This window comes from Arachis stenosperma, chromosome 10 (assembly GCF_014773155.1).
Source record: "Arachis stenosperma cultivar V10309 chromosome 10, arast.V10309.gnm1.PFL2, whole genome shotgun sequence".
Lineage (NCBI taxonomy): Eukaryota > Viridiplantae > Streptophyta > Magnoliopsida > Fabales > Fabaceae > Arachis > Arachis stenosperma.
Genome location: NC_080386.1, coordinates 119,661,274 through 119,733,362, shown reverse-complemented (window position 1 = coordinate 119,733,362; position 72,089 = coordinate 119,661,274). Strand labels below are relative to the sequence as shown.

The 72,089-nt window shown below is 35.4% G+C and overlaps 4 protein-coding genes across 8 annotated transcripts; 1 reads left to right on the top strand and 3 right to left on the bottom strand.

The window, feature by feature from the left end:
* The first annotated feature begins 9,439 nt into the window (after positions 1–9,439).
* Positions 9,440–23,407, top strand: LOC130954852 (molybdenum cofactor sulfurase). 5 transcript variants are annotated; one of them, XM_057881631.1, is made up of 22 exons: positions 9,440–9,676; positions 9,869–9,967; positions 10,333–10,391; positions 10,788–10,948; positions 11,474–11,625; positions 11,702–11,828; positions 12,798–12,903; positions 12,976–13,021; positions 13,587–13,625; positions 13,713–13,869; positions 14,966–15,068; positions 16,275–16,391; positions 16,576–16,653; positions 16,757–16,858; positions 17,618–17,690; positions 17,767–17,877; positions 19,183–19,247; positions 20,460–20,611; positions 21,113–21,345; positions 21,667–21,803; positions 21,955–22,065; positions 22,416–23,407. In XM_057881631.1, the coding sequence occupies exons 1-22, from the start codon at positions 9,565–9,567 to the stop codon at positions 22,524–22,526; spliced, it is 2,451 nt and encodes an 816-aa protein (XP_057737614.1). In that variant the 5' UTR covers positions 9,440–9,564; the 3' UTR covers positions 22,527–23,407. The 5 variants fall into 5 exon arrangements, with proteins under 5 accessions (XP_057737614.1, XP_057737617.1, XP_057737615.1 ...); XM_057881632.1 differs by having other exon boundaries at positions 9,596–9,676; positions 10,780–10,948; XM_057881634.1 differs by lacking the exon at positions 10,788–10,948 and having other exon boundaries at positions 9,537–9,676; positions 11,468–11,625.
* A 1,026-nt stretch (positions 23,408–24,433) lies between these two features.
* Positions 24,434–28,299, bottom strand: LOC130956386 (U-box domain-containing protein 35-like). Its single transcript, XM_057883423.1, has 10 exons — positions 27,692–28,299; positions 27,438–27,544; positions 27,195–27,316; positions 26,871–27,058; positions 26,717–26,780; positions 26,330–26,627; positions 26,102–26,203; positions 25,595–26,023; positions 24,751–25,506; positions 24,434–24,638 (listed from the first exon to the last, which is right to left on the bottom strand). The coding sequence occupies exons 1-10, from the start codon at positions 27,876–27,878 to the stop codon at positions 24,618–24,620; spliced, it is 2,274 nt and encodes a 757-aa protein (XP_057739406.1). The 5' UTR covers positions 27,879–28,299; the 3' UTR covers positions 24,434–24,617.
* Positions 28,300–46,629: 18,330 nt separating this feature from the next.
* Positions 46,630–49,433, bottom strand: LOC130954366 (probable nucleoredoxin 3). Its single transcript, XM_057881108.1, has 4 exons — positions 49,196–49,433; positions 48,425–48,545; positions 47,844–48,323; positions 46,630–47,613 (listed from the first exon to the last, which is right to left on the bottom strand). Exons 2-4 carry the CDS (start codon positions 48,518–48,520, stop codon positions 47,026–47,028), a joined length of 1,164 nt encoding a protein of 387 aa, XP_057737091.1. The 5' UTR covers positions 48,521–48,545; positions 49,196–49,433; the 3' UTR covers positions 46,630–47,025.
* A 2,993-nt stretch (positions 49,434–52,426) lies between these two features.
* LOC130956021 (uncharacterized) lies at positions 52,427–56,807 on the bottom strand. The gene is made up of 10 exons (XM_057883046.1): positions 56,557–56,807; positions 55,707–55,766; positions 55,380–55,481; positions 55,039–55,115; positions 54,704–54,827; positions 54,272–54,336; positions 53,856–53,925; positions 53,134–53,209; positions 52,971–53,052; positions 52,427–52,852 (listed from the first exon to the last, which is right to left on the bottom strand). The coding sequence occupies exons 1-10, from the start codon at positions 56,603–56,605 to the stop codon at positions 52,718–52,720; spliced, it is 840 nt and encodes a 279-aa protein (XP_057739029.1). The 5' UTR covers positions 56,606–56,807; the 3' UTR covers positions 52,427–52,717.
* Between the last annotated feature and the right edge of the window lie 15,282 nt (positions 56,808–72,089).

The following is a 72,089-nucleotide window of genomic DNA, read 5'->3' as shown; positions in this document are numbered from 1 at the left end:
TAAGTTAAGAATTTTACGATTTACTCTTCATAGGAGAGATGAGGAAAGAGTGTGAAGATGGTTTCTGGTATTAAAACAAGTAAATAAAAGAAGGAGAAAAGAAACAAATAAAAGAAACTAAAAGAATCCCTACCACAGGAGAGTAGAGGGCAAAGATAAAGAAAAAACTTTAAAAGACTGTCTGCCACATGATATGAGAACGATTGAAAGGTCACGAGAGGGTGACGGAAAGTAAATAGTTATGGTGCCGATATGACAATGTTAAGTCATGGGCTATGTATGTGAATGACTATGCCAGGATGCCCGTAAATGTGGAATGGCTTCCAGGAACATGGGTCACATGCTTCAGCTGGAGAATCAGCGCCTGTAAGTACTTGCAAAGGTCATGTTCGACATACTACAGCTGGAGAATTAGCATCTGCAAGAAGTAGCAACTTGCAGAGATTATGTCGCTGGAATGCCTTATCCGACCTGCGAGTTGGATTGCATCGGGTGCGGGTCGAAATCGACAAACGAGCTCATTTCCTGCACTAGGGATAGACATGTATCATACTTGTTTGCGCATATTTGTTTGTAAGTGTATTTTCTATGATTGTGTTTGCTTGTGATTCTATTCTATGTTCTGTAATTACTGAGTTGGATTATACTTTATTGACTGTTGTTATTGACTGAGAACATAATGAAACGAACTTCACTTCTAACCCCAATCCTACTAAGAACTCTCCAATTATTACTCCCTATTTTCACCCATTTCAGCTACAGGTGCAAAGGCTTAGTGTGGAGCTATAGGAGCATAGAAGATTATGTTCACGAGTTGAGTTGTTAGAATTTACTTTCCCCTTGTCATTTATTGTTTTTGATTTTTAGAGGGGTAGGATTTGTCTAAAATAAAGGATATTCGTTTTCTTAATTAAAGGTTTCAGTTCATATTCGCAAAGGCTCAATATTAAACAAATATAGTATCAAATTAAAGGATTAGGTAGGTGACGCCTGGACTTTTAGTGCGATCATGAGGTGCTAAAAGTTAAGGCGTTACAAAGAAGATCATATTGTATTCTTCATGTTGTGCCGATATATTCCCTTGATTTACTAGAAAATAAACCTCAGCATAATCAATTTCGCATTGAATAGAAAAAGCATCATGCTCTAAACTCATCCATAGTCCAATCCACATAGCCCATAGTTCACAACGAAGAATACTAGTACTCGAAATCATACCAGTATTGCCAACTATCCAATTTCCCTCATGATCATGCAAAACATAGTCATATCCAACTTTATCATAATTCGAAAAGACACTCCCATCACAGTTAAGCTTCACCGTTCCCTGCCTTGAAGGAGACCAAGCTATCACAACCGTGTTTCATGCACGTTGAGGCGTAGTTATGCTGCTTTTTGGAACTCAACAGCAAAGGATCTAGCTTTAAAGGTTATGGAAATAGGGAAAAGGGTCTCATTATTGAAAATAAAAGCATTACAATCAAACTAAATATACCAAATAACTCCAGAAAACAAAAACGAATCATGGTATTGGAACCCACTTTTCAACCAATGAGATAAGGGAGTTCCAGAATTCCTATAACCAAGATAGTCCTAAATTTGTTTTGCCTAACACAATCTCTTAAACAATGTAGAATTGTCTTTGGATGAGAATTGCATTGTAGGCAAGTGTTAGAAGCTTCAAGATGGCAAAAGAAACCTGAAATTTTTAGTTGGAAGAGCATTTTGCAAACAAAGTCATAATAAAACTTTAACCTTCTCCAGAACCTTTAATTTCCACAACCAAGACCAAAGCATGATCTTATCATAAGTAGCATAGTAATATAATAACCAAGCATATCCATCTTTGGTTCTATACTCCACATTAGGCAAACCATTTCAATAACAATTCGGGTCTTTGTCATTACAAACAGTAGTATCATAATTCTCAATAAGATGTTTAGAATTATCATTAATGAGTGATAAGATACCATGGAGATGCCAAGAGACATTAATGATGAAATCACCAACAGTTAAAGTTGTATCCAAGATGTGCACATAGTCAACAGTCCCCGATATCATCCAACTATCTAAGAAAAGAATAAAAAAGAATTGGTAGAAGGACCTATGTTCCATTTGAAGCCATCCTGAAGCTTGGAGGTCGCTACCACAAGAGACTTCTAAATATAAAAAGCACTTTTTGTGGTAGGAAAATTGAACAAGTTACCATACCTCAAGTATTTATGGCGTAATGTCTTCACCCACAAAATTTATTTATCAACTAGAAATTTAGACACCAATTTTTTATGTAAAGCAAAATTAATCAACTTGAAATCTCTAAAACCAATACTTCCATACTTTTTAGGAGTGATTAAAGTTCTCCAAGAAGTAAGGTGAAGGCTTTGATGTTCAGTTTGACCACTCCAAATAAATTATCTAACACATTTATCATATATGAGCAAACTGGATTGGGGAGTAGGGACGTTTGCATTCGATATATAGAAATAGAAACAATGGCTGACTTTACAAGATAAATACGATCTATTCTATTGAGAAAGCAACCTTTCTAGGAAGCCAATCTTCTACAAATTTTGTCCATGACATCTGCCAGAGCTTGTCTAGAAGATCTAGCATGGTTGAAGGGGACTCCCATATACTTACCCAAACAATTAACAAATTGAATATCAAAGATATTAGTAAAAATATCCTTGCGCTGTCTAAAAACATTAGCAGAACAAATGGCTCTACATTTATCAATATTGACTTTCATGCTCGAGCAGAGTCAAACTGTTTATTGCAGAAGTGGCTTCCTCCATCACTAATCAGTATCCTAGGGACCCCAATGCGGCTGAAAATGTATTTTTGCAAAAAGCTCAGCACAACCCTGGCGCTATTTGTGGGCAGTGCCATTGCTTCCACCCACTTGGACACATAATCCATTGCCACCAAGATGTAAGTGTTTGAGTATGAGGGAGGGGAGGGGGGAAAAAGGGTCCCATGAAATCAATTTCACATACATCAAACAACTCAATCTCTAGAATTTCCTGCTGTGGCATCTCATGATTGTAAGGGAGATTTCTGGGTCTCTGCCACCTGTCATAGTTTCTTACAAATTTTCCTGAGTCTCGGAAGAGACTCGGCTAGTAAAAACCACTTTGAAGGACCTTGGTAGCTATCCTTTTGTCCCCAAAGTGGCCTCCATACTCAAAACTATGACAATGCTAGAGGATCTGCTATGCTTCCTCATCTGAGACACAACGCCGAATCATTCCATCTGAGCATCTCTTAAAGAGATATGGTTCATCCCACAAGTAATGTTTGGCATCATGAAGAAGCTTTCTAACTTGTGGCTTAGTATACTTCTTGGGGATGAACCTCTTGGCCTTATAGTTTGCCATTTGCAAACCATAGGGCCCTCTGAGTCATGAATAGCTGCTCATCTGGGAATGTCTCAGTCACATCATTAAGGGGTGGCGTTCCTTCTTCGGGTTTAATCTTGGATAGGTGATCAGCTACTTGATTTTCTGACCCCTTCCTGTCTCTGATTTCAATGTCAAACTCTTGAAGAAACAACACCCACCTGATCAATCTTGGTTTAGAATCTTACTTGGTTAGAAGGTACTTCAGAGTAGCATGGTCAGTGTAAACAATAACCTTGGAACCAATTAAATAGGATCTAAATTTATCAATTGCATAAATAACAGCAGTAATTCCTTCTATGTAGTGGTGTAATTCTTTTGCACGTCATTCAAAACACGACTAGCATAGTAAATGACGTGCATAAGCTTGTCTTGCCTCTGCCCCCAAGACAACCCCTATAGCATAATTACTCGCATCACACATTAGTTCAAATAATAATTCACAGTTGGGAGGGACTATGATGGGTGTAGAGACAAGCTTTGCTTTTAGAGTTTCAACGACATGTAGGTAGTCATTGTAAAAAACAAAAGGAGTGTCAGCAACCAAAAGATTGCTCAGAGGTTTAGCAATCATAGAAAAATCCTTTATAAACCTCCTGTAAAATCCTGCATGTCTTAAGAAACTCCTTATTGCCTTAATATTATTGGGTGGTGGTAATTTTTCAATTACCTCCACTTTAGCTTTATCAACCTCTATTCCTTTGTTTGAAATCCGGTGACCAAGAACAACACCCTCAGTTACCATAAAGTGGCATTTCTCCAGTTTAAATAAGGTTTGTTTCTTGACACCATTTCAAAACTAAGGTTAGATGCTTAAGGCAAGAATTAAAAGAATCACCAAAACATAGAGAAGTCATCCATAAATACCTCAATGAACTTTTTTACCATATCTGAGAAAATAGAGAGCATACACCTCTGAAAAGTTGCTGGAACGTTACAGAGTCCAAATGGCATCCTTCAGTAAGTAAATATTCTAAAAGAACATGTCAATGTTGTCTTATCTTGGTCTTGAAGGTCTACTGCAATCTGATTGTAACCAGAGTACCCGTCTAAGAAATAGTAGAAAGCATGGCTGGCTAGCCTCTCAAACATCTGATTAATGAATGGAAGGGGGAAGTGATCCTTCCGGGTAGCAGTGTTGAGCCTCCTATAGTCAATACACATGCGCCATCCTGTGACAGTTCTCGTAGAAATAAGCTAATTTCTTTTGTTTTGGATCACTGTCATCCCTCCTTTCTTAGGGACCACCTGTACCAGACTTACCCATGGGCTATCAGAGATAAGGTAAATGATCTCAACTTCCCAGAGTTTCATCACTTCTTTCTGGACCACCTCTTTCATGGTTGGATTTAGCCACCTCTGTGGTTACACAACTGGTTTGGCATCGTCCTCTAGTAAGATCTTGTGCATACACTTGGTTAGACGAATTCCCTTTAAGTCACTAATGGTCCATCCAATAGCGGTCTTATGACTCCTGAGCACTTGAATCAGTTCCTCTTCCTCCTCATGTCTCAGAGAAGAGCTAATGATTACTGGATAAGTATCTTGTTCCCCTAGGAATGCGTACTTCAAGGATGGAGGTAAAGGCTTCAACTCAAGTTTTGGAGGCCCTTCCTCTTTGTTAGGCATATGAGGCTTCTCACCCTGAGGTGGTGGCTTTTCGATCTCAAACAAACTGTCTTCAGGGGAGGATTTTAGAACATCTTCAAGCTTTTCAGCTTCAAAAACCTCTTCAATTAGTGGTTCAATCACATCAATTCTCATACACCCTTCAGAATCATCAAGGTATTGCAAGGCTTCTAAGTCATTGAGAACAATTTCCTCTTCATTGACCCTCAGAGTTAATTCACCTTTCTAAACATCTATAAGGGCTTCTCTTATGGCTAAGAAAGGTCTTTCAAGAATGATAGATGCATTCTTGTCCTCTTCCATGTCCAAGATCACAAAGTCAGCAAGGAAGATTAAAGGCCCTACTTTTATACGTAGATTCTTAACCACTCTAATAGGGTACTTGATAGAGCGGTTAGCAAGTTAAAGACAAATCCGGGTGGGTTTACCTCATCAATCTGGAGCTTTCTCATCACTGATAGAGGCATAAGTTTGATGCTAGCTCCAAGGTCACAGAGAGACTTCTGAATCGTAGTGTCTCCAATGGTACAAGAAATTAGAAAGCTCTCGGGATCCTATAGTTTCTTTAGGAGATTTTTCTGGATGATTGTACTACACTCCTTAGTAAGTACCACTGTCTCGATTTTTTTCCAATCCCTCTTGTTACTCAACAAGTCCTTCATGAATTTGGCATAAAGAGGTATTTGCTCAAGGGCCTTTACAAAGGGGATGTTGATCTCAAGTTTCTGAAAGACTTCCAGAAACTTGGAGAATTGCTTGTCTTTTTCTACTTTCTGAAGTTTCTGAGGGTATGGCAATTTGACCTTGTACTTTGGGGCCTTGGGTAGTGCAGGATGTGTATTAAGAGTGATCGGAAAGGGGTTGTCAAGGTTCCTTGAGGGGTCGTTCTTTAAGTCTTCATGGGTGTTCATTGCCCTCCTTAGCTCCCTTACTGGGCGTTCAGCATCTTCCCTGGCGCTCTCTGTCTCTGTAATTTCCTGCTTCGGTGTCTCTTTTTCACCCAGTTACTCACTGCTCTTAGGTTGAGTGACTACTATCTTACCACTCCTCAATCGAACTGCCTGGCACTCCTATCTACAATTGGGTACTGTACTACCGGGTGAGGTTTGCTCAGGTATTCGCTGGTCTAACTGGTCTATTCGCATCTCCAGGTTCCTAAGGGAGGCTCGTGCTTCCTGTATAAAGCTTTGTCAGCTTTTTGAGAGTTCTGCAACAATGGATGCCAAGTTAGGGGTACTCTGAGGTTGCTCCATCCATCTAAAGTTTAGGTGATTTCTCTATCCTTGGTTAAAATTCTGAGAATAGGGAGCATCATTGGGATTTTTGGGTGAACTTCCCATGTAGTTGACCTGCTCAGGTATATACTGGTCATAGTTGTAAGTTTCACTTTAAGAGGAGCTACCACTCATATCATAGGGAACATCTGGAGGAGCACTATGAAATTTAGCAACTGGGCTCTGCAGGCTGCTAAGTTGTTGAGTGATAAGACTTATCTGTTGAGATAGGAGTTTGTTCTGAGCAAGAATTGCATTTACAACATCCACTTCCATAACTCCTTTCTTTACTGAAGTCCTCTCTGATTAGTATAAGTATTGGTTGTTGACGACCATCTCAATGAGCTCGTTAGCCTCTTCAGGTGTCTTCTTTATATGCAAGGAACCACCTGTAGAATTATCCAGAGACATCTTGGCTATATCAGAAAGTCCTTCATAGAAGATATGAGAATATGTCAGGAGGACACTTTCTGAACATCAGCTTGTACCTCTCCCAAGCATCATAAATGGATTCATTTTTTTCCTGCCTAAAGGTCTGAATATCTGTACTCAGCTTATTCAGTCTCTGGGAGGGAAGAACTTATTCAGAAACTTGTTGACCACTTTATCCCAGGTGTTCAAACTCTTCTTTGGATGCCTAAAGGTTTGAACATTAGCAGCTTAGTTGGCAGAGTTTTGAGTAACTTGAGATTTTTTGCTTTACAAAAGAGAATGAATCATTCGCAAATATTAGGTGAGATATGGAGGGTCCACCTCTAGACATCGCAATTGGTTGGCAGAGTTTGGATTCTACAAGATAAGAAATATAGTAACTTAAATGCTCTATGTACAAGACAAATAAGTATGGAGATATAGGATCTCCTTGCCTCAAATTCCTATTAGGTTAAAAACTCTCAAGTCTGTTACCATTCCACAGGATAGAGAGTGATGAAGTTCGGACACACCACATAATCAATTTGATTGTTTGTCTAGGAAAATTAAATTGATTAAGAGTGTATTTCAGAAAATTCCAGCTAACTCTATCATATGTTTTCTCCAGATCAATCTTAAATGCAATTCTTTTTTTTTTCATTTTGATCTTTTTCATAAAGTGTAAAACTTCTTCATAAAGTGTAAAACTTCTTGAGCAACTATGATATTTTCTGGTGTTCCTCGTCTCGGAATAAATCCTCCTTGCAAATCAATAAACTAATGAAGAAACGGTTGAAGCCTATTCACAAAAACCTTGATCATCAGCTTATAGAAAATATTGTACAAATTAATCGGTCTGAGATCCTTCAATCTATTAGGCTGCATTTATTTTTGTGGACATGACAGAACATGACACTGAAACAGAAACAATAGAATAGAGACATTAAAATTATCCTTTGTGTATTGTTTTGGATATAATATATAAGACACTAATGTAATATCCAATATTATGTTTTTTTTGTGACTTGTTCAATATTATATTTGAATATATATGGACAAAACTAAAATATTATACAAAATAATTAAAATAGATATATCTCTCATACCTTCCTCTCCCTCCTTCTGTCTCTTACTCCTTTCTTGATGTCTAACTCTATCATAGTATATTCTGCTTTTGCAAATTCAGTCTTTTTTGCCAATTCAACATTCAAAATTTTTTGGGTATAATTTATTTTTGTATTTCTTTAAATTTTTTATTATATAAATTGAAAGATTCAATAGAAATTGGATTTAGTCTTTTTATTCCAATTGAAAGAATAAAACACAATAAAAAAATACAAAGATTAAAAAACAAAAAAGAATATTTCTATAAGAACTTATAACAATACAGAAAAAAAACTCAAATTAAAATAAAAAAGGGTAATTATCTATGAATAAATTTTTATTATTAAAATCTCTCTCAAATCTTTTGTTATTATTGTTTTTCGTTTAAAAAAAATAAAAAATAAAAGAATTTGTCATAAAAATACTGTGTTTAATATCCATATTTTTTAATTCGAATTTTTTTTAAATATTTATTATCTATATCTCTGTCCACAAAAACAAACAAACTCTTAGATAGCGTTTGTTTTGAGGTACTGAGATAGAGACTGAGAGACTGAGACTCAGTATCGTGTTTGTTAGTTCAGAGACTGTTACTAAAATTTTTGTCTCTGTTTCTAAAATTTCAATATTTAAGTACCTCCAAAAAGTAGGGATACAGGGGACTGAAATTTTTAGAGATGGAGACTGAAATTTTAATAACATTTTATACCTAAAATACTTTCATTTCAATTAATTAATTTCAATTTTACTTTTTGTGCAAATTAAATTAGAGTTTCATTCTTGTTTCAATTCATGTCTCTTATTTTACACCAAACAGAATACTGAGATTTATTTCAATCCCTATTTCTTAGTCTTTATATCTCAATTTCAGTCTTTCCGTTTCTGTCTCTCCACCAAACGCTACCTTAAGGTTGTATTTTCTTTCAGCCTGTTTTGTATTTTCTCTAACCGTCCAAACAAAGGCAATTAGACCACGTAAGTCAGGTTCAACACATTGCACTTTACACAACTCTATCACAAGTACATGCATTAAATTTCAATTAAATCATTCTTAAAATATCTCATCACGGATACTTTAATACAGATTTGAGATTTTTCATTAAGATTTTTTTTAATAGAAGTAAAAGAAGTAATATATTTTAATATTATAATTTTTGATATTTTTTAAAAATATAAAAATATAAAAATTAAAGAGTTTAATTTTTGTATTTTATATTTTTTAATTTTTTAATAGAAATATTTCAACCCAATTTTTATAATTTTTACAAATTGGTCAATTTTTGTATTATTTATAAATTAAACGGTCTGATTTTTATTTTTTTAATTAAATGATTTTAATATTTAAAAATAATAATTTATTAATCTAAATTTTAAAAAAATACTATTACTAGTTTAATATTAAAAACAAAAAATATTCTAATTGATTTCCCATTAATAAGATCATAAATATTTAGAAGATAATAAAAATTAATTTAAATTAATATATTTTATATTTTTTAATTATTTTTAAAATGAATATATAATATTAAATATAATAAACATACAATTTTAATTATTATATACATAAAATTATAAATATTAAATTAAATTAGATAATTTTAGATTATTGTTTGCCAACATTTCGGGAACAGAATATAGAAATTGGCTCTTCAGAATCCCCAATACGATCCCGAACGCTCTGTGGAGACTGGAGAAAGATCAAGAGTTGAAGCACAACCACCAATATCGGGTCTTGTGAACCAGCAATTATGGATGCTGCTAAGCAAGAATTTCTGAAGGAGTTTGGTGAACATTACGGCTATCCAAACACTCCCAAAACCATTGATCAAATTCGAGCTACTGAATTCAACAGATTACAAGGTACTCACTTTCTTTTTTCTTTTTCCTTTTAGTCAAGCTATGCAAATTGGAAAGATAAGGTTCAATCTTTTTTTAATTAAAAAAAAATTGGCTTTAGTTTTAGCTATCATATTATCATTTTCAAATAAAAGTAAAATAGAATTACTGTTTCAACTATATCTTATTTCGTGTGTTGCAATTTTGGAATTGTAGATCTTGTGTACTTGGATCATGCTGGTGCTACTTTATACTCTGAGCTGCAAATGGAATCAATTTTTGGTGATCTCACGAGTAAAGTATATGGAAATCCTCGTATCCCTCATAATATTTATTGAGAAGTCTACTTATCAATGCATTACACTTTTTCGTTTGTTTGTTTTATCATTGTTCCTGTATAGGAATGGAAGAACGACGAATTCTTTAGTAATATATGATGCGGAGTTGAACTTAATATAGTTGGTAGTTGACAGACAATAGATAGAGATATAGAAAGACATAGAAAAACTATTGAAAGAGACTTAGATTTTCAAGGTTTGAAGCTAAATATGATTTATCATAGCACGTTATGGTGTGGTCAGACTCGTGGATCCAATTTTTGCTTAGAGGGCGGTAGAAGTCTCTGGTAGTTAATAGATGTAGTAATGTTGTGTAGTGGAGGTCCTTAATGTTAATACTAGATAGCCAAAGTGATTCCAGCTCTGCGACTCTTGAGATTGTGAAGGATGCTCGCCAACAGGTACATTCACTTTCGCACTTATGACTTTTGTTTTCTATGCATTTGAATTGCTGTGATTCAATCATGATAATTCGGATTAGATTGTTTGCTGAGAGATCTCTAGGATCTAGAAAGAAGTTACTATGAATGTCTTATGCAAAGATTCATGTTCCTATCCTCATGCTAGATACATTTCTATTGGTGATTGCATGCCATCCACTATTACTGGAGTCTGGATGCAATGCAGGGCTTATCTTGTTATGTTTGATTGACTTGTATGGGCCTTGTTGAATCACCGATATAGATGTGTCCATCTAGTAGTTTCATACGAAGAGATTGCTGTTTGATTAGCTCTTTTTGTACTTTTGATATTTGTAATCTACATCTTCACGTATATTTTGACTATCAGTCATACAGGTCCTCGATTATTGCAATGCATCTCCAAAAGACTATAAATGTATATTTACCTTTGGGGCAACAGCAGCACTGAAGTTAGTTGGAGAGGCTTTTCCATGGAGTTGTGACAGTACTTTTATGTATACGATGGAGAATCATAATAGTGTTCTTGGTATAAGAGAGTATCCTATACCTACCTTATTAAAAATGAAAATTCAATTTTATAAGGATATCCTTTGGCTTTGATCAGGAGAGTGCTAAGTAATCACTCCCTGCAACGTGCGGGTGTAAGACATAATGGTATTCTAGTGTGTACTATCACTGTTCAGGTGACATTATTCCATTAGATTTAGTAAAATAGGATAAGATTTGAAATCAGTTAAATGGACATCGTTAGATATTTCTACTGCTCTGATGTGACTCCAATTCAAAATTTCTGTTCAGTGGGACTTCAACATTGAACTATTTCATGTAATTTTTCTGTAGTAATTTGACTTTCTTGTGTTTGTATTCAGAGAATGCCTGTTTCTTTTTTCACCTTCTTCTCTGAATATGTTATTGTATCTAATCACTTCCACATTGTACTTCCTTGGAAAAATGTTGATGTTGCTTCTAATAAATCTATTGTGCTGTTAAATATTCCATTACCATTGCTCTGCTTTGGTGATTAATAAGTTCAGCCTATCCATCTCCTTAACTAGTTTTAGATACGCTCTTGGTCAAGGGGCTGCATCCATAGCTGTAGACATTGAAGAAAATGAAGCTCCTGGAGTATCTGGAGAAAACATTGCTATGAAGATATCACCACACCAAGTACAAAGGAGAAAAGTAGCTGGGTTGCTGGAGGGAAAGCCAGATGGTAAATCTTAAGATTATGATTTTTTTTTCTTCCTAGGTTCTAGACTACCTTACTTATATCTGTTTTTCTAATGCAGGTCATGTGTATAATTTGTTTGCTTTTCCCTCTGAGTGCAACTTCTCAGGGTTGAGATTTGACCTTGACTTGGTCAAGATTATCAAGGAGCACTCGAGCAGGGATTTAGGGATTTCTTCAGTTTGCAAGTAATATACAAAGTTGTTTGTCTTATTATCTTGTTATGCATGCCTTTAAATCTTTGTCTAAGTAGTATGAAAAAGTGACTTCACTCATGCATATTTAACCATTTGCCATTATAGTTCAGCGAGATTCATTAGATAATGAAGTTGTTTGTCAAATTGAATCTGCATTTGAAGTTCTTGCTTGATTCAATGTAATGGTTTGTGACAATGAAATATACTCTAGTTGTTTGATGGGAAATTGTGTGCATGCGTGATGGTGTCCACTTTTGTATATGCCAGATTACTAGGTACTTGAGGTTCAATAATCATAGCGTCAGTGGAAAGAACTGATCAAACAAATAAAAGTCTAATTTACTTTATTTCGCTTCTCAAAAGATCTTATGATCTTAGGAATACGAATTCCCATAAATTTTGTGACGTATCGTCATTGTCACAAGCATACGTTTTTTTTAAATTATCTGAAACCCAAGTTATTAACATATATAAGTTAAAATATGTTTTTGCATATCATCGAAAATCCCCTTTTCTTAAGAATGAAATAAAAGATTATTTTTTTGGAATACAAAGAATATTTGATTTTCAATTTATATCCAAGAACCCCCCCAATTCTCTAATGAATCAATGTTAGCATTTAAGACTTGCATATGTCACTTGTTGGTGTTATAGGAATTTTTGGTTTCCAGTTCCATTTTTACTACTTTCTAAAATGAGGAGAATCCAGTACACGAACTTCAACTTTACTCCTTTGTATGATTTCTTCCATTATTTTTCTTACCCATTGTTTTACCTGTTCTTCTAATGCGGGAGAAATCTCTACAATGATAGAAGACCTATATATATATGTATTTAATTTGTGTTATGCCTTGTCTCTTTCTCTCTCTATCTAATACACATTCATATATTGAGATGCTTCATTTATTTTGTTTAACTTTGTTAAAGCATTGATCTTATATTTACTATTTCTCTCATAAGAAATGGACAATGGATGGTCTTGATTGATGCTGCAAAGGGATGTGCCACCATGCCACCTGATTTATCCAAATATCCTGCAGATTTTGTCACAATCTCATTCTACAAGGTATGAGTTTGTAAGTGTTTATTTTGTTTTTATCTAGAGCTACTTCAAAAACTGATCTTGTGTTCTTGTCAGCTCTTTGGCTATCCAACTGGGCTTGGAGCTCTTATTGTTCGAAATGGTAAGCTACCTATCTTTGAAAAATGGAATAATTTGCTGCACTTTACTGACACTATATTTCATTTTCTTATTTATTTCTCAGTGACATTTAGTAACAAGAAAGTTATCTTCATTGGTATTATGTCACGAATAGATGATTCTACTGATGTAATGTGTATATGCTTTAGAAAGAAGCCTGCATCCTATGGATGGACTTGTTATATCATGTATTTATTACCAAAATGGGAAACAAAACCTTTGTCCCTTGAATGAATGTCATTACTCATTACGCTGAGCACATGAGGGTAGTGCACACACAAACACAAAAGAAAAAGAAAAAGAAAAAAAGAAATAAAAGAAAAAAGCTACTTCCAATTGTCTAGGTTCTTAGAATGCTTCCTAATAATAGTTTATAAAAAAGAAATAGCTCTTGTGTTCATTTACTAATTATTGACTGCCATCTTGTGTTCTTTCATGATATCTCCTCTTTTCCTTCTATTTTCTAAATGTATTCATTGATAATGGAAAATTTAGTTATGGTATTAATTATCCCTTGTGAAAATTTGCCTCGTTATTTATCATCACAGACGCTGCCAAGTTGCTGAAGAAGACTTATTTTAGTGGAGGTTTGTGGCTTATTGGTTACAATTGTATCCCTGTCTGTGATTCTGTGTTTAGTACTCAGTTATGTGGTTGATCGGTGGCCGTCACAGGAACTGTTGCTGCTTCAATTGCTGATATTGATTTCATTAAAAGAAGGGAAGGTATTGAGGAGTTGTTTGAGGATGGTACAGTTTCATTCCTGAGTATAGCATCTGTCCGCCATGGCTTCAAAATCCTGAGATCTCTAACTGCATCTGCAATATCACGGTATGCAGAATAGGATAAATACCTTTTAAAAAAATTAAAAAAAAACTCCCATTTCCATGCAGGAGACCTTTACACCTATCACATGATATCTTAATCTTATTGGTCGTATGCTGATATATGCTTATGCTTTTCAATGGAAAATCTAGAGATGCTTTTTGGTGTTAGGATAAAGTGCCAACAAGAGCATAAACTAGGTTTTATATTAGTCTTCCAGTGAGTGATTGGATGTACATTCTAAGATCAATCATGAAGGTATTAGAAGGAAGGTAGGACTAACACCAATTAAGAGAAAGATGATATAGTCTTGCCTAAGATTGTTTGGTTGTGTGAGGAGTAGGTCAATAATAGCCTATTAAGTGGAGTTCCCCAATAAGGTTAGTAGAATTAAAAAAACTGTAGAGGAAGAACAAATTGAAAGACCTAGATTTATTTTTTTTTTTTAAGAAAACTTATTGCCATAATATAATAGTATTGTTTGATTGTAAATTTGTAATTGACCCCACCTTGTGAGAATGATTGTCGTTGCTATAGCTATTTATGTATAGAGATATGCTACTGCTTTTTGTACAACAAGGTACTTGGGCACCCTCCACCCCTTTCTTAATTACAATTTCAACTGTTACATTCAAGATGGGAAGCTTACTAACAGTAATATTGAGACAAAGTAGGCCTAGTTCAACTTCAAGAAGTTCTCAAGTGGGAGGATTGCTCAAGCTATTATAGAGGGTATTTCGGCCATATTTTGTTGAGATTGTAGGTTTTAGATATGGAAGAAGGGAAAGAGAGGGTAAAGATTATGAATATTTTGATGAGTATAATCTAATGAATGAGGTGTATTCAAAATAAGAAATGCTAATTCCTATTTATAATAATACTAAAACTGTAATCATGGTTAAGTACGGACATAAGTCATAGGATATTCTCAATTTCTAACAGCATATACCTACCAATACAACACTTGACATCTTCTATGTGGTCTCTGCAACAATGCTCAATCTACATGCTTGTTTTGCTTTCTTCACTTGAATACCTTGATCTCTCTGTCATTGATTTATTATTATTCTTTTAAAAGTTTCAAAATTTTGTTGCCTTGTAGACATACAAAATCTCTTGCCTTATATACAAGAAAAATGCTTTTGGCTTTGAGACATTGCAATGGATCTAATGTGTGCATCATCTATGGACATCAAAGTTCAATGGTTAGTTAATACATAATGAATTCTTTAGTTGTTGTCCAATTTATAGTTTTATTATACTCTTAAAATTACTTCTGTGTGACGTGAATGACTTGAAAAGCCCTGTGTTCATGAATTTATGTGCTGAATACACATAATCTATTCCCTTAGACATAGGGTGATCAATTGAGGACAAGTGGATATCCGATTGACTATTTACAAAGGGATTGTATAATATAAACACTCCTCTTAAGCTAAAGCAGACATGTCATGCATCTAGGTTGTTACATATGTATGCTACCCCATAATTGCACACAGATGTGGTGAAGATATCTGCTAGTTTATCTGTTTAGAATGTTCTTCCTTCTAGCACAAAGATATTCAAAGTCGGTTCATCTTGCAACCGAATGGGTGGTACACCATGTCTCTGAGATGACCTGCTTGTGCTAGTTTTTGGAAGTTTATCTTCTTAGGGTTCATCCTATTTAACTTCTCTTTTCATTTTGACTATAGCTAACAGTTTAGGATCAAATTTTAGGAGGATAACTGGGTCAGCAGTTTTCCTCTTTCTGAGGCTTTTCCAAGGCCTTTTCAGCTTTCCACATGCCCTTGCATAGCAGGTGTTGAAGTTGGTGCTTAATATTTATGTCACTACTTTTTTTTTCCCCATTGTTTAGATACAAATTATCTATGGAACAAGCTCTTTTTAGACACTTATGCAGAGAACCAGATTTTCCCCAGGGACCTGCGTCAGTTTTTATGTACTAAAATTTGAAGGCTTTGATATGCATAAACAAGTTAAAACTCTGACAATGTTTCATTTTTTGCTATCCTTCAATGTTTGAAGGAAATGTTTGAACTTACATAGCAGATTTCTCCTTTACGCAACTCTTGGGATAAGGATACCTTCTGAACCTTCTCTGTAAATTCTTAAAATTGACTTAGGTGTTCGATTGGTGAATATGCAGAGAGATTGACATCTGTTTTTTACATGATTCAATATTGTAGTTTCTTTCTTCTTGTGTGGGTATCTTGTCCTCTTTCTATGCAGTCTTTTCTTTCTCATAAGTTTCTTTTTTATGAAAAAATTGTATACATAACTGTGGGGTTATATGAGATATATGGGAGCTCTTTTCTTAGTTTCTAATTTATCAAATGAGGTTTGCATCACCACATCTTATTGAAATTGGAGTTCTCTGTGCTGTATTTATTAAATTTTCTTCCATCCAGGAACTGTGTTATGAAATGGGTCCTATTGTTTCATTCAACTTAAAAAGACCAGATGGTTCTTGGTATGGATACCGTGAAGTGGAAAAGCTGGCATCTCTTTCAGGAATTCAGCTAAGGGTATGACTTATGAATTTCAGTGTCATATTTTTCCTTAACATCAAAATTTTCTACTCATCCATTTTTTGTTTTTGGGAGAGGAGGGGTGGGTGGGGGGGGGGGGGGGGGGGGGAGGACTGTTTTTTTGTACTTTACAGTCATCAATTGAATGCTGAATAATAATCTCCACCTGCTGTCTATTTAGACAGGATGCTTCTGTAATCCAGGTGCATGTGCAAAATACGTTGGCTTGTCTCATTTGGATCTTTTATCAAATACGGAGGTATTTCTATTTTCTGCTTTAACTTGCTCATGACTGTCTGTGATTGGTCTATATGTGATGTTATTGTATAAAAAAAAAACAATAACAATATTTCTGTATTTAGGCTGGCCATGTTTGCTGGGATGATCATGATGTAATCAATGGAAAACCTACTGGAGCCGTAAGAGTATCCTTTGGCTACATGTCAACTTATGAGGAGGCTAAGGTTGGAATTCTTTTATTCATTGTAATTTCTTTTTTAATCACACTCTTTCTTGTTTTGAAATATTGAACATTTGAAACTTTTGATTCTTGGTTCATTTCCATTTTTTTTTTTGAACAAATACCAACTTAATATGGGAGGTGTGCAGCATAGAGTTATGACTGCTTTTATGGATCTAAAACAATCATTTATACTAATATTTGCGTCTTGCATGGATTAAACTAGTCAGACCTTTTCTTGCAATGTTCAATTGTTAATTCTTTGTGGAATAAGCCATTGTTGGCCAATCGGATTTCTTGACCCTTTATAGAAGCGTTTCTGATAATAACTCTTAGGATATGCAAGAAGAAAATAGGTTGAAATCCTGTAGAACTGTGCACGAAATTCCATAGCACATTTAGGTGGGTGTTTGTTGTGATATAGAATATGTTTCTTGCTTCTCTGTGCTTTGGAGCTCAGCTAAGGTGTTTCAAAGGAACATCTGTTATATAAGGACCAGGTTGCGAGGGCTCAACACCATTCTTGATTGTATCCTTGGGGTTTTGATTTTTTTTTCCTTTTGTTTTTGGTAATTTCTGTAATTGCCAATGCTCACTAGTTTTGTTGCTAGGCTCACTACAATTGTTGCCAATTTCTAGTTCTGTTTGGTTTATGCTTCGTGTAACACTGTGAGATGTCAAGATTTTGTTGACTTCTTAACAAATCTAAATATCGCTTCTTTTCGGTTTTAATATAGTTTTCCCTTTGTTTTGTGGATTTCAGAAATTTATTGATTTTGTAGCAAGTTCCTTCGTGTCATCTCAAAATGACATTTGCCATGGGAATCAATTGGAAGGTCTGTCCCCGCTTCCAAGATAAATTCTATCATATTTTCAACATATATTTTTTTACGGATTTACTGTCACCTGCAGGCATTGAGAAGGGTTCCCCGGATACTGGTTATCATCTTAAATCAATTACAATATACCCCATAAAATCTTGTGGAGGGTTCTGTTCAAGAAGCTGGCCTCTTAGCAAAAATGGTAATTATTTGGGTTAAGTATGATTTTGGTCTCTAAGGTTTTGGCCAAAAATTAAAGTCGTCCTTAATGTTTTTTTACATTCAAAATCGTCCCCAATGTTGAATTTTGTTAAAATCATCTTTTTTATCTAAATCTTAAATTTATGGACCAAATTACTCCTAAGAAAACAAATTATAAAATTAAAAAGAAAAAGAAAAGGAACAGAGAAAGAGAGAGAGAGAGAGAGAGAAGCTGTTCTTCTCAATCACCACATCATCATCATTGACATGTTCCCGACACCGCGAGCCACCACCACCCTCACTCTCAGACATGTTCTCAATCACCATTTCATTATCATCATCGAGATGTTGCCGACATGTTCTTCTCGATCCAGCCCTACACTCTTAAAGATGATGGCCAGCGAACCCGACACCGCGAGCCACTACTGCCCTCACTCTTAGAGTCAGATCCAACTACCTAAACCCAATGTTCCCGCAGCCCCGGCCAACCAGTTCAACGACGCCATTTCCAGTGACGTCAAGCTCACTCTCACCTCCAAGGATGGATGGCTTTAGTCTCTTCATGAACGTTCATCGCCAAATTCTTGGTGCCAAATTCATTGTCGGTTGGAAGGAGGAGGAGTTGCAGGTGCGGTGATAGGGGTTGGGCATGGGCAGCAGCGGCATAAAGGGGGAGAGGGAGAGGGAGAGGGAGAGAGAGAGACCTTAGGGACGGTTTTTTAGCCCTTTCAATAGGGAGATACTATAATTATTTTCATGTTCTATAATAAGAAAGGGAGGGTGAGAATAGATATGGATACTAGTATGAGACAAGTTTTTCTTAGCTAGTATATCTCATGTCATGCTGTCCTGCTTATATTAAAAACCTCTCTAACTTAGAAGAGCATGAAGACAGTCATGAACCCTACCAACAATAAGACCAATAACCTAAACAAAATCAATAATAACTCCAAATTGCTTACTAAATTAACATATATATTCTAAAAGTACTTGAAGATAATGAGGTTATTTCCTAAAATATTATGTAACTGTTTAATCTATGATGCTCTTCTGATGGCTTTAAAACTAACATAACCTCTCATGTAAGAGTTTGGAAGCGCATATAATGCACTAACTTAATCTACATTATACCCAAACTCAATTTTTAATTAGAAGAATTAGTACAACATGAACCAAATGCATAACCATTTTTGTCCAACTTTTACTTGTTTCTTTATATTTCAATTTTTAAATTGAATGCAGGAGTTATCCTTTTCTTTATAATCTTAATCCTTTAATGGGACGTTCTTCTGTGAATCTTGAGCAGGACTAAAACATGATCGCGAATGGATTCTTATGAGTCTAAATGGTGAAATTCTTACACAAAAAAAGGTAATTTGCTATGCATCTGTAGACAAAAAGTAGAAAATAGAAAATGTTGCATCAATTTGCATTGTGGTTTGTCTTAATTAGACCTGATATTTCATGTTTTGGAATTAGACTAGCACATTTTACATTTCACCTGGTTATAACATTGTCACTCTCTGTTGGTGACAAACTTTAGTAATACTAAAGTTGAATGATCATGTGATAATGGAACATATCGCTTTTGATTACACAGTTAAGAAACTACCAAGTTACTGTTAGCTTTAAGGATAAATTCCCCGAAAGGCTGCAGTATATAGGGCGCAAGAAGTTCAGCGACAGTTTTGTAACTAAGCAGAATCAGGGAGTGGGAGAATTTAGTGGGTCCTCTTGGCCTAACTAACTTGTGAAGAAATTGAGAGTAAGGGAATGCCATGCTGGCATGTGGGTGTGTGCATAGTGCGTGTGTTTGCTGGCAGGTTGAATTCGGGAAGGAGAATGGGGCTGCTATAGTGCTCTGTGCCCCTGTTTCTCTTTGCATGTTGCTAGTTGTCTTCTCTTTTCTCTTCAACTGTGAGCTGAGATCTAGACTCTCAGTGTGAATAATACAATCATACTGCTACTGTGTTTGTGGTTTCTTACTATTACTATTACTTGCACAAAAGAAGAATATTGATAAAAAGAGAAAAAAACAATATTACAAAGAGCACGGAGAAAAAGGGATCCTAAATACAAAATGAACTCATTGGATGTCCCTCTAAAAGGCCAACTTCCTGCCATGAAAGATGTGAGAGTTAAGCTCCAAACCAAAGCACCAAATAATGGCATAGATGGCATGCTAACCACAAAGGTTTGGGTTTTCCTGCTCCCGGAGGCAACAAACCTGGTCAACAAGAACTGATCCAAATTTCAAGGACACACCTAAACCTCACCAAATATACCAAACAATGCATTCCATGAAAAATTAGCCATAGAGGAACGCAAAAGAGATGTATAGCTGATTCAAACCAACTTACCTCCTATTAGACTCAAACATGATAAATATCTTTGGCCTGTTTTAGGCTTCTTGTATCACTTCAAGTTAATTATAATTTTATATATTAATATTTCAAGTTATAATACCAATATCATATTATGAAGAGATAACTTCTTTATTGACTTTTCACTCTTTAGAACTAAAGATTGTAAAGTTTTGATATTTTCCATCTTGATTTTGATATTTTCCAACTTGATTTTTAGGTTCCTGAAATGTGCTTTATAAGCACCTTTATTGACCTCAGTCAGGGAATACTATTTGTAGAGTCTCCACATTGCAAAGAAAGATTGCAGATCAAGCTTGAGTCAGGGGTTAATCATGGTGCTATGGAAGAACTTGAACTATATGGTCAAAGGTATAGGAATTATGCACATGATTTATCTTCTAATCTAAGTACAATCTTGCAACCATATCATTCATATAGCTTTGCTTATGTGGACTTTCACCAAAAATAAAAAAGAAATGAAAAAGATATAGTATTCAGAATTTCCAATTGCGTTTGTCACACCATTTTCGAACCAATGTTCTAGTATTATCTAGCATATTATTATTATAGAAAAACACTAAGTTTACAAGATGAAGCTACAAATATTTATATGGGGACATCTGAGAAATTAAATGTCTACTTTTGCATTGTTACATTGTAGTCATAGCTATAAAAGTATTCTCATGTATTATTTCGGATGATTTCTTTTAGTATTTCCACGGTGCCGATTAGTTAAATCTCTGAGCATGTTAGTATAACATGAAGCTTTGTAGTTTATTGTTCTAGCTGACATTTTATATGATAGCTTTTAAGATGGTATTAAATTGTCCTATTGTTACAATTTTTTGTTTTGTGGTTTTGATTGCACAGGTACAAGGTATATAATTACAGCAAAGAAACCAATGTATGGTTTAGCGAAGCCATTGGTAAACCCTGCACTTTGTTTCGGTATTCTAGTACCGAGCATGATTTTATGTTGAACAAGACCAAAGGTGTAGCAACCTGTAGAGATACTAAGAGCACGCTAAATTTTCCCAATGAAGCACAGTTCTTACTTGTATCTGAGGAAAGTGTGTCTGACCTAAATAGACGACTATGTTCAGGTGTGCTTTTGTACCTTACTATATTAATAGTATGACATGCAAGTCCTTGTTCATTTTTTTTGTTTCCTACTATGCTATTGCTTCCATTTGATTTAGAATGCAATATAAGAATTTGACTAGCTTGTGGACAAAACTTATAGAACTAGAACAAAATGTAATGGATTGCATTTTCATTAACTGGTTATTGGATCCATTCATAAGAATGCAAAGTGATTAAGAAACGAAAAAAGAAGGCTAGTGATATTCAAGAAAATCGACTTCACTTTTCAATTTTACCCTTTGTTGATCACTGTGTTTTCCAACTATGGTTCATGGTACCAGATGTACAGAAGGACATATGTGTTACGGCAATGCAAGTCGATGCAAGTAGGTTTCGCCCAAACCTTGTCGTATCCGGAGGCAGACCTTACGGTGAAGATGGATGGAGAACCATTAGAATTGGAAATACGTATTTCAGAGTAAGTGATGATAAACTCTGAAATTATTTGACATAGCCAAGTTTGTGCCATTATATAAAGATGGCCCTTTTTTACTTTTGTCTGCCGTCTTCCTATGTGTTTCATTCGTTCCATTCATTTTGTTCTCTCTTCTTTTTATTCTTTCCATCAGTCGCTAGGGGGATGCAATCGATGCCAGATGATCAACTTTTCACAAAATGCTGGAAAAGTGCAAAAGTCAAATGAACCATTGGCAACTTTAGCATCATACAGGAGAGTAAAGGTTGGCCAAGACTTTTTTTTCTAGGGCGATTTGCACAACATATCTTGAGATTTGATGAAATTTAACTTGACTCTCTTCGATTTCTAAAAATATACATTGATCTCCCTTGAGATTTAAGTAATCTTACATTTGGTAGCTTGATACAAAATTTGATATCAAGCACCCCTGAAAATATAACACCAAGAGAGATTCAGGTGAGGTTAATGTAAACTGGACAAATACACGGGGGTCACAATGAATTTTGCAATATCTGAAAGGAGATTGTTATAAGTTTTTTAACTTTCTGTCTTGTTGCTGGATCTCATTTCCATTCTCTTATGAATCAGTGTTCTATTTTTGACATGTAACAGGGAAAGATTTTGTTTGGCATACTACTCAAGTATGAATCTAGTGATGAAGAGCAGCAGCATGATGATTCCTGGCTTCATATTGGGCAGCATGTTCATCCAGAGTCTATTTAATTTAGCAATTAGTGCATAGGTGTAATGACCTAACTTTCAGTACATCATGACCTATGCTAATCGTTAGGCGCTACCATTTAGTTGACTTATGGGACTCTAGACTCTGTATTACTTATATAGATATGAGTCAGTTGGTAATATCGTAAGTTAGTCCAGTTTCATAATTTTTGTAATTGAGATTTAAACAAAAAAAAAATGATACATCCATACAAAAGCATATAAAGAGAAAGTAGATATCATATATGGGTGCCCCGCCCTCGAGGGCTCAGTTTTATACATCAACAAAAAATCACAAGTCATAGTGAGCACATATGACCCAATTACATACTGTTCAGGAGTAAATAATATACTTATAATTATATACATATATATTACACGACACCTCAGGATTTGGCCCACACAGGAGTCCCTAATTTGAAATGGAAGTCACGATTTTCTGACGAGTTTTTCAGAGGAGGAGGATCCGTCTGAGGAGATACCAGCGTGGGAGGATCAGATGGCAGTAGATTTAGCTTCTAGCTCATCTGAAGAGAGTGTGGCTGGAGGAGGTGGAGAGCTGGGGCAGTTGCCCAATGGCCCTCTGATATATCTGCATGCAGGGATTTCTTTCGAGGACACCTAGTGATGATGTTGCTAGTTATTTTCCCCTCTCTTTTGATAGTATTTGCTGAGTGGTAGGACATTTACTATTTATAAGCTAGCCTGGGTTCCAGATTAGGAACTCGTGCATGAGCCAACTCCTGTAGTGTCATGTGTAATATATGTATATAAATATATTCTGTATTAACTTCCGAACAATCTGTAATTGGGTCAGATGTATTCACTGTGACTTGTGACTTTATGTGATGTATAAAATTGAGCCCCCCGAGGCATTCATAGTTTATCTATTTTCTCTCTCTCTCTCTCTCTCTCTGTTTTTTTATGGATGTATGATTTTCTGTCTGTTTAAATCTCAACTACGAAAATTATAAAACTGGACTAACTTACCATATTACAATAAATATGACAGGCTCATATCTATATAAGTCAGAGTCTAAGGTCGACTGAATTTAATTTATTCACTAAAGAATGAATAAATTAAAGTGACCAAACTATGAATGTAGAGTCATACCACATTCATGTCCTGGACCCTATATAGGAAGCATGTGATGGGGTAAAACCGTAAAAGTATATTTGCCTTAGTGCGTTAATTTCTATGTTGTACAGTTCAGTAACATAAGAGGAGAGTAGATAGTTGGCATGTAATATGAGAATGTAATCTTAGAAATGTATATTGGATTTGATAGTATTTGATGTATATTGGCAAGAACAAAAATTCAAATATATTTTCCGAGTTTGATTGGGTCTGATCTTGATAACCAGTTAAGTTTTTCTTTCGTTTCAAAATAATCAAATAAAGAGAAACATAGATTGCGATAATAGATTAATTTTGGGGACATAAAATTGTATAAATAAATACAATTACAATTACACTAAATAAACAAATACATCAATCAATACATTGTTGGAAAATAATTAATATTGCTTCTATATCAGAAATGCATAAAAATATTTTAAAATCTACAAACGTATTGAAATAGACAGAGTATAAGTGATTTTTTCCATAACTATAGTAGTCATTGACTTATTGTAAGAGTTAGCATTTTTTAATTACACTGTAATATTTGATTGGATGTGTAAGAAAATTTGCATTAATAATACTAGTGAATTAGTAGGCACTAATGTGCTTATTGATTATATTTTCCATAGATATTAAATCGTTAAAAAGATTTAATAAATCATTTGATAATATATTAGAGATCGACCTGTTGCTTTTTTTTTTTAGTTGTGAGTATTATTGATTTTTGTACAGATAACTTATTACAAAAATTTAATTAAATATCTTTTAATAAAATTTAGCTAAATATTTTAATACATGAATCATATGATTTAATATATAAATCAAATCTTACGTTTGCTCATTTCACCAATCATTTTGATGCATATTTTAAAAATGAAGAATCAAGCAATGCTATTACATACATTCACCTAAATAATGTACAAATCAACGAAGGAATTTTCAATTTTCTTGTTCAAACACCAGTTAATGTGTTAACTAGAGGGACCTGAATCCTGCAAAAAGGTGAGTCAATTTTAATGTTAGTAACATGGTATAATCTGATACCTTGGGAAGCAAGTTTCCAACATAAACAGAAAAAAACATGGAAGGAAAGAAGAAACCTACCATATTCAGAGAAACTTGGCCCTCCGACGGTGCATCGAGAGAGTTACCAACCGCGAAAAATGGATTGTCTTTATAAGCTAAGTCTCTTAGCCTGTTCAATTCTGGCAAGATTTCCTTGGCCAGGTCAGGCCTGTCTTTCCTTCGTAGCTCGGCGCACCGGATTGCCAACTTTGCAAAGCTCATGGCCTCCTCTATTGGCCAGTCAGGCACCGTTGGATCAAGCATCTGCGCAAAAGTCCCCTTCTCAATGGATCTTTCGACGCTATGCGCCAAACCCATTGGTGGTCTTGCTGTCAAAATCTGCAAAAATATGACTCCAAGGGAGTATATGTCTGATTTCACCCCAAGCATTCCTGTCTGCTGGTACTCAGGGTCGATGTAGCAGAAGGTTCCGGCCGCAGATGTCATGTGATATTGTGTCACGCTGTCGGCCACAGATGGAGGGACTAGCCTAGCCAAACCAACATCACTGATCTTGGCCCCAAAGTTGCTGTTGAGTAAGATGTTCGCCGGTTTCAAGTCCCTGTGGACTAAAGGCTCCGGCTTTGTCTGGTGAAGAAATAACAAGCCAGTGCCAATCTCAGCAGCAATTTTGAACCTGATCTGCCAAGAAAGTGAGGGAGTGTTGCCACGACGAAAGAGGCGATCTTCCAAGCTTCCCTGAGACAAGTACTCGTACACAAGGCAACCATATTCCGGACAGGCCCCTAAGAGAAGAACCATGTTTGGATGCCGTATGCAGCTTAGTATCTCAACCTATATAAATAACAAACATCAATCCCTTTATTTTGATTTGTATTTGAAGTTTTTCATGAATGCAGTTGTGTTTAACTTCTATGCTTACCTCTCTTTGAAATTGTGCTCTTCCTTGCGCAGCATCAGGACGTAGAACCTTCACTGCTACCGGCGTGTGATCCAAACAGCACTTATAAACTGGACCATAACCACCTTCTCCAATCTTGAGTGACTCCTTGAAAAACTCTGTTGCAGCTTCGATCTCCTCAATCGAATACTTCCTATACCTAATATCTAAGTGTGATAAAGCATCAATTGCTTTTTTCTTCTCTTCTGCTTCTTTAATTGCTTTCATTTCTGCATTTAGTCTCTTCTGTGCTTCCAACTCTGCTATCCTTTTTTGTGCTTCAGCGGCCTCAAGGGCTGCTCTAGATCTTGCCTTCTCGTTTTCTGCTATCGCCAACGCGGCTTCCTCCGCAAGCCTTGCCTCTTCCAATTTCTTCTCTTCCTCCAGTTTCCAACGCTGAAGTTCTACCGCCTGTCATGAGCAAGACGTGCATCAGATACTCGTGTTGCGAGCTTTCTAGAGATAAACAAGATAATGAATGATTCATACCTTCTGTTGTGCTGTTAGTGCTTCTTTACACGCTGTGTTGTACATTTCCATTGTTTGCTTGAGCTCCAACCTCAATCTTCTCATTTCAGCTTCTATATCATCCTATAATTGCAGCAAACAATTAACATGTCACGTTATATTTAAAACTACTATTCCCACCATTGATCACTTTTCCTTATAAAACAAGTAACTATAAGATACTAAGGTACATTGTCATCTTTTCCTTACCACAGCTGCAGATGTAGAAGGGGAAACATTCTCGAACGAGACGATAGAAGGGAATTCAGCAGGAAGGCTAGCATCCAAAGACCTCCTTTGAGGCACTGACTCAAAGCTATAGTTTGTATCTGGTTCTGAGGAATATGAAAACCGAGGGTTGGAGTAGGACGTTGTTGTTTCTGCAGTATAAAACGAGGGGACCATCCGTTCTGAGCTTGGCCTACCATTACTTACAAAGGATATGTCAAGATCCGGCGCAGAATGTTCCGTGTACCTATCATGATATCCTTTCCTAGTGAAGGGAGACCTGCATTCAAGAGCATGTATGTTAAGTATGTGAAGAACTAGTTATAGCACAACAAAGACAGTTGCTAAGTAGTGCATAATGTCATTAACCGGAATTCTGTTGTTCCCTCCTGCGATCTATGTGGCGTTCCCTCATAAGAGAACCTTTCATGCTCTGAAAGAAAAAAGTACATCTCTTAGAAAGAAGTGCATTATGATACTTAAAGAGATGCAAAATCAACGGTTCTTGAAAGGATCAATATACCTCTCCAACCTGGAGGCATCTGCACTTGTAAGTTTGTTTGTTCTGAACTAAGCTGAACAACAGATGGTGGAGCAGGACGCGAAGCAGATCGCATCGATTGAATCTTCCCTTTGGAAACAACATAGACTGTACAGAAATCTGGTGCACCTTTCGTTACTGATCCTGGGATATCGGATACCTTGAATCTTCTGATGTGGGTGAAAAAGATTTGTTAGGAAGTGAAATACTTATGCCTATATTCTTAGTAATGCATATTCATACATAACCATTATGAGACTATCAATTTGCAAAATCATTATGTGACTTAGAAAGGGAGACACATACTTGAGCAAACCGGTTTTGGATGAAGATCCAAGAACCAAATGCTCAATTCCTGCTTGAGTGGCATATTCGACTATCGCTTTGGCAACGTCTACATCTTCTATTAGGACGTCCTTGCATTGTATCTGTGGTTCATCCAACAATCATGAGATTCTGAAACTGTGTCTAGAATTTTTAAACTAAAACCATTGCTAGAATCTCTGATCTTTTCAGCTTTTTCCACCTCCTTTAAAGAAATACACTTACATCTTTCCGTGTGCAGAAGACGCGATATGGGAGGAAAATGCTTTTGTTTTGGGCATCAGGTTCTCTGCCAATAGATTCTTTACCGGTGATGAATCCGGTGAGTGATCCTGCAATCAATGAACAAGGCCTAGGTGAAAACGAAGATCAGAAAGAAAAAAAAAATCAATACAAAAATGCTGTGAGGATACACTGGTGATATCATATCATCAAAGCAATGTTCCATATGCATCAACTAAAAAAGAAGATGTACTCACTTGGGGTGAAAGAAGGCGCGGAATTAGAGTTAATCTTGACATGGATGAGAATCACAGTAGAACCTTTGTTGAGGAGATGATCAATGGCCCATTGGAGTGCATTCCTGCTTCCTTTTTCTTTGTCTATTGCAACCGCTACTAATCCATTTACACCATCCTTCTCTTGTTGACTCCTTGGCAACCACATTCCTCCCTCTTCCTCTTTGTTCCAACAACTCTCTCTTTGAAATCCTTCAAAGCTTCTGTGATGATATTCAATATGATAACAACAAAGAATCAAACTACAGCAACCAACCAACCAACCCCAGAAGGCAAGAATCCTTTATTCCTCTTCCCTTGTAAAGATGTTATCAAAAGTTTAATCCTTTTTATGCCATTTCATCTTCCCTTTTTTCTGGGGTGGTTTTTGCTTTGTTGTACACACTTTAATGGATAAAACAGTGTGTGAGTGTATTTCTCAGAGGCTGTTGTTATTTCTCTCAATTCTGACTCATGTTTTCAACCGCTATGAGGTGCAAAAGGGCGTTGTCTATGTGTTTGTTTGTTTGAATCTTTGTCTCTGGTTTCTTCTGTTCAAACCTGAAACAACAGCAGATAGGCCATTTTTGGCGTTTGTTTCTTCTGACTATTTTTGAGCTTTTAACATGAATCAATGTTAACAGCCACAACAGATTGTTCTATTTTATATTCACCAGATTTTGCGGGCATGTCTTTGACTTGTTCTGTGGCAATCAAAATCTATTGTTCAATGATATCAAAGTATTTATTACAATAATCATTATAAACTGTGACGTGTATAATGTAACTTCTTATATACAAAATTTATCACAGCTATCTTCTTTCCAACAATATAGGGGAAAAAGGAAGAAAGAAAAGGAAAAACCATACAGTTAAAATGCTACAAAGTCAGAATTTTATATATATAATTTTGGACTGAATTCACTGTTATATATATATACACACACACGTTCCAGTTTAGCTCCAACACTGAGCTTAAAGTTGTGGCCTGCTCAAGAACGCCCTTTCGAAGGACATACCGACCCACAAAGGACATTATGGTCCACTCTCAGGTTGGGCCTAAAGCTGTGGCCGGCCCAAAAACGCCCTTCTTAGGGGCATGTTGACTAACAAAAGACGTTAAGAATATGTAAAGAAATTGATAAGATCCATTCCCGATAAACCTGTGCCGTACCATTTGACATCATCAGCACAAATGACATGCCATGTGGCGAAAGCACATGACATGTGACAAATAATTATCAAAAATGATTTTAAATAATAAATATGAATTTTTTCGGTTAAAAAATTTTATACATGCTTTCAATTACTTATCACCATATCAACAAAAATTGTTATGACGAGGATGGATAAGGGTGATGGATGGGCACATTTTCCCTATGTTGAAAGAAATAAATGAAGTTTGAAATGTAAACTTTGTATGCCTATAAATACATGTGCCGAGGCAAAGAGGATAACACAAGAGCAATAAAAATCTTCTCTCTCTTATATTACTAATAACAATTCTCTCTCTCTATTTATATTGCTTACATATAAATTTTTCTTCTTTCTTTCTTTCATGTTACTATATATATTAGTAAAATATATATTTAATATATATATGTATCATCTCTTTTATATTGAGATAGTAATTGTGGTGGATATTACTACTAGAATTATTTAATTATATTTTATATTTTATATTTGTTACCTCTTTCTTATTTATTTATTTAGTTATTTTACAACACGTTATCAGCACGAAGCTCTAGCGAAATTTTAGGAAGACTTCAGGTAACAAATTTTTATTATGTCGAAACTCTTTCTTCTTGAATATAATACTCTTGATATATTTGAAAATAATTATTTATCATGGATATAGATATTGAAATCCATCTTGATTCAATGGATCTTGAAGATACCATTGAGACTGAAAATAATATATCCCAGAAGGATAAAGAGAAAGCCATATTTTTCTTTTGTCGTCATCTTGAAGTATGATTGAAAAATGAATATCCCACATTAAAAGATCTTGCAGATCTGTGGAAAGACCTTAAAAAAAAAAGGTACAATCATCAAAAGACGGTGATACTTCCTCAAGCCTGATATGTTAGAGATAATTTTCTCGACCTTCTATGTCTCGAATGTGCTCCTGTAGCAGCAGTATCGAGAAAAAGAATTTAAAAAATATTCTGAGTTAATTTCTTGCCTTCTTGTTGCCGAACGCAACAATGAGTTGTTATTGAAAAATCATGAAACGCGCCCAGCTGGCGCCGCCCCATTTCCTGAAGTAAATGCGGCAAATCATTACCCCAGAAGAGGTAAATGGCAAGCTTTTAATAACAAGAAAAATTATGGAAGAAAAATGAATTATGTTCACAATAAAGGATCTCACCAGAAGTGGGATAAAGAAAGGAACAATGGGCAAAGTAAATCAATTGAGGATAAATGCTTCCGTTGTGGTGAAAAGGGCCATTGGTCACGTACATGTCGTACCCCAAGGCACCTAGTTGATCTTTATCAAGCATCCTTGAAAAAGGATGACAAAGAAAAGGAAACAATTTTTGTTTCAAATAATGAAAATTCCACCACTCATTATGATGTATCTGATTTCTTTGAGGATCCTAAAGGAAATATTGGCTATTTGATCAATGATGGAATAGTTTGATATATGTATGTGTTTGTTAAGTATTCATGTGAATAATTTTACTGTGCATGTACTTCTACTCATTTTATTATCATTTGTCTTTGAAGAAAAATGGTAAGGACATATCCTGAAGATATTTGCCTTGCGGATAGTGCAAGTTCGTACACTATTCTTAAAAGTGATATATATTTTACCCATCTTGTGCCAAAAGAGGAATATGTTAATACTATTATTGGCTCAGGCAATGTGATAGAAGGCTCCGAAAGAGCTATAATTTTGTTTCCTGGAGGAACAAAATTTATAATAAATAATGCACTATTATCTACCAAGTCTCTGAGAAACTTGTTGAGTTTCAAAGATATTCGCCGAAATGGATATCATGTTGAGACGATGAATGAAGAAAATCATGAGTATTATGTATCACAACTCATGATTCAAATAAGAAAGTTATATTAGAAAAATTACCCTCTCTTTCATCTGAGTTGTATTATACCAAGATTAGTGCAATTGAATCACATGCCACTGTAAACCAGAAGTTTACTAGCCCAAATGAATTCATAACTTGGCACGACCGTTTGGGTCATCCGGGAACAACCATGATGAGGAGAATTATTGAAAACTCTCATGGACATTCACTAAAGAACCAGAAGATTCTTAAAACTAGTGAATTTTGTTGTGCTGCATGTTCTCAGGGAAAGTTAATTTTAAGGCCATCACCAGTAAAGATTGGATTTGAGTCCCCTGAATTCCTAGAAAGGATTCAAGGTGATATATGTGGACCTATTCATCCACCATGTGGATCTTTTAGATATTTTATGGTCCTGGTAGACGCATCTTCGAGATGGTCACATGTGTGCTTATTATCTTCTCGCAACCTGGCGTTTGCGAGATTACTGGCTCAAATTATTCGATTAAAAGCACAATTTCCAGAAAATCCAATTAAAGCAATTCGTCTTGATAATGCTGGTAAATTTACTTCCCAAGCTTTTGATGCTTATTGTATGGCTAATGGAATAAGTGTTGAACATCCAGTGGCTTATGTTCACACACAAAATGGGTTAGCAGAATCACTTATTAAACGCCTCTAATTGATTGCTAGACCTTTGCTTATGAGAACAAATCTCCCAACCTCGGTTTGGGGGCATGCTATTTTACATGCCGCAGCACTTATTCGTTTGAGGCCAACGAGTTATCATCAATTCTCTCCTATGCAATTAGCTTTTGGCCAGCAGCCAAATGTTTCCCATTTAAGAATATTTGGGTGTGCAATATATGTTCCCATTGCACCACCTAATCGCACCAAAATGGGACCCCAAAGAAAATTGGGGATATATGTTGGATATGATTCTCTCTCTATAGTGAGGTATCTTGAAATACAAACTGGAGATGTATTTAAAGCCCGGTTTACGGATTGTCATTTTGATGAATCAAAATTTCCAACATTAGGGGGAGAGAATAAGTTTCCTGAAAAGGAACTTAATTGGAATGCATCATCATTGATGCATTTAGATCCTCGATCAGGGCAATGTGAACTAGAAGTTCAAAAGATTATACATTTGCAAAGAATAGCAAATGAATTGCCTGATGCATTTTCCGATACAAAGAGGATAACCAAATCTTATATACCAGCGGAAAATGCCTCAATTCGAATTGACGTCCCAGTAGGACAAGTAGCCACTGAAGCAAATTCACGCCAGAAGCGTGGCAGGGCAGAAAATGCCCCAATTCGAATTGATGTCCCAGTAGGACAAATAGCCACGGAAGCAAATACACGCCAGAAGCGTGGCAGGCCTGTCGGTTCCAAAGATAAAAATCCTCGAAAGAGAAAAGAGGTAAATACGATTCCTGTTGAAAAAGACATAGTAAAGACACTGGCAGTTGTCCAAAATTCTGATATAACGCCAGAAGACGTTCAGGTACCTGAAAATTGTGAAAATGATGAGATCTCAATAAATTATGTCTTTACAGGAGAGAAATGGGACCGAAATAAGACAATTGTCAATGAAATATTTGCATGTAATGTGGCATTGAATATCATGCATGAAAATAAGGATCTTGAGCTAAGATCAGTTGAAGAATGTCGACAAAGAAATAATTGGCCAAAATGGGAAGCAGCCATGAAGGCTGAATTAGACTCACTTGCAAAACGTGAAGTCTTTGGACCTGTAGTCCGTACACCTGAAGATGAAAAACCTGTTGGATATAAGTGGGTATTTGTGAGAAAACGAAATGAGAAAAATGAAGTTATGCGCTACAAAGCCCGACTTGTGGCACAAGGTTTTTCACAAAGGCCCGGTATAGATTATGAAGAAACGTATTCCCCTGTAGTGGATGCGATAACATTGCGTTATTTGGTCAGTTTATCTGCATATTATAAACTGCATATGCATTTAATGGATGTGGTAACAGCCTATTTGTACGGCTCATTAGATCGGGATATCTATATGAAAGTCCCTGAAGGACTAAAGATATCTAAACCATCTAGTGAATATTCGCAAGGGTTATACTCAGTCAAATTGCAAAGATCTTTATATGGTCTAAAGCAATCTGGACGAATGTGGTATAATCGTCTTACTGAGTATCTGGCCAAAAACGGATTCAAGAATGATGATATCTGCCCATGTGTTTTCATAAAGAAAACTACATCCGGGTTCATTATAATTGCTGTGTACGTTGATGATTTAAATATCATTGGGACTCCTGAAGAGATTCCAACAATTATAAAAACTCTAAAAGAAGAGTTTGAGATGAAAGATCTTGGAAAGACTAAGTTTTGTCTCGGCCTGCAGATCGAGCATATAAAAATTGGGATCTTTGTTCACCAAACAACATACACAGAAAAGATCTTGAAGAGATTTTATATGGATAAGTCACATCCATTAAGTACCCCAATGATTGTAAGATCTTTAGATGTGAAAAAGGATCAATTCCGTCCTAAAGAAGAGAATGAAGATATCCTTGGTCCTGAAGTACCATATCTTAGTGCCATTGGAGCGCTAATGTATCTTGCTAATAATACGCGACCTGACATATCATTCGCAGTGAATTTACTAGCAAGATATAGTTCCTCTCCAACCAGAAGACATTGGAGTGGAATCAAACAAATTTTTCGATATCTCCATGGAACGGTTGATATGGGATTGTTTTATCCCTATGGATCCAAGTCACAATTAGTTGGCTATGCAGATGCCGGATACCTGTCTGATCCACATAAAGGGAGATCTCAAACAGGATACCTGTTCACATATGGTGGTACAGCTATATCTTGGAGGTCCACGAAACAGACAATTGCTGCAACATTGGTGCACGAAATTGCAATAACACTTTTGCAATCCCGCACAACTAACCAGCAAGTGCACTGGGTCGTCCAAGTAATACCTTGCGTGAGCAAGGGTCGATCCCACGGAGATTGTCGGCTTGAAGCAAGCTATGGTTATCTTTGTAAATCTTAGTCAGGATATCAGAAATTATCAGGATTGATTGTAAGAAGCAAAAGAACATGTAATGGTTACTTGTACTGCAGTAATGGAGAATGGGTTGAGGTTTGGAGATGCTCCATCTTCTGAATCTCTGCTTTCCTACTATCTTCTTCATCAAACACGCATGTCTCCTTCCATGGCAAGCTCGTGTAGGGTCTCACTGTTGTCAGCAGCTACCTCCCATCCGCGCAGTGAAAGCTAATGCACACACTCTGTCACAGTGCTGCCAATCACCGGTTTGGTTCCCTCCCCTACCGGAATAGAATCACTCTTTTGCGTCTGTCACTAATGCCCAGTAGGTTACAGGTTTGAAGCACGTCACAGTCATTCAATCATTGAATCCTACTCAGAATACCACAGACAAGGTTTAGGCCTTCTGGATTCTCTTGAACGCTGCCATCAGGTCCTGCCTATACCACGAAGATTCCGATGAAAGAACCCAAGAGATAACTACTCAATCTAAGATAGAACAGAGGTGGTTGTCAGGCACGTGTTCATGGTTGAGAATGATGATGATTGTCACGGATCATCACATTCATCCAGATTAAGAACAAGTGTTATCTTAGAATCGAAACAGGCATGATTGAATAAGAAACAGTAGTAATTGCATTAATCCATCAAGACACAGCAGAGCTCCTCACCCCCAACCATGGGGTTTAGAGGCTCATACTGTGGAAAGAACGTGTACAAAATGTTATCAGGTCATAAGGTACGGATACAATGTCAAAAGATCCTATAAGTAGTAAAACTAGTATCCTAAGGTTTACAGAAATGAGTAAATGACAGAAAAATCCACTTCCTGGCCCACTTGGTGTGTGCTTGGGCTGAGCAATGAAGGAAATTCGTGTAGAGACCTTTTCTGGAGTTAAACGCCAGTTCTCATGCCAGTTTGGGCGTTTAACTCCAACTTTTATTCCAGTTCCGGCGTTTAACGCTGGAATTTCTGAGGCCGGATTGCTACGCGGGTTTGGGCCATCAAATCTTGGACAAAGTATGGACTATTATATATTGCTGGAAAGCCCAGGATGTCTACTTTCCAATGCCGTTGAGAGCGCGCCAATTGGGCTTCTGTAGCTCCAGAAAATCCACTTCGAGTGCAGGGAGGTCAGAATCCAACAGCATCTGCAGTCCTTTTCAGTCTCTGGATCAGATTTTTGCTCAGGACCCTCAATTTCAGTCAGAAAATACCTGAAATCACAGAAAAACACACAAACTCATAGTAAAGTCCAGAAAAGTGAATTTTAATTAAAAACTAATAAAATATACTAAAAACTAACTAAAAGATACTAAAAACATACTAAAAACAATGCCAAAAAGCATACAAATTATCCGCTCATCACAACACCAAACTTAAATTGTTGCTTGTCCCCAAGCAACTGAAAATCAAAATAGGATAAAAGAAGAGAATATACTATAGACTCCAAAATATCAAAGAAACACAGCTCCAATTAGATGAGCGGGACTAGTAGCTTTTTGCCTCCGAACAGTTTTGGCATCTCACTCTATCCTTTGAAGTTCAGAATGATTGGCATCTATAAGAACTCAGAACTCAGATAGTGTTATTGATTCTCCTAGTTAAGTACATTGATTCTTGAACATAGCCAGTGTATGAGTCTTGGCTGTGGCCCAAAGCACTCTGTCTTCCAGTATTACCACCGGATACATACATGCCACAGACACATAATTGGGTGAACCTTTTTAGATTGTGACTCAGCTTTGCTAAAGTCCCCAATTAGAGGTGTCCAGGGTTCTTAAGCACACTCTTGTTGCTTTGGATCACAACTTTATTTCCTTCTCTTTTTTTTTCTCTTTTCTTTTTCTTTTTCTTTCTTCTTTCTTTCTTTTTTTTTCGAAACTTTTTTTTTTTTGTATTCACTGCTTTTCTTGCTTCAAGAATCAATTTGATGATTTTTCAGATCCTCAATAACAGTTCTCCTTCTCCTCATTCTTTCAAGAGCCAACAATTTTAACATTCTTAAAACAACAAATTCAAAAGACATATGCACTGTTCAAGCATTCATTCAGAAAACAAAAAGTATTGTCACCACATCAAACTAATTCAACTAGTTTCAGAGATAAATTTCGAAATCCTGTACTTCTTGTTCTTTTGTGATTAAAGCATTTTTCTTTTAAGAGAGGTGATGGATTCATAGGACATTCATAGCTTTAAGGCATAAACTTTATTAATTTTATTAATTAAGAACAAGACTCAAATATAGATATAAGATGAGACTAAAAATAAAGGAAAAAAAAATAAAATAAAAAAAACGAAAAACAGAGGCTCCTAATGATAGAGGTTTTCACAGAGTTAGGACTCAACAACCTTAATTTTGAGAAGTGGATGCTCCCTCAGCTTGAGAAGAGAGCTTTTGGTGTTTCAGATCTTGAAGTTCACGCCCCTGCTCCTCTTGCTCCTTCCATTGACTTCTTGGTGATTGGATGTTCAATGGGTATGAATTCATCTGCTTCCATCTTCACCCCAGCCTCTTTACAAAGCAAGGAGATCAAGCTTGGGTAAGCCAATTTGGTTACAGTGGAATTCCTATTTGCTATTGTGTAGATCTCACAAGCAATCACATGATGCACCTCCACTACTTTTCCAAGCATAATGCAGTGAATCATCACTGCTCTCTTGATGGTGACCTCAGAACGGTTGCTAGTGGGCAATATGGAACGCCCAATAAAGTCTAGCCAACCTCTTGCAATTGGGTTGAGGTCTCCCCTCTTGAGTTGGTTTGGGACACCCTTAGAATTGGTTATCCACTTAGTTCCAGGGAGGCATATGTCCTCTAGAACTTGATCCAACCCTTTATCTACTCTCACCATCCTCCTATTGAAGGAATCAGGATCATCTTGTAGTTGAGGTAGTTTGAAGATTTCTCTTATTTTGTCCAGATGGAAGTACATAACTTTCCCTCTGACCATGGTTCTGTGGGTATGGTAAGCGGTTCCAGTCATTCTTTGCTTATCTGTTAGCCACAGATTTGAATAGAATTCCTGAACCATGTTCCTTCCAGCCTTTGTCTCAGGATTGGTCAGAACTTCCCAACCTCTGTTTCGAATTTGCTCTTGGATCTCTGGATATTCATCTTCTTTCAGATCAAATTTAACTTCCGGGATCACTGACCTCAGACCCATTATTTTGTGATAATGTTCTTCATGTTCTTTGGTTAAGAACTTCTCTTCATTCCAAAGATTCTTTGGATTAGTCTCTTTCTTTCCTCTTGAGTTGGTTTGTTTTCCCTTGGGAGCCATGATATTGATGAATCTTGGCTTAGTGATCACGGAAAAGCACACCAAACTTAGAGGTTTTGCTTGTCCTCAAGCAAAAAGAAAAGAAAGAAGATAAGAGAGAGAGAGGGGGAGAAAATTCGAATGGTGTGAGGAAGGAGGGGTGAGGAACGTTCATTTATAGAGTGGGGGGAAGGAGGATTTCGAAAACAAAAGAGAGATTTGAAAGGAAATTTGAAAAGATATGAAAAATATTTGAGAAAAGGGTGAGTTTTTGGAGAAGATTTGAGATTATTTTGAAATAGATTTGAAAAATGGTTTTGATTTTTGAAGATTTGAAAGTGAGTGATGAATGATTGAAGTGTGATTTTGTAGAAAAGTATGGGTGAGAAAAGGAAAGTTTGAAAAAATCTGATTTGAAAACAAAATTGTGGTCCCCCCACCTTTCTGGCGTTAAACGCCCAGAATGGTACCCATTCTGGCGTTTAACGCTCACTTGGCACCCTTTTTGGGCGTTTAACGCCCAGCCAGGTACCCTGGCTGGCGTTAAACGCCAGAAAACCTTCCTCACTGGGCGTTTTTCTGAACGCCCAGTGATGCTGCACACCTGGCGTTAAACGCCCAGAATGGTGCCCATTCTGGCGTTTAACGCCCAAAATGGCACCATTCCTGGCGTTAAACGCCCAGAATGGTACCCATTCTGGCGTTTAACGCCCAAAATGCCCTCTACTGGCGTTTTTTCGCCAGTAAGCTCATTTTCTCTGCTTTTTGAGCTGAATCCTTCTGTAACTCTGTGAATTCCTTCATTTTTGATACTTGCCTCTGTAAGAACTAATCATATACCTTCCTAATGACTGGGTTGCCTCCCAGTAAGCGCTTCTTTACTGTCTTTAGCTGGACTTCTGCTGAGAATCACTCAAGCCTCAGTTTTGAGCACTCCTGCTCAACATTTCCTTCAAGATAATGCTTGATTCTCTGTCCATTAACAATGAACTTCTTGTCAGAATCAATATCCTGAAGCTCAACATATCCATATGGTGACACTCCTGTAATCACATATGGACCCCTCCAACGGGATTTGAGTTTTCCTGGAAACAGTCTGAGCCTGGAGTTGAAGAGCAGAACTTTTTGTCCTGGCTCAAAGACTCTGGTTGACAATCTCTTGTCATGCCACTTCTTTGCCTTTTCCTTATAGATCTTAGCATTTTCAAAGGCACTGAGTCTGAACTCCTCTAGCTCATTTAACTGGAGCAATCTTTTTTCACCAGCTAACTGTGCATCCATGTTTAGGAATCTGGTTGCCCAGTAGGCTTTATGTTCCAGTTCCACTGGCAAATGACAGGCCTTCCCATACACCAGTTGGTATGGGGAGGTCCCTATAGGAGTCTTGAATGCTGTTCTGTACGCCCACAGAGCATCATCCAAGCTCTTTGCCCAATCCTTTCTTCGGGACATTACAGTCCGTTCTAGGATTCTTTTTAGCTCTCTGTTAGAGACTTCAGCTTGCCCATTTGTCTGTGGATGATACGGAGTTGCCACTTTATGGCTGATTCCATATCTAACCATAGCAGAGTATAGCTGTTTATTGCAGAAATGAGTGCCCCCATCACTGATTAGCACTCTGGGGACGCCAAACCTGCTGAAAATGTTTTTCTGGAGGAATTTCAGCACAGTCTTGGTATCATTAGTGGGTGTGGCAATTGCTTCTACCCACTTAGATACATAGTCCACTGCCACCAGAATGTAAGTGTTTGAGTATGATGGTGGGAATGGCCCCATGAAATCAATTCCCCATACGTCAAACAATTCTATCTCTAGTATTCCTTGTTGAGGCATGGCATATCCGTGAGGCAGGTTACCAGCTCTTTGGCAACTGTCACAGTTACGCACAAACTCTCGGGAATCTTTATAGAGAGTAGGCCAGTAGAAGCCGCACTGGAGAACTTTAGTGGCTGTTCGCTCACTTCCAAAATGTCCTCCATACTGTGATCCATGGCAGTGCCATAGGATCCTTCGTGCTTCCTCTCTGGGTACACACCTGCGGATCACTCCGTCAGCACATCTCTTAAAGAGATATGGTTCATCCCAAAGGTAGTACTTGGCATCTGAAATTAGTTTCTTTCTCTGCACATAGCTGTACTCTTTGGGTATGAACCTCACAGCTTTATAGTTTGCAATATCTGCAAACCATGGAGCTTCCTGAATGGCAAAGAGTTGCTCATCTGGGAAAGTCTCAGAGATCTCAGTAGAAGGGAGGGACGCCCCAGCTACTGGTTCTATTCTGGACAGATGATCAGCTACTTGATTCTCTGTCCCTTTTCTGTCTCTTATTTCTATATCAAACTCTTGCAGAAGCAACACCCATCTGATAAGCCTGGGTTTTGAATCCTGCTTTGTGAGTAAGTATTTAAGAGCAGCATGGTCAGTGTACACAATCACCTTTGATCCCACTAAGTAGGATCTAAACTTGTCAATGGCATAGACCACTGCAAGCAACTCTTTTTCTGTGGTTGTGTAATTTTTCTGTGCATCATTTAGAACACGGCTAGCATAATAAATGACATGCAGAAGTTTGTTATGCCTCTGTCCCAACACTGCACCAATGGCATGATCACTGGCATCACACATTAATTCAAATGGTAATGCCCAATCTGGTGCAGAGATGACTGGTGCTGTGACCAGTTTAGCTTTCAGGGTCTCAAATGCCTGCAAACACTGTGTGTCAAACACAAATGGTGTGTCAGCAGCTAACAGGTTACTCAGAGGTTTAGCAATTTTCGAAAAGTCCTTAATAAACCTTCTGTAGAATCCTGCATGCCCCAGAAAGCTTCTGATTGCCTTAACATTGGCAGGTGGTGGTAATTTTTCAATTACCTCTACCTTTGCCTTATCCACCTCTATTCCCCTGCTTGAAATTTTGTGCCCAAGGACAATTCCTTCAGTCACCATAAAGTGACATTTCTCCCAGTTTAAAACCAGGTTAGTCTCTTGGCATCTTTTCAGGACAAGTGATAGGTGGTTAAGACAGGAGCTAAATGAGTCTCCATATACTGAAAAGTCATCCATGAAGACTTCCAGAAATTTCTCTACCATATCTGAGAAGATAGAGAGCATGCACCTCTGAAAGGTTGCAGGTGCATTGCACAGACCAAAAGGCATTCTCCTATAGGCAAACACGCCAGAAGGACATGTGAATGCTGTTTTCTCTTGGTCTTGAGGATCTACTGCAATTTGGTTGTAGCCTGAGTAGCCATCCAAAAAGCAGTAATAGTCATGGCCAGCTAGTCTTTCTAGCATTTGGTCTATGAATGGTAAAGGAAAATGATCCTTTCTGGTGGCTGTATTGAGTCTTCTGTAGTCAATGCACATGCGCCACCCTGTGACTGTTCTTGTAGGAACCAGTTCATTTTTTTCATTATGAACCACTGTCATGCCTCCCTTTTTGGGAACAACTTGGACAGGGCTCACCCAGGGGCTATCAGAAATAGGATAAATAATCCCAGCCTCCAGTAATTTAGTGACCTCTTTCTGCACCACCTCCTTCATGGCAGGATTTAGCCTCCTCTGTGGTTGAACCACTGGTTTGGCATTATCCTCCAATAGGATCTTGTGCATGCATCTGGCTGGGCTAATGCCCTTGAGATCACTTATGGACCACCCAAGAGCTGTCTTGTGTGTCCTTAGCACTTGAATCAGTGCTTCCTCTTCCTGTGAATTTAAGGCAGAGCTTATAATTACTGGAAAAGTTTCACCCTCTCCCAGAAATGCATATTTCAGGGATGGTGGTAATGGTTTGAGTTCAGGCTTAGGAGGCTTATCCTCCTCCTGAGGAATTTTCGAAAATTCCTTTGCCTCCTCTGGCTCTTCCTGATCAGCTTGAGCATCTTTGAAGATGTCCTCAAGCTCTGATTCTAGGCTTTCAGCCATATTGATCTCTTCTACCAGAGAGTCAATAATGTCAGCGTCCATACAGTCCTCTGGTGTGTCTGGATGCTGCATAGCTTTTACAGCATTCAACTTGAACTCATCCTCATTGACTCTCAAGGTTACTTCCCCTTTTTGTACATCAATGAGAGTTCGTCCAGTTGCTAGGAAAGGTCTTCCTAGAATGAGAGTTGCACTTTTGTGCTCCTCCATTTCCAGCACCACAAAGTCAGTTGGAAAGGCAAATGGCCCAACCTTGACAATCATGTCCTCTATTATGCCTGATGGGTGTTTAATGGAGCCATCAGCAAGTTGGAGGCATATCCTGGTTGGTTTGACCTCTCCAATCAACCCAAGCTTTCTGATAGTGGATGCAGGTATTAAATTGATACTTGCTCCAAGATCACATAAGGCTACCTTGGTATAAGTGCCTTCCAATGTGCATGGTATCAGAAAGCTTCCAGGATCTTGAAGCTTTTCTGGTAAGCTTTTTAGAATGACTGCACTGCATTCTTCAGTGAGAAACACTTTTTCAGTTTCTCTCCAATCCTTCTTATGACTTAAGATCTCTTTCATGAACTTAGCATAAGAAGGTATTTGCTCAAGTGCCTCTGCAAAAGGAATCTTTATTTCAAGAGTCCTTAAATAGTCTGCAAAGCGGGCAAATTGTTTATCCTGTTCCGCTTTGCGGAGTTTCTGAGGATAAGGCATCTTGGCTTAATATTCTTCAACCTTAGATGCTGCAGGTTTATTCCTTACAGAAGTGGTTGAAGAAGCCTTGTTAGAGGGATTACTGTCAGCACTCTCAGGTGTCTGATCCTCCCTTGGCGTTTGGACGCCAGAAATGGGTGAAGTTTGGGCGTTAAACGCCAACTTCCCTTCCTTTTCTGGCGTTTGAACGCCAGAACTGGGCAAGGAATGGGCGTTTAACGCCAGCTTTCCTTCCCTTTCTGGCGTTTGAACGCCAGAACTGGGCAAGGAATGGGCGTTTAACGCCAGCTTTCCTTCCCTTTCTGGCGTTTGAACGCCAATATTCCTCTCTGGGCTCTTACTGTCCTCAGAGGGATTTTGAACAGTGGTTTGGTTGTCCTCTGTCATTTGTTCCTTATTTGGCTTTTTGCTCTTTTGAACAGTGTTATTCAAGGTCTTTCCACTCCTCAATTGAACTGCTTGACACTCTTCTGTTATCTGTTTAGATATTTGCTGTCTTGCTTGATTCAACTGTAGCTCTATGCTTTTATTAGCAACTTTAGTTTCATTGAGCATCTCTTTAAATTCTGCTAACTGTTCTGTCATCAGGAGTAGTTGTTGATTAAGCTCCATTACCTGTTCTTGAGGATTAGAGTCAGTGACTACTGTCATGACTTCCTCTTCTGGAGAGAACTCATTGCTAGAGTACAGATATTGGTTTCTAGCAACAGTGTCTATAAGCTCTTGAGCTTCTTCAATTGTCTTCCTCATGTGTATAGATCCACCAGCTGAGTGGTCTAAAGACATCTGAGCTTTTTCTGTAAGCCCATAGTAGAAAATGTCTAATTGTACCCACTCTGAAAACATTTCAGAGGGACATTTTCTTAGCATACCTCTATACCTCTCCCAGGCATTATAAAGGGATTCATGATCCTCTTGTTTAAAGCCTTGGATGTCCAGCCTTAGCTGTGTCATCCTTTTTGGAGGGTAAAAATGATTCAGGAATTTGTCTGATAACTGTTTCCATGTCTTTATGCTTGCTGTAGGTTGGTTATTTAACCACCTTTTAGCTTGATCTTTTACAGCAAATGGAAACAGTAATAGTCTATAGACATCCTGATCTACCTCTTTATCATATACTGTGTCAGCAATTTGTAAGAACTGTGCCAGAAACTCAGTAGGTTCTTCCTGTGGAAGACCGGAATACTGGCAATTTTGCTGCACTATGATAATGAGTTGAGGATTTAGCTCAAAGCTGCTTGCTTTGATGGGAGGTATACAGATGCTACTCCCATATGCAGCTGTAATGGGATTAGCATAAGACCCCAGAGTCCTTTTGGACTGATTAATTCCATTTAAGTCCATAATGGACAAAAGGGAAATGAGAATGATTGCAAAGAGATAAATTTTGTTTATTTTTATTTTTATTTTTTTTTTGAAATAACCGAAAAAAATAAAATTCAATGAAATAAAATAAAAGGAAAATAAAATAAAATTCGAAAATTAAAAATAAAATAAGATCAAAGCAAATTGAGAACTGAATCAATTAGTGAAAAAAAAGATTTTGAAGACAGCAATTAAGAAGATATGATTGAAAAATTTTTATGAAAAAGATTTGATTTTTAAAAAGAGGAAAGAGAAAAACACAAAAGACACCAAACTTAAAATTTTTAGAAAATCAAACACTGAATTTTTCGAAAATTTTAAAGGAAAAACACCAAGAGGACACCAAACTTAGAATTTTTATGAATCAAAAAGGGACTAAGAACATGCAAAAACGAAAATTTAAAAGAAAAATAAAAGCATGCAATTGACACCAAACTTAGAATATGAAACTAGACTCAACTAAAAGACTCTAAACCAACAAAAATAAAACAGTCCTAATCTAAGCAACAAAATAAACCGTCAGTTGTCCAAACTCGAACAATCCCCGGCAACGGCGCCAAAAACTTGGTGCACGAAATTGCAATAACACTTTTGCAATCCCGCACAACTAACCAGCAAGTGCACTGGGTCGTCCAAGTAATACCTTGCGTGAGCAAGGGTCGATCCCACGGAGATTGTCGGCTTGAAGCAAGCTATGGTTATCTTTGTAAATCTTAGTCAGGATATCAGAAATTATCAGGATTGATTGTAAGAAGCAAAAGAACATGTAATGGTTACTTGTACTGCAGTAATGGAGAATGGGTTGAGGTTTGGAGATGCTCCATCTTCCGAATCTCTGCTTTCCTACTATCTTCTTCATCAAACACGCATGTCTCCTTCCATGGCAAGCTCGTGTAGGGTCTCACTGTTGTCAGCAGCTACCTCCCATCCGCGCAGTGAAAGCTAATGCACACACTCTATCACAGTGCTGCCAATCACCGGTTTGGTTCCCTCCCCTACCGGAATAGAATCACTCTTTTGCGTCTGTCACTAACGCCCAGTAGGTTACAGGTTTGAAGCACGTCACAGTCATTCAATCATTGAATCCTACTCAGAATACCACAGACAAGGTTTAGGCCTTCCGGATTCTCTTGAACGCTGCCATCAGGTCCTGCCTATACCACGAAGATTCCGATGAAAGAACCCAAGAGATAACTACTCAATCTAAGATAGAACAGAGGTGGTTGTCAGGCACGTGTTCATGGTTGAGAATGATGATGATTGTCACGGATCATCACATTCATCCAGATTAAGAACAAGTGTTATCTTAGAATCGAAACAGGCATGATTGAATAAGAAACAGTAGTAATTGCATTAATCCATCAAGACACAGCAGAGCTCCTCACCCCCAACCATGGGGTTTAGAGGCTCATACTGTGGAAAGAACGTGTACAAAATGTTATCAGGTCATAAGGTACGGATACAATGTCAAAAGATCCTATAAGTAGTAAAACTAGTATCCTAAGGTTTACAGAAATGAGTAAATGACAGAAAAATCCACTTCCTGGCCCACTTGGTGTGTGCTTGGGCTGAGCAATGAAGGAAATTCGTGTAGAGACCTTTTCTGGAGTTAAACGCCAGTTCTCATGCCAGTTTGGGCGTTTAACTCCAACTTTTATTCCAGTTCCGGCGTTTAACGCTGGAATTTCTGAGGCCGGATTGCTACGCGGGTTTGGGCCATCAAATCTTGGACAAAGTATGGACTATTATATATTGCTGGAAAGCCCAGGATGTCTACTTTCCAATGCCGTTGAGAGCGCGCCAATTGGGCTTCTGTAGCTCCAGAAAATCCACTTCGAGTGCAGGGAGGTCAGAATCCAACAGCATCTGCAGTCCTTTTCAGTCTCTGGATCAGATTTTTGCTCAGGACCCTCAATTTCAGTCAGAAAATACCTGAAATCACAGAAAAACACACAAACTCATAGTAAAGTCCAGAAAAGTGAATTTTAATTAAAAACTAATAAAAATATACTAAAAACTAACTAAAAGATACTAAAAACATACTAAAAACAATGCCAAAAAGCATACAAATTATCCGCTCATCAAACATCCTCTAATCATGCTGAAATACTGGCGATTCATGAAGCTAGTCGCGAGTGTTTTTGGCTGAGGAGTTTGATTCAATATATTATGTCATCATGTGGACTGATTGATCAGAAGATAGCTCCAACTGTCCTGTTTGAAGATAATACAGCATGTATTGCTCAACTTAAATGCGGATATATCAAAGGTGATAGAACAAAGCATATTTCTCCCAAATTCTTCTTCACTCATGATCTTCAAAATTAAGGGACAATTGATGTCCAACAGATCCGCTCAAGTGACAATCTGGCAGATTTGTTCACAAAGTCACTCCCAAAATCCTCTTTTGAAAGATTGGTACATGAGATTGGGATGCGCCGATTTCATGACATTAATGATGTTGGAAAGAGGGGGAGACTGTACTCTTTTTTCCTTAGTCAGGTTTTTTCCCACTGGGTTTTTCTTGACAAGGTTTTTAATGAGGCAGTCCCCATCACAAAGGATATTGTACTCTTTTTCCTTCACTAAAGTTTTTTTTCCCATTGGGTTTTCTTTAGTAAGGTTTTAACGAGGCAATAATCCTAAATGGTCATCCAAGGGGGAGTGTTATGACGAGGATGGATAAGGGTGATGGATGCCCATTTATGAGGGCACATTTTCCCTATGTTGAAAGAAATAAATGAAGTTTGAAATGTAAACTTTGTATGCCTATAAATACATGTGCTGAGGCAAAGAGGATAACACAAGAGCAATAAAAATCTTCTCTCTCTTATATTACTAATAACAATTCTCTCTCTCTATTTATATTGCTTATATATAAATTTTTCTTCTTTCTTTCTTTCATGTTACTATATATATTAGTAAAATATATATTTAATATATATATGTATCATCTCTTTTATATTGAGATAGTAATTGTGGTGGATATTACTACTAGAATTATTTAATTATATTTTATATTTTATATTTGTTACCTCTTTCTTATTTATTTATTTAGTTATTTTACAACAAAAATAACTATTTTTAACGATCAACCTGTATAATCATCTATAGAACAACCTGTATAATCATCTATAGAACAGACATGATTGAACAATAGTATAAAATAATTTACATTATCAGTGCATCAAAATTAAACTCTCTAAATTTTCATAAGTTAAATTACTTCCTCAAATTTTCATCAAATTAAATTGGTCACCCAAATTATCTAACATACATCACTTAGTAGTATAGTACTTAAACCATTTTTTGTCTTCACACCATGTGATCCCTGTAAATGTGGATTGTTAAGTTCCATCACAAACGCATCATTTTGTTCCATCCTACATGGAATTTAATACGCTACACCAGCATGGGTTAGAGATCAATTTAACTTGCCATGAAATTTGAGGGAGCATTTACTCCTCTTTTACCTTATTTATGTTGATATCAACAGAAGTGAGGCCACATGTTAAGATGGAAAATAGAGTACAAAATTCTACATCAAATGTACATAGATTATAAGCTCTTTGCAATGAAAAGTAAATAAACTGATAACTTGAGCATAAAGAAAAATAAATATATATGTGAACAATAATTATTTACCCACACAAATGTATGTTCCCTACAAAATATCCAAAATTTTCTTCTTCATATGTATAACAGTATAAGGTTAAGGTTTTTATCAAATTACTACTATTCAGAGGCACCCACATTCAAGATAATGGTTTTAAATTAAACCACACATTTCTTATAACAAACACTGTGCACTTAAACTTTCTAAAAGAGAATAATTCTATTAACTTTCCCCTTACAAGAGAATTCACCTCATTTACCTTAATTTTGATGACAGGTTTTAACAACTTCTGAAACTCCTTCACTACAAAAGTAACCAATCCATATATCTGTTTGCAAACTTACTTCGATTGCATTCTCCACCAATTTTAGTCTTTGTTGACCTTTTCTACACAACTTGGGTGTAGATCATAGTCACAAACATCACAAGAGAATGCCCAGAATTTCCCTTTCTCTTTACAGGAATCACATACATATGCTTTGGCCATATCCAACTTCAGCACATGTTCATGCTTGACATCCTCGAACTGTTGCGGCAAAGCCTCTCCTTCCTTTCTAAGAGCTGCTTCTAGAACCCTTATCCGTGATTCGGTGAAGGGGAACGCTTCTGCACCATATGAGGAGACCATAAACTTCCCATTGGTACTAGTCACTTTGCCATCTGGTCCGACAAAGACCAAAGCCGGAATTCCTTTTATGTCAAAGATCCTACAAAGGTCATGCCTAGTTTTGTCCTCGTATGGGATGGCGAGCCATGGCATATTACTTCTGTTGACATTGAACTCCTTCAGGTCTCTATCCGTTGAGATTAAAACAACCTCGCAGCAGTCACCTTTTGCAGCCTTGAGATTGTTGTATAAATCCATGAGTTGGATGGTGAATGCGCGGCATGGAGGAGACCAATAGGCACAAAAGTAGAGGCCTATAGTTTTACCAACTAGTTGAGATATTGGTACCTGCAATCATAAGACAAGTCTTATGCTATGAAACACAAATAAGGACACAATACTAAACAAAATTTCAGAAACATTGTAATAATAATGGACATATAACAGAATTTTTATCTAAAAGAGAAAATACTAATCTAAAGATTAATATAATTTATTGTAAACACAATAAATGTACTTATGCCATATGTGAATAACATAATGCATAATAAAAACTCCAGGCAAGGTCACTAGGCTACCTTTCTATCATCTCCAGTGATAAGAAAGTCGCGTCCCTCGTCTGCTAATAATTCCTCCAAATTTGCTTCTTCGCGTTTCTTTCTATCCTTGGCTTTCAATTCCTCATATCTCTTCCTTGTGAAGGGAAAAGAATCAGCACCATAATCCTCAATGGTCACAATTAAATCGTCTTCGACTATCGTTCCATCAGGATATAATGGACGGAATGATGGGATTCGATCAACTTGGTATCTGTTGATGAATCTTCTATGCAACTTTGCATCAAACGGGACAGCTAGCCATGGCATACTCTTCAAATGTTCCTTAAAACCATCCTCATCATGATCAAAAGAGATGAAGATAATCTCCAAATTTAGGCCTCTCTTTCTCAGTGTACCATAGAGTTCAATCAGATGGGGAATGAATGCTCTGCAAGGTCTGCACCAATTTGCAGAGAAAAATAGGCAAATGATTTTCCCATCGCATTCCGACAAGGGTACCTACTCTCATTGTTCAAAGATGGCAAGTATTAGCTATAGTGACTAAGATCATAGCAATGCAAATCTTGGTTAGAGAGAGGGCTCTGCAGAAACTAATATACCTTCCCTTCACTTGATACAAGGAACTCAACACCTTCAGCAGCAAATATCTTCAAAATATCATAGTCATCAATATATCCAGCTTGAAACCCTGCCATAGATACACTGCAAGGGCAAACAGACCTGAAGATAGAATACAAACAGTTCAGACACTTCAAAAATTTTCACAAAACTTGTCTGAAGCACTTCACTCCTTCAATTAAGATTTGGGGGTATTCAGAATGAATAGATTAGCTATATATATATATATAGAATTGAAAATATTTTTCACATAGGATATCCAATCGTATATTGCCGCATCAGCAAAAATCAGACAAATTCAAAAGTCAAATTAGATAACAATGTAAAACTCTTCTACACCAAGTAAATGCATAGCAATTAAACTCCAAGAATATTTGAGAACAAATATGCAGGATATTCCCCTGAAGGATGATGCTTCAGTCTTTGAAACTAATAACAAAGGGTTGCGTATAGGTTTTCCTAATTGAAGAACCACGTATTCTTCTTCCATCACATCATACAGTGATTTTTATGATCAACGAATGACTTAGCTAATTGTTTATATTATAATATCAATAACTAAATTCTGAATATGAAAGTTAGCAAAATCATTGCATTCAAGAAATATCTCATAAACATTTCGTACTAATTTTGATCAAAAGGACCATTTTTTATAACTTGAGAGACATGCATAGAGCTTCATGAAGAGCATAAACCCCGAATCAAATACATGCATGTTTTTGAAGATTAATCGAAGTGTTATTACTTGTTACCTTGCAGCAGAAGCTGAAGCTGAAGCTGAAGCTGAAGAAGAAGAAGAGCACAGCACCAAAGATTTTGTTAGTGGATAAAGGTTTGGGTTTTCTTCTCAAAAGCAGAGATTTTATTGATATTGGTGGAGAGCGGTGGGAAAATCAGACACATTTAATTTAATTAACGTTAATTAACAATTAATTTTAATTATAATTAAATAACACTTTGATTTTGACTTGGGGAATACTGGCACTACATACATAGGAGCTAAACCTAAAATAGAATAACTGGAAATTAGAATAGATTAATAGAATAAATGCTTTTAGTTGTGTTTTTTTTTATCATCTCGTGTTCTTTCATTAATTGTTTAACTAGTTAACTACTTTACTTCTCTACTGCTAATAAAGGAACTAAAATAGGATAACTGCCAATTTATTCTATTTTTAATATACTATAAAAGATAAATTAATATACATTTACTACTATACATAACACTTATCTAGTATAAAGCCCATTAAATTTTTAAGGTTTAATTATTTTATTAATTTTTATATTTTAAATATTTTCAATTAAGTTTATATTTACTTTTAATTTTGTGATTAAATTTTTTCTGTATAAAGAATATTAATATTAATAGAATATTTTTTTTTGTTAATTCAAAATACTCAAAAATAAAACAAATACTTATCCTTTTTTATAAAAAAAAAGTACTCTCCTATTTATAGCACATAAAATTGATATCAATTTTTTTTCCACAATAAATTTAAGCTATCTTTTTTTTATTAATGATATCACGTGACAAATTTTAATAATTTCACAAAAAATAAAAATCAATTAATCATCTTTTAGTAAATTTTTTTTAAAAATTAAAAGCAATATTCTTATCAATTATTATTTAATTAAAACATAAAATAGTAACTAGATGTAATAAACATACATTAAAAATATCATAATAATTATTATAAAATATTCAATCACAAAATTCAAATTTTACAACTTACATATGTTGAAACTCTTATTATTATACTATTTGGTCTATTTATATATATTGCATAAGACTCTTACTACTATTTATCTTTTAATCTCACATACCAATTGTGAAAAATTCTTTTAAATAAGTTTAACTTTGACACGTCTTCTTGTTAGATATATTCAAATATATTATAATTATAAAATTATTTCATAATTTTATATTATATTTTTGTGTTTTTCATTCTTATTCATTTAATTTTTTTTAATTATTTACAAACTAAAAAATACTGCATGAGAAGATAAAGTATAGTAATTAAAGTAAATGTAAAAATAAAAACAAAAAATAAAGAGATAACTTTGTATAATTTTAATATAAAAAATTATGTCTTTTTTTAAAAATAAATAGATTTAAATAATAAACTAAATTTTAATTTATATTACATTTTAGTTGAATAATTATATGAAATTATATACAAATTATTAAATAAATATTTTTAAAAAATATTTTTAATATAAAATACACTAAATTTAATATTAATTTATATATTATCTAATCAATCTCTAAATAATATAATATTTATTATAATATATAGTATAAATAATTTACCTCATGTAAATTTTACTCTAGTTTATTTAAAAAAGATAAGTAAATAAAGTTTTTTTTATGGATTGGACAATTTCTAATTCTATTTGGCTATCGCCAAGATTCAAACCTCAGTATAACATATTACAAGGCACGCATAATGAGTTCATTATGTCATATTTTACAAGAAATAAGAGTGGCAAAACGAGTCGAACTTGTCAAACTTATTAAAAAGAATGGGTTGTGGTAGAATTTAAAATCTGTCAAATAAAAACAAATTCGTGGATTTTGGTAGGCAAAGCAAACTTATATATATATAACAAATTAGTATTATAAAAATTAATAATTATATAATTTTTAAATATATTTTTTATTTTCTATTTTTTTTCTTTTCAGTTATTTATTTTATTTTATATTTATATTTATATATATATACTTAAATCATCTAACTTATATTTTAAAATAAAAATAATTTTATTGACGAATATTATTTTAAATAATTTTATTAGAATTAAAAATTTAAAAATAATAAAAAATTATATTATAATTTAATTATTTTTTATTTGTATTAATTTTTTAATTATTATTTTATATTAATTTAAATTAACTTAAAAAATGTTAAATAAACTAAGACCCAGTTTGGATAAACATTTTAATTAAGTTACTTTTAAAAAAATAGTTTAAACAATAAATGCTTATATTAAAAGTATATTATAAATAAATTATTTTGTATTTGAATTTGTAGTTCCAAAAATACTTATTTTAAGAAAAAACGATAAAAAAAATTTATTTGAGAGAAGTTATTTTTTTTTTAACTTCTCCGTAAACACTAAAATAATTTTTTAAAAAATTATAATTTAATTTTAAAAATTATATCAAATATTAATACTATACCTTTTTATAAGGTAAAAAAAAAAACCTTATCAATCTATCCAAACTACCCTAATTCGTCAATCCACTTATTCATTATAAAGGAGGACGTGCTAACATTTGAAGTGCACTTTATTTGACGGTGCGTACCAGTCCGCCTGTGGCCTGTTTGAAGCATGTCAATGTAATTGTTCTCTTTGTACAAAAATATTCATCAGCACACAATCCAAAATATACGGATAGTAACAATATGGAGTATGGACTTCCCTTGAGAACTAAATTCTCCTTATTTTGACTTCTGAGGGTGACGTTCACTAGATGGGGCATATGCTTTAATATGGAGAAAGGATATGCTGGCCTATTCCTATTAGAATGGGAGGCAGAGGCTATCCATCCAAGGTCCAAATTTCTGTCCCTTTTAACAATATTAAAAAAAAAAATATAGGTAGACAATAAAAACACTAAATAATGTGAATAATAGATATATCGAATATTCATTTTACTAGGTGTACGAATGATTATTTTAATATTAAAATTTATATAAATAATTTAAAAGTGTAGTATATTTTTATTTGATTGATAGTTATTCATGTTGTCCACTTTACTTTAATCAATAAGCTTAAATTACTATTTTCTTAACTTTCCCTAAAGGTCCGATTGTAATACAATTAACTTAAAATTAATTTAATTTTAAAATCAAATTTCTTGTTTGAAATAAATTAAAAAACATATATTTCTACTTAGGCGAGGGCCCAAAAAGTTTACTACAATAAATAAAGTGGATACTAATAAGAACGTGACAAAAAATTTACATAGCAGACATGAAATTAACTAATTATTTTTTATTATAATTTAATTAAATATAAAGTGTAGTATTATATGATTTTTCCCTATATCCTAATCCGATATTTTAACCCAAAAGGAGTGAGGATTATAAAAAGAATAGTAATGTAGTATCAAAATAAAAAGAAAAAATAGTAAAATCTTGAAATAAATACTGACATTAACGGTACAAACTAGGATCTGACTCAGTGCTTATCCAGTAATTGAGGGATATAGAATACGATACATTAGAAAATTATGACAATGACACACTTGGAATTGGAATTGGAATAATTCAGCTTTTCTTTCTGGTAGCCCTAGTAAACATGTCTTTGATGTTATGTGATTCTGTCTCCATTTTTATTTTCTTAGCTTGTCTACCCCCCTTCTTTGCAATCGCATTTGAAGCCTTCTTTTCATCACTTCGTTCCTTGAATGGGGAAAAAAAGAAATTATTAAACACTAAACAAATCAACATCCAACAAGGCAAATATGCTAGGGCTCATCAAAGGAAAAAGGTCTTAAAAAGGAAAAAAAATGATAAATACCTGTATATCATTGCATAAATGTGAGCTATTAGTTCCATCAACACTTGTATGTGCTTTACCATTGACCTCAAGTATATTTAACCTGCAAACCCAAAATTATGCTTAAAAGGGATGAAAATTCAAAATTAAAATCTTCAAAATAGGACATTTTGGAAGGGCATACTTAAGGTGGTTACACAAAAGCTTCAACCAAGGCTCATCCTTCAAGTACTCTCCTAATATAGAGACTGCATCCATCACTACATCAGTAAAATTCAGAATGTTAATAATAATTCATCAACCAAGAAAAGAACCGGTGACCAAAAGTATGATTTTTGCATAGGAGCAAAGTCAAGAATTCTACTATACTCTAGTATTTATATTTCCCAAATTTAAAAATGTACATCACACATCATTTGTTTCAACGCATTATGATGTACATATCTCCGGAAAAGGTTTCAGCCAGCTTTTCACTAAATAGAAACATCAGTTCTACAACTTGCAAAGGATGGCACTACAGAATGCTCACACGTCTCTATACAAGACCCATTTGATTGGTTGGGACCCATGTTAAGGAGCATTTGCATAACTTTTTAATGTTGAGAGCATAAAAATTGTTAGACAGGAGAGACTGGACCACAGAAGCTCAAGTGTCTGGTAGCAGCTTCCATTTGCATATATACCCTCATCATTTTTGTGCAATATATACCAAAGTACAGAAAAATCCTAAATCTGAGACCATACAATGTGCTTGTGCTCTCACTACCGCACAAACACACATTTCAAGGGCAACATCTATCAGTCTTTTTTATCTCCATATGCAAACTATTATTTAGCTCCTAATTTGACCTCAACAGAAAAAAATTCCACAGAAGTTAGATGACAGAATGGTCATGGGCACTTTACATGTCTCTTTCTCTCCTTGAACAGCATAGTTTTTGTCCAATTTCAGTAGTGTCTCCTTCAGCAGATAAACCTAACATAAAAAGAACTATAAAACCTCAATAAAACCAAATAATAGCAAGTAGCAACAAAATCAAAGATAGCCAAACAAACACCTTAAGATAAAGAGAAAAGTAATAGATAGATTGCAGACCCTCTATAAAGGCATCCAAGTATACTTTGGGCACCTTTCTAGATGGATACTTGTAGACGAGTAATATTTACATAATAAACCTCACGTAGCTAGGCACTCGTTTGCTAAATAATCTACCACCTTCATATCATATAGAGGATGGATCCAATATTCAACTACATTTGTGTAAACTAGATTTCTTAGTGTCATGTGAACTAAATTGATAATTAAGAAAATATAGACACACCTTGTAGCACAGCCAACGTAGAACCTTTGAGTCGTCAAGCCTAAAGAATTTTGAGGATCCAACTTCTGCATATGCAAATGGGAGGAAGGGGACAAATTTAATGAACAGAATAACAATTAACTTCGATAACTATTACAACAGCATGATCTCAGTAGAATAAGTCCAGCATCTATCTTACGTTGCATTCCATTAAATAGTCACCTTTATTGACAGTTTTATTGCAACATTACAAAGAAAACTTATCCTACTAACTCTGAGAATTAAAAAACAAGAGAATGACTAACAATGAGATCACCATGCTACATTGTCATCACCAGTATAAAGAAATAAACAACAAACTCATCATTTTTTGCACAATAAACTTCTCCATGAGATGACAAGACAAATGAGCAGAATTTTAAATTAACAGAAGGTGTATAAGCAACGAACTACCTTTGACATCACAAACTACTTGCATGCAGTTCTCCACAGTCGAAAATAGTTGTTGATAATCAGGGAACCGATCAATAAACAAGATCTCATCTAACTGTCTGAACTTTCCAGGCTCATCCCCTTTCTGCATGCATTTTGAAGAATCGGTGCTATTGAGAAAGAAATAACTTTTAGGGAAGAAATACCCCAGAACTAACTAATCCCTCACAACCCTCAGAAGTATAAGTTTAGTGGATCCAGGATGGCAACTAACGTCCAATCTGGTTCATCAACTGTAGTTCATCTTACTCAGATGAACAAGAACATATTAAGAAGAAAAAGAAGCACAGAATTACCTTCATTCTAGCTTCATCAAATACAGGCAACATGATGAAAACAGGATCAATTGGTGTGGATAAATACAACCGACCATCTACCAGAGTGAAAAATAAGAAAGATAAGAAAATTTGCAAACAATTTCTCTGAAACTATTATTTAATTACAGTTTCTTCAGGAGTGACAGACCAAAAGATAGAGACTACTAACACAAGGAGTAATAATGATGTTTCAATCAGACTAAGAAATTATATGGGACTATTACTTTAATCAGATAAGATATTACTGAGAAAAAGCAATGTATCTAAAGTAATATCAACAATAATGCCCCACTTTGCATCTTAGAAAATCAAACATATACCTTCAGTTATATAATCTCCCAGAAACCAAGATCCATATAAGTTCTTAAACCACTGAAGTTCTTGAAGCACCCCATTTACAAAGAGATACTGTGTTGCATTTCCTGTCAAACAAATGAAACTAAACATTCAAAATCCTCAAGAAAGATCACATGAAAAATAAGTATGACCTTCTTGTCAGACCATAAGACCATCAAATTTAATGAAATCGTCAAGAAATCGAGATAGAAAAATGAGAATTAAATCCTATCACATGTCAAACAACTTGCAAATAGATAACACAAGCATCAAAATTCATAAGACAAAAAAAAGGATATTTCTTGACATACCAGATTTGGGATTACGAAGCAATATCGTTCGTGCCAAACCATTTCCACTGCTACCAGGATCTGCACTTCCAACATTTATATAAATAACTAAATAATCAACAGCAGCTCTGCAAAATTGTAACTTGCCTACACTGTTGAGAAAAATACATAAACCACTGAAAAATACATGACTACAAGACTTATGTTAAGGCTAGTAATCTTAATTCATCAATTACTGTTGGGGACTCATTCTCTTCATTGTGCTTTGCCCTTGTCTACCCTAACATCCCAACCCTTCTGTATAGATCTCCATATATTATCCAATTTCAGTTGACAATGGGGTCATGCTTATTTATATGCATACTATTGTTCAGGTTCACCTGTCATTTACAATTTCTTCAATTCAAAGACCAATGGTTCCATAAAACTAAAGTTCATAATTGGTACACATATATAGAATATGAATAATCAAGAGTATCAGAAAATGTTAAGACTTCCACAAAATATACAATATTAATAATTGTTTTCGACTAAAAACATAAAGAGAGGTCATGGCCTTCACAAAAATAAAAATATTAACATTAAATGGAAAAGTAAATAAATAGCCAGGCAACTGGGTGAGCTGCGTAGCTAGCTGCATTCTTCTTCCATTCATATGTTTCCTCTTGAGAATAATGTAGTATATGTCGAATATTAATCCTTTTTTTTTCTCGGAAGTAAATGAAATTCTTGTTATCAACTTCCATGATTCACAAATTACAAAATTTCATAATAATAAACTCAAACAAAACCAACATATACACTGCATTTGAAATTCACAAGCTCCACATTTCACAACTTGAAATGAAAACTATGAATATAAGTAACTTACCGGGTGCAACGAGAACGCGGGGTTCCTTAACGCCTTCGCACCAACTCATAGATTTAACCAAAAAAGAAATGGATTGAAATTTCACTCACTTTTCCCTTTTTCTTCACTCACCAAGTGAGAAATCGAATGAATCCTGAACCAACAAACACAACAATCTGCATTAGGGTTTGAAGCAACAGAAACGAACCGAACACACTTTGGCGCTTTGCAATGAACACAGTCACACACACAGAGCGGGTTCGACTTTGCGCGCGCGCGCGCATATTTCAGAGACCCTGAATTTCTTGGTGGGTCAGGCCCAGTTCTAGGCCGAAGCCCAATGAAAACTAAACCATGACTGAGCTGACTGAGCTGACTGAGCAAGCTTCATCAGTCGTTTTTCCGAAAAGGAGGAGGGCCCAACCCTTGTGCATTCCCCACATGATCATACCATTTCCTTCTTTGCACAAGAGAGTCAACAATTCCACTTGTCTTTGGTGTGGGTTGGGTTCTTCCAGGCCCATAACAACGACTGAAAAAACCCTCAGTAAATTGCCAAAAATTAAACCGAGTCGTCAGCTCACTTGTCCGCTTAAGCAAGTGTCGGGAGTTCGAACCCCGCCTTGTGCATGCAGCAACTCATTGGCTAGCGACAGACCCTTAAATAGAGCTCAGATCCGCGACGGATTAGTCCTTAACCTGTCGGGTTGAAAGATACCGTTTGGATAAAAAAAAAAAATTGCCAAAAATTATGAGTTTAATACTTTAATTAACATACACTAATTAGTCCCACGTTTTATTAACGATAAACTAAAAAAAAGTACTCGAAAATTTATGTCTTAAGCAAAAATAATTTTAAAATATATAAATAACAAATAAGATCTCTAAATATTTAAAATTTAAAAAATAGATATTATATCATTTTTAAAAATAAAAAAATATATTTTAATATAATTTTTTATAAATATTATTAAAAAGTTGAGATATTTTAATTCTTAAAATTTGATTATTTTAAATTAAGTGAATATTTGTTAATATTTTTTGTGAATGACCAAAGTACTTTAAAAAGTAAATAAATAAAATTAGATATCGAAATTTGTTCCAATTTTTGTATGCAAGAGATAATTATTTAGAAGATTCATGCAAAAAAAATAGAGTAAAATTTGATCTCTAACATTTTTTAACAAATTCTTTTAATAAAAAATTGGTCATTCATGGAAAAGATATTAAAAAAAAATATTCATTTAGTATATTACTAAATTTTAAAGATTAAAATATCTTATTTTTTTATAATTCTTGTAAAAATTATAGTAAAATATAATTTCTAAAATTTTTTAATAATATATATTTAATATTTGGTTATTTTTGTCATGTTTTTAAATATTTTAAAATTTTATTTATTATTTGTATTTTTAAATTTTTTTTGTTAGTAATATAAATTTATAATTAAAAAAGATCAAATTTATAATATTTTTTATAGTTAAAAAATTTATAAAAAATATAATTAAAAAATCAAATTTATTTCTTTTTTCATACAAATAATTTTAGGATTATTTTTATGAAATTATGTAAAAGAATCAAAATTCAAATTAAATTAAATATTATTCTACTATTGATAGACCATTTTGAAATAAATAAGTATTAATGAAGGTAACTGTATCAGTAGTAGTAATAAATACTTATTGGGTTATTATTTATTACATATTTACGAGGAGAAGCAAAATAACGGTAAAATAAATAGAAAAGAGACCTTTAACAAACATTGTAGTGCCCTGGGTCCCCTTTGAACGCACTTGTAATGGCAAAGAAAATAGCATGTAGATTCTCAATTTTGAGTAAATTTTATAATGGTCTTTGAAATTCAAGATATTATTCAATTTAATTTTTGAAGGTTTAATTTTATTATGAGAAATGTTAGTTGTCTTTTAACTTTTAGTTTTTAGTTAATATTTTTAAAGATTTATTATTATTTAATTAATTTAAATACCTACTTTTATATATTAGTTAGTCAAAAAATCAGAGGAGTTATTTATTTTTTTTTTCTAAAAACTTAATAAAGAATAATATTTAAAAAATATCCAGCTGTACTTATTTATTATAATAGTCCTTTAGATTGAGTTTCGGACATTATAATGATTCTTAGACATCTTTTCGATGCTAAACTGTCAAAAGGTTGATATAGTCATCCTTTGCCATGCAGGAGTATCCAACAGCAAATTGACATGATAAAATTGTGATTGGACCTAATTTAGTCCCTCCTTCTCTATTTAACCCTAATCCAATTTGCTCCCTCCCAATCTAAATGTTAACTTCGAGTTAAATCTCAATTTGGCCTATGAAATTTGGTCCGATACTCAAAATGATCTCCACAATTTCGTTGGCCCCAATTAGAACCCCAAATTTGCAATCGTGGCTCCGACTTGTCCCTGTGATTATCTCCGTCACTAAAATACTGATCTGGCGCAATTATATGACATGGTAGACTACACGTGGCCTGTTAAGTGCTGAGTAGGATTGTTAACAGTTATATGACCTGGAGATGAAATTTTTTGTCTCAATCTAGCCCCTACGATTGAAATAAATCCCTAGACAAAGGCCAACCCCCCCAAACTAATAATTCATCATCGTCTTCATAATGATGATTGGGAGCAGCAGTTAAGTTTCAAGGAGCTCAAGTAGGTCACGTTCACATGGAACGTGGGCGAGGATCACCAATCGCATTAGAGCAGGGAAGTCCTCAATGGTATGAATGTGGGATGCGGCCTATTCTTCATTGGTCTGGTACAGACGCCAATTCTGAGTGACCTTTTTTGGTTGCCCAAACTACAATGTGAGTTGTTAAATCTTGGGAGCTTATTGGAACCTTCTTATTAATTATTTTTTAATGTTAGTTTTTTTTTCTAGTATCATTGTAGACCGTAGGGAAGAGATGGTGCAGGCTTTTCGTATGGGCAGATGAGGAGGTAGAAGCCATTGTTGGGAGAGTTGATTCTGCAAGAGATGTTGACCATTGAAAAATAAATTTAAGCTGGACAATTAGGAATTTGGAAGCTGATGTTAAGGTTTTTAAAATATAGAACTATATTTTAAGTTTGTTTGTGTCTTCGATTGTGGTTTTGTGTATTGGTTATGGCTTAGTTGTAGGAAAATAATAAGTGAAATTGTTCTTGATTGTACAAATGAAATTGACTTGAATGCAATAGATATGTTGAATATCACTTTTTGCAAGTTTTATTTTCAAGTTGGCTAATATGGTGATGTTGAATATTATCAATTTTCGCAATGTAGTAGTATGAAGTTGCAGTAAAAAATAGCACCTAATTAAACATAAATTATTATAATAACTAATATGTAAATTTCATTTTCAACTTGGCTAACATGGTGGTGTTGAATATTATCACATTATGCAACATACACGTATCAAGTTGCAGTTAAAAACAACACCTAATTGAAGATAAACGATTATAGTAACTAATAGGCAAGTTTCATTTCCAAATTGATAATAAGGTTATACTAGCACTAACAGTTATGACAGTCACCAACATTGATGTCTATCTAGTATCATCATTATACAAAATACTAAAATCATTTAAAATAGAACCACTTATTCAAATCCAAACGTAAACACTCTATATCAGTTTACTGTTTTTGACTGGTACATAAACAAATCCTAAAATACAATCATCAAGATGAACCCAAGTTTAAGATAATTAAAAACTACAAAATAGAAAGCATCTCATCACTTCTTCCTTGGAGGTATGAAGCCTGGCGTAGGGACAAACTTTATGACCCCTGCTAATCTTGTTCCTATCCCAGAACTTGCTCCCTGCATTGGGTCTATATTTGCAGCAAGTGACGGTTGAGTTGATCTTCTCTTTGGAGGCAACTTCTTTGGCCTTTTAGGTTGAATTAGAGTCGTGAAGCAACCTGTAAAATAGTGAGTCTGTTCTGAGTCTGTTCTGCTACAGAAATGTGTAAGCAAGAATTATTGTTTATTGCTTTGGAGTGAGTTGAGAAGTCATACCCCTTCATTAATCAATGGTTGTGAATAACTAGGTTGTTTGATTTCAACCTCTGAAGCTGCAGTATAATTTTCAGCATTGTTACCAGCATCATTTCCAATATCATTAGCAACATGATGTCCATCATTGCTAGAATGCTAGCAGTATCCCCATTACGTCCATCAGCACCAACATTGGCAGCATCACCAGTATTTGCAACAGCTTCAGCAATGGCTTCATTTGCAGCCTTTTTATGACTGTAGCTTTTTTTAGTGTGGCCTTTTGTCCCACAATAGGTACAAGTAAACTGATTGTACTTTCTGTTCAACTTAGTTGCACTTTTTTGCTTTTTACTGCCTGAAGGTTCCTCATTGGCATCTTTTCTACTCATCTTTTCCAAAGTTTCTGACTTTTTCTTTGCTTTAAAAGTTAGAGGCTTAAGGTATTAAGATTTTTCCCATAGTGCTTCCCCTGAAATTGGATTCAATGAGTGCAAGTATGTAGCCCTATACGAATCCATAGTCAGCCATTTGTGTCAAAAGTCCTCAGGATCTTTGTTTACCCTTGACAGTGCAGCACATGCGTGAACACATGGCATACCTACAATTTATATGACTCATTAATGAAATTTACACAGAAAGCTCAACAACATTAACAAACTTATATATTAATGAAGTTCTTAAAGTATTTAAAGTCAGTGAAGAAAATCTCATGTGAAGAAAAATATTTTATGGCTAACCTTATGTACTCCTTGTGTACTCCTACTATAATTAATTACCATCAATATTAAACTAATAAAAAAATTATCTAGGTAACAGTCAGCTCAACAATATAAACAAATCTATATATATTAATCAAATTTACACAGTAGACTCAACAACATAAACAAATACATATATTAATTAAATTTACCAAAGTAGTTAAAGTCAGCTCAACAACATAAACAAATATATATAGTAATAAAGTCTGCTATGCTGAACAGGGGTAACTTGCCTATGTGATTGGCTAATTTCACTTTGTTCTTTGCAATTGACCTCATTGCAAAAATCCTAACCTCTGCCAAAAATGTTATAATTGGCTTTGTCCGGTACTCCTTGATCCTAAAGTTAAAAACCTCATATGCATTATTTGTGATGTTATCAATTTTTAGGTCATGCCTAAAGAATGCCTTGGTCCATGATTCCTTAGGCCATTTGTCCAAGTAAGCCCACGCTTCTTCGCTTCGATTCCGATTTCTGTCCATTTTCTGCTGAAATCCATGCCTTGTAGTTTCTCTAGCACACTCCCATAAAAGACCCCTAAGTTATAACTCCTTCCATTGCTTATTAAAGTTCCTTCACAAGTGCTAGACATAGAACCTGTGGTGGGCTATCGGCATTACCTCCCGTATTACTGGTATAAGTCCCTACATCATTCAATTTATTTAATATTGTGCCTCAAACAGACCCCTTAAAATATATTAATGTACTCAATAAGACTCCTCAAATATTTTAATGAACTTAATTAAAACATTCAGCAAGTTTGGAAAATTAAATAAATGAACGAATTTTTTTACCTTCTGCATGTCTGACATTATGCACCACCCATGATTTGGTTCACCAACATCATCAACCAGTAGCTCTAAAAACCACCTCCAGTTCTCTTTGTTTTCTATCTCCACTATGGCCCAAGCAATGATGTAGACATGGTTGTTGGCATCCTGGCCAACTACATAGAGGATTTGTCCTCCAAACTGTGTCTTCAAGAATGCTCCATCTAGGCCGATTAGTGGTCGACACCCAGCCTTGAATCCTTTCTTGCATTCATCAAGGTAAACATATATTTTTTCAAAAATGGGATTTGAATCGAGTTAGGGACTAACACCAATCTTAATGGTGGATCCAGGATTACTCTTAAGAAGAGTCTCTGTATAGACCCTCAACCTTAAATACTGTGCAGCCGCATCACCATATACCACATTTCGTACATCTATGAGGGCTCTAGTCAATGATGATTTGTTCAAATCCAAGTCACATCTTCTCTTGAAATATGTTGCTGCCTTTCCATGTTTTAGGTTTGGATACTTCTTAAGCATCTTGACTAATTTTCCTGCAAGTCACTTTCTATTTGCAGCTCTGTTTTTGTCTTTTTGGGACATATATGATCATTATAAAATGTCTTCACTTGCCAACATGTCTCCTCACGATCTTTGCTTGCATAAGCCACCCACTTACATCCTTGTTTTTTCCACTTACAGATTGCTCTTGCCCTATAGCTCTCATTCGTTCTCCATTTGATATGCCTCCTCTCTTGTATAGTGAATTCCCTAACCGCTTCAATGAAGTCTTGTTTAGTGTTGAACTTCATTCCTACTTGAAGGTTGCACTCTCTGAATCTAGCTCCCTCATTAAATTCTGGGAACACATCATCACTATCATCTGCTGTGTCCTCATCTTTGCTGTTTGGGGAGTTTTCATCTCTTCAGAGTGCCAGGAGTCATTTCCATCTGAATCAGCAAGATATGGATCATAGGCATCATATTCTCCACCCTCGGCAACAGTTTTGTTGCCTAACACTTCTACCTAGTCAACCTCCTCATCAGAGTTCACCATTAGCATATTTTCTTCCAATAGCATTTTTTGTTTTCTCTTGCTCCAAGCAGACCCAGGTGCATGTTTCAACTTATAATTCTTCTTTGTCACTTCAACTCCTCCATTGTCAGTCTCAGTTTCACTTGAGCTCTCACTAGCCCTTGCCTTATAAAGAGAGTCTTCAAAACTCTCATATGAATAATTGCTACTACTGTTATCATCCTCATTGCCATGCTTATTTTGTTGAACTTTAGGTGTTGATCTACTAGCTGACCTGGTCATAGGGGGAGTGAATTTGACAGTGGTTGCTCTTGGCAGCTTTTGGTTTGTTAGAATTTGGTGTGACTTTTTTAGTTGTGGACTTAGATGACTGGGGCTTTGGTTGGGTTTGCTTGACAGTGGTAGGTTGACATAAGTTGGGCTTGGAGATAGTGGGCTTCGTAGTGGTGGGCTTAGATTGGTTGGACTTGGATGTAGTGGGATTAGCAGTGGTATGATTAGATGGAATAGGCTTGAATGTAGTGGGCTTGGCAGTGGTGAGCATAGATGACTTGGGCTTTGATGTAGTTAGTTTGGTTTCATTGGTGATTGTTGACTTTGTTGGGGCATTAGCTGATGCATTAGGTGGGGGTTTGGTAATTGAAGTAGTCTTAACATTTGATTTTGTGCCTGTATTAAAGTTGGGGATTGTTGGTGTTAAATCAATAGTGGATTGTTTGGTGGTGGTGTAGGGGGTGCTTGTATTTGGGTTTGGGGTGGAAATAAAAATGGGGTTTGGAAAAATCTCACACAAGTCTGGACACTCTTCCTCATCATCAAATTTAGGTTGGGATACTCCATGTTCAAAGTAAATATGTACAATTCCTTGGTTATTCTTTGCATGAAAACACATCTCCAACAACTCAGAATCATGTGAAAGAGATCTTAACCCAGTCTTCAGAGGTCTTCTAGGAGCCAACCACCAACATTTCACAATGTTATCATACCCTAACATTTTGTAGTAGTCCCTAATTGAAATCATATCCATCGTGTCTTCATCTAACCTAACCAACTCATTAGTGTTGCCTCAAACATATAATACATTACTATCCTTCTTGGTAACAATCCTATCTCCATGGTGAAATACTATAGTTATATAGTCATCCATCTGTAAAGAAATTTCAAACAAATTCAGACTAATTTTTATACATACGGCATTCATAAGAAACCATCCCAAAAGCACAATTGTCAAATCTTTCCATTACAATATTAATCCTAGACATACAACCAACCAATATCTCACTCATCAACGAAACTAACTTTGTAGCAAACTAAAAAAAAATCAGCATCAAACCCGAAGTCCTACATTGCATGTGTACATTAACCACAATAGTTTATTAACATAATGGAACACAAAATATAGGAAAAATCAATAACCAAAATTAAAGAAGTAGAAGATAGCACATTGGTAGCAATGGGTTTCATAACTAACATCTATATGAATAATATAGTTTTGTGCTTGTGGTTTCTTCACTCTTGCCAAAATTCCAAGTTTGCATAGATTTTCAGAATAGCTAGAAGGAGTTCATTTGGATTTCAAAGCAACGCATCAGGGAAAACAAGTAAGAACAAAAAAAAAGAAGTGTAAGGGTTTTCTTGATATTTTGCAACATATGATCATCGTAGTGGAAAAAGAGTTTTAACCCACAAAAAATTGAAACGATATGGTTTCCAAAGGGTTTGGGCGCGAAACCAATTCGTCGTCGTTTAAGTAGTGTCCACCGTGTAATGTAATTGCACCAGATCAGCATTCCGGTGACGGAGATGATTGCAGGGATAAGCCAGAGTAACGATTACAAATTTGGGGGTTCTAATTAGTGCCAACGAAATTGTGGGGGTCATTCTGAGTATCGGGCCAAATTTCAGGGGCCAAATTGAGATTTAACTCGTTAACTTCTGGTGCTTGCTTCTTCTTCCTACTTCCTCCCATCCACTCCGATAAAAATTCATCACAACCAAATAATCTTGTCACTTTAGTCACACAAAACACTCTAACTGTTGTTTAGCACAATGCACTATAATAATCTTCGTCCCTCCAAAACCCTCTCAATCCCCTTTCTTCTCTCTCAATTACCCTATTCATTCTTCGTTCTTTTTTTCTTTCGCTCTCTTTTAGATTTCTCAAATTCTAAGGTTAGGGATTTCTCCTTTTTCTTCAATTTTTTTCTACTATAAGAGTTACCCACATGATGCAGACGTGAGGTAACCCTCGCGATTTCTTCTTCAATGGAGGCCACAACCGCCGTTGTCGCTACCGCCAACCTACTGCTGTTGCTCACGACACCTCTCTCCAGTTGCTGCCACCTCCATAACGTAAGAAATGACATGCTGTTTCTGAGAACCGTCATTCGTCGAGACACCCTGAGGACAAGGTATTGGTTTGGTATGTCAACATCTTTCTCTAAGAACGATGCTGGAATATGAGCGTTGTTCTAAATCGAAAAAAAGAGATGATTCCATCTTTTTATTTGTTTTGTTGCTAGGGTTTGGCAAGGTATTTTGATGCAGTAGTCTTTTTTTTCTCATTTGAAAACAGATGTTGTTTGGCGTATTTTATGGTGGACACTGTGGTCATTAGTTTTGGCAAGTGCAGTGAAGCATCTAAGTTCTAAATACTTGATATTTGATTTGTAGCTCTTATTTATATTTAATTATTTATTATGTTATTTCTTATAAAGGGAGCAAGGCCTATACATTTCTAATGTCTGATAGAATGTTGTCTCATATCACTGTTGAGTAAATTTCAGTAACTGCAGATACTCTGAAGGCTTTGATTAAGAAGAAGAAAAAGAAGAGCAAGAAGAAAGGGAATCCAGTTTGAAAGTTGGGATGAACTAGGATTTTATAATGGAGGATGGACTAAATTGGGTCCAATTGCAATCTTGCCATGTCAACTTGCTGTTGGACACTCCTGCATGGCAAAGGATGACCACATCAGCACTCCAACAGCTGAGTTAGCACCGAAAAGATGGCCAGAGACCATTATGGTGCCCAAAGCTCAATCTGAGGGACTATTATGATGACTTGGAACGTCGAGAACTAAATTAGGTCATTCTGTGAATCTCAGATACTGTTATGAGGATTTATTCTCTCAATGTGATCACTCTCTTACGGGTAAAGCAAAGCAGTCACTAACACCAAGCACCATGGCGTGTGGGTTAGGTTCTGCTCTTCTCTTTTCTTTACTTTTCTCTTCTCTTTTGTTATCAATGTTAGCATTCTTAATGGCACTACCAATTCTCACTTTTGCTATCAATGTCATTTTTTATGATTCTTTCTTTTTTATCAGGGTGTATAAGAACTTTTTCTTTCTTTATGTTCTCTATACTTTAACATCTTAATTTTGACATGTTAATATTTTTATTTTTCAAGTATATGTGTGAAACGACTTAACCAATTTGGCTCTTTCTTGATTCAACTTTTTCCAATATTGGATGTAGTATTGCAGAACATTTTCTTGAAGGTAAGGGCTCTTGAGCAAAAAGGGATAAGGGAAAAAGTTGAATGAAGGCTGAATTTTGTGGTATGAATGCCTTTTTCTTCTTTTTTGTTTGTTTTCTTGAACTGCTTCACTTTATTTCTTTTGTGGGTTGGGGTTGGGGTTGAAGCATGATATTAGGGGAAGATCAAAAGTAACAATGATTTTTTTCTGTGGGGTAATCTTTTAAGTTTTAAAAATGAAATCATCTTTAAAAATATATTTATCAGAAATTCAGATGTGAAAATTACAAGCAAAGGTTGATTCTAACCATCACTTACATAACATACAAAGTATTCTATGTCCCGCAACACTGCCATCTCTCTTTGCTTGTAATTTATGAAAAAGTAAACATATATGAACCTTTCTAAATCTCGTATTCATTCAAACTAGCTATATAATAGATTCTTGTTTACTTCCCTTAGTTATAGTATAGTAATGCACTTCTCCCATTCTTATGCTTAATTATAACGATGAGTTTGCTGTTGTGATTTCAATAGGAGTCTCTTATTTGTGTGTATTCATTTTGTTGCTACTAATTTGCTAGAAAAGATAGAAATTTTAGTTGAGCCTCCTCACAAAATTAAGACAAAGAAAAAGCATTATTATTTCTTTGAATGTCATTACTTTAAAGGATGTGATGATGCCAATCCAGGGAAAAGCATTATTACATTTTGGCATTGAGTATTATTTGTTTTGCATTCGACAAACATTGCTGCTTCTTTGGTAAATATTATGTTTTAAATACTCGTGAAATGTTGAGTAGTGGACTACGCCGTTATGAAGCATAAATTTTAGTTATCTTTCAGCTGGAGTTTCATAACAAATTCTGAAATTTTTTGTGTTCATAAGAAAATGATAAAGGTTGTCCACATCTATTATCCAACTGTATTTCTTAATCATTGAATTTGATTGAAGGAATTAAAGTATTGGTAAAGTATTTGTGCCTTCTAGATGCAATGATATTTAGGTATATTGATTGTTTCCAGCTATATTTGGACTATTGCTGCAAGTTAGCTATTACTCTCCTCGAATTATCATAATATTGTGTCTTGTGTAGTCTTGTAAGCCTCCTAATTTTATTTACTCTTCTTGCACTTTTTCTTGATAATCCTTTTTTAAACATGTTGGGTGTCTACTTACCTGACAGACAGTGAATATTATATATTAAGTATATATACATACATCTTTGTATCTAAATTTGGTATTATCATACAGATTGTGTAATCTTGTTACTAAGCTATGTATATGTAGTTTGTAGGTTGAAAGTAGCTTTGGAACTGTTAATGATGTCGCAAACTCAATTATGTAAAAATTTTGGGACTCAACTTTAGCGCTAGAACCATCAGATAATTATAACACTCAGAGGTACTTAGCTATTTCACTTCAGTATACAATTTGTTTTTAGTTTGACAGCACAAGCAAGGTACTATTTTTTCTTTGTATTATTTCACTTTTTTTGTTCTTTGCTAATGTAATATTTCAATTTTAAAGCTTTCGGCTTCCATTTGCCTTTTATAATAGAGAAAATCAATAGCAAGAAGGCTCAAAGCTAAAACAGATCCTATGAAGAAAAGACATGTGACAGGTTTTGTAGTATTTTATCCAAGTGTGATATTTTGAATAGATCCCTCGGGTATTTTGGGCATAAGGAATTTTCTAAGAAGTAACCACATTCTCATATAATTGGCAGATAATGTGTACGAAAGGACGACACATGCGAGGGGGAGGGGAGGGGGGAGGTCGACCGACGTGGCCATCCGTATGGGGGAGGGTGCCCGTCCATGGGGGGATGGTGGGTCGAGGTGGTCTGTCCATGGGGGAGGGCAGGTGAAGAGGTGGTCGTCAGTCCAAGGCCATTACAAGGGAACCGATAATTTGCGACGGTTTTAAATCGCAGCAAAACGACATACTGGAGGTTCCAGAAACGTTGCGGTTTACTGGGTGGAGATTTGATTTTGTGGCGGTTCTAATGAACCGCTAGCATAACTGCAGCAAAATCATGGATTAGTGTCGGTTGATTTAAACTGCCGCTATTTGACTAACTTTGAATTAGACGACACTTTGCTGACGGTTTTGAATCGCTGCTATTTAAGGACCATTGAGTTTTTCAAATTTATTTTCGGCCATTTTGTAACCGCCACTATTTCCCCGGCAATGGCCGCAAAAATATTGTATTTTGCATCTGCAATCAATGCTTTTTTAAATTTGAATATACTTGGTATTATTTTTTATTTCTTTTATTATTTTTGGAATTTTTAAATATTACAAATCTTAATTATTTTGTATCTGAAAAAATAAATTGACGAGTAAACAACATTAGCAAAACTATCAAGCAAATTCATATATTTATCCAAATATCAATAAAGTGTATTCCTTAAAAAGAGTTGCATAGTCAACAATAAAAAAGTATATTAAAAAAAATTACAATCATAAGATCTATTTTCCACTCTGTCCCTCCAACGAATTCATCCATGCAGGGACGTCTAGTGGCAGCTCCACACCTTGCCCTTGAATTAGACATCTCTGAGCACTCTCCATCGCCTGCATATTTATCTTTCCGACAGCTACTTCATCCTCCAGTGCATGCCTTTTTGTCTTCTCGGCTGCTACTTTATCCTCCACTGTCTTTCTTTTTAATTTCTTGGTCGCTAGCTTTGCTTGTAGTTTAAGAAACACCCTTTGGGTTTCCTCTCTTTGAGCTCTATTGCTCGGTTGATGGGAATTCGTACCGAAGACTTGACTAGAAGTCGGTATGATACCCATGCCATGCACTCTACCCAAGTGCTCCTTTCTGAGAGCTTGAGCAAGCGAATCATTTTGAGACAACAGTCTAAAAGATTCATCATGTTGCTCAATCTCCGCAATTCTTTCCTACACACATACATAAGCAAACATAAGCATTTATTAGCTAGTTGCTAACCGTATAGACTTTCAACAAAATTTTAAAAAATAAAACCTACGAGAAACAACTTAGTGATTCTTAACACATTACTTATACCAATAGAACGAGTTGCATCATAGAGATAGGAGCCATTAGGTCGTTTGTGCATTAAGGTCTACAACTTTCCTCTACCAACTCTCCTCCCTTGTCGCTCCGACGGTAACAATATAGTTTAAAAAGTGAATATGTAGACGAAGAGAATGTTCAAAAAGTGAGTCAAATGTAAATTACCTCTTCTTCTCCGAACCTTGCCAAGCTTTTTGTTTCGCCAGTGTGAGTGTATAGCTACTTTGATCGATTCATAGCATTTTTCCTACACTTCTCCTATCATGCCATCAAAAGTAAAGGTTACTAGACACCATTTTTTACTAACTCAATGTAACATAAATTGACTTTTTCTGTTATGAAATAAAATTATGTTACCTTTTGTGTCTTCACTGTTGTGATAATCAAGATACCATCTCCAATGATCCGCAGTAATCCACGATGGGCGGCCTTCAATATTTTGTTCAATAGTCAATTGTGAGTCATAATGATCATGATACAACCTATTCCTCGTTTCCTTCCAAGCCTTCCCTAATATTTTTAAAATTGTACGCTTGATAATTTCCCCATTATCTTCATCAAAATGGAACATTTCCTGTAATAGTAAAATTAAATTGTTAGTAGGTGTCAAATTAAGATTCTCGAACTCTACAAAAATATAAAATTTTACCTTTACACATTCATTATAGATCTTGTCCTTTGAGCAAACCTTTCTCCCGCCTTTCTCGCAAATTGAAAATTTGGTGTAGTCAGATCCTAGCAATTCGAGAACGCCGCTCAGTATACCAGCTTCAGCTCCATTTGGTTGCAGGTTCCCATTGAACCTGAGTATGATCTTTCTACCATTAGGTGGCTTCATAGATTCCTTCACTCTCAAATGAGCTTTTTTGATTGTGCCATCGGATTCTATACATCATAGTTAGTCTGTATGAGTAACTATTGTGGCCAAGATGCGATGAAATCATAGAAAAATAGAGCATAAAAAAATTCATTAAATAAATTCTTGTATACCAATTGTTTTTACATCCCAAAATTTAGTGGTCTTGCGTCCCTTGTGCTTTTGAGCCTCCGATCCAGCAAACAGGTTATCAACGTGTTGCTCAAAAGAATCTACCTCATCTGCTTCTAGGTTTAAGTCTTCATCGTTCGACTCTGAGTTTTGAACACCATTCATGCAAGTCTGTGGAGCAGGTGGTGGTTCGCTACGAGGAGGATGAAAAGGGCATAAAAATGAGGCTACGAGGGAACCACCGCCACTAGACGGTGGAATTGGGCAGTCCACTTGATAGGAGGATGAAGCCGTAGCAGATCCTACTTAAGGTTGCTGGCATGCTGTGTCTAACTTGGATATCTTCGTGTAATGACCTATCCTAGGCATCTTAATATACTGCATTTGGATCATAACATATAGAAACAAGAATTTGAATATTTTTTTCTCATATAGAAATGCATCCATATATAAACTAGAAAATCTTCACTGCCAAAAAATATAAGCACAACAGCAAAATTTATAATATAAGTGCAAACTACATGTACAAAATTTGATATTTATCAACATAATAGTAAATCCAAACCAAAATATAGAGAAACATAAAATCTTTGAATCAATACCAGGTTCAAGAAAAAAAATAGCAGCAGCCTTCAACATAATAATGCAAGTAGACTTGTTCAACCTCAACACAAAAAAATTATTAGGTTCTATAACATATTTGATTATTTTAGTAACTGATTATTCTGATCTAACAGAGTATTTTAGCATTACAAATACTCTCACATTGGACATGGAATTGATTTTACACAAAAAGTGACCAGGATAATGCTCAACAATCACAATCCAAGGGCAATTTTGATAACTTGTGTGGGGCTATAATTTATGTTAAGCAGGATCACTAAATACAAAAGATAGATTATTGGTTGAACTAAATATTGTACAAGTGAGTGATGCTTACTGTAATTTATGCATGTATAAGCAAAGTGAATACCTCTTTATTTATTATAGAACAAAGCTCAAATAACCCAGGTGTAGAAATGTAAACTGATCTAATCCAAATAATACAAAAGATTTCTTTGAAATACCTCTTTTTTATTATTATTATTATTATTATTATTATTATTATTATTATTATTATTATTATTATTACTATTTCTAGTATGATCGTTACTATTATTAATTATGAAGTATGGAAATCAAAGGCGGTTTACATTTATCATTGAGTTAGATATATATCATCATTATCATTGTATATATATATATATATATATATATATATATATATATATATATATATATAAATATAAAATAATAAAAAAGAAAGCCAAAGGCGGCTTAACAGTTTACTAATTAATCATGCATATATATGTATATGATTAGCATATGCGGGAGAGGGAAAAAAAGAGAGAAAAAGAAAACGGGAGAGAGAAGAACGTAACAAACCGTAAATCCCACCAAACTTCCAGCTTCGATTTCTTGAAATTCG

Bases quoted from the DNA above. Each gene is read 5' to 3' on its own strand.
- LOC130954852 (XM_057881631.1), top strand. From the start codon at position 9,565: ATGGATGCTGCTAAGCAAGAATTTCTGAAGGAGTTTGGTGAACATTAC. The intron at 12,904-12,975 runs GTATGAGTTTGT...TGTTCTTGTCAG, and splicing joins TCACAATCTCATTCTACAAG to CTCTTTGGCTATCCAACTGG. The intron at 16,859-17,617 runs GTTGGAATTCTT...TGTGGATTTCAG, and splicing joins CAACTTATGAGGAGGCTAAG to AAATTTATTGATTTTGTAGC.
- LOC130956386 (XM_057883423.1), bottom strand. From the start codon at position 27,878: ATGTGGTTGCCAAGGAGTCAACAAGAGAAGGATGGTGTAAATGGATTA. The intron at 26,628-26,716 runs GTTAATGACATT...TCTTGAATGCAG, and splicing joins GAGGGAACAACAGAATTCCG to GTCTCCCTTCACTAGGAAAG. The intron at 24,639-24,750 runs GTAGGTTTCTTC...ACCTTTTTGCAG, and splicing joins GCCAAGTTTCTCTGAATATG to GATTCAGGTCCCTCTAGTTA.
- LOC130954366 (XM_057881108.1), bottom strand. From the start codon at position 48,520: ATGGCAGGGTTTCAAGCTGGATATATTGATGACTATGATATTTTGAAG. The intron at 48,324-48,424 runs GTATATTAGTTT...CAATGAGAGTAG, and splicing joins TTGTATCAAGTGAAGGGAAG to GTACCCTTGTCGGAATGCGA. The intron at 47,614-47,843 runs GTAGCCTAGTGA...TTATGATTGCAG, and splicing joins TCACTGGAGATGATAGAAAG to GTACCAATATCTCAACTAGT.
- LOC130956021 (XM_057883046.1), bottom strand. From the start codon at position 56,605: ATGAGTTGGTGCGAAGGCGTTAAGGAACCCCGCGTTCTCGTTGCACCC. The intron at 54,337-54,703 runs GTAGTTCGTTGC...TTGCATATGCAG, and splicing joins AGTAGTTTGTGATGTCAAAG to AAGTTGGATCCTCAAAATTC. The intron at 53,053-53,133 runs GTATGCCCTTCC...TTGGGTTTGCAG, and splicing joins CTTTTGTGTAACCACCTTAA to GTTAAATATACTTGAGGTCA.